This window comes from Pholis gunnellus (assembly GCF_910591455.1).
Source record: "Pholis gunnellus genome assembly, chromosome: 21".
NCBI lineage: Eukaryota > Metazoa > Chordata > Actinopteri > Perciformes > Pholidae > Pholis > Pholis gunnellus.
In genome coordinates this window covers 7,004,230-7,058,959 of record NC_136548.1, presented here as the reverse complement: position 1 = coordinate 7,058,959, position 54,730 = coordinate 7,004,230, and the positions used below count along the sequence as shown (strand labels likewise).

At 44.2% G+C, this 54,730-nt stretch overlaps 7 protein-coding genes across 10 annotated transcripts; 4 read left to right on the top strand and 3 right to left on the bottom strand.

Annotated features, from left to right (window-relative positions):
- Positions 1 to 1,641: 1,641 nt before the first annotated feature.
- On the bottom strand, positions 1,642 to 25,673 carry arhgap17a (Rho GTPase activating protein 17a). Of its 3 annotated transcripts, XM_079182697.1 has the most exons (21): positions 25,295 to 25,673; positions 19,452 to 19,491; positions 16,109 to 16,213; positions 15,866 to 15,898; positions 15,313 to 15,389; positions 14,548 to 14,659; positions 13,819 to 13,895; positions 13,567 to 13,684; positions 12,833 to 12,901; positions 12,586 to 12,667; positions 11,442 to 11,569; positions 10,404 to 10,515; positions 9,935 to 10,016; positions 9,729 to 9,809; positions 9,535 to 9,648; positions 9,263 to 9,354; positions 8,680 to 8,827; positions 8,091 to 8,354; positions 7,295 to 7,443; positions 6,436 to 6,978; positions 1,642 to 3,894 (listed from the first exon to the last, which is right to left on the bottom strand). In XM_079182697.1, exons 1-21 carry the CDS (start codon positions 25,345 to 25,347, stop codon positions 3,761 to 3,763), a joined length of 2,613 nt encoding a protein of 870 aa, XP_079038823.1. In that variant the 5' UTR covers positions 25,348 to 25,673; the 3' UTR covers positions 1,642 to 3,760. The 3 variants fall into 3 exon arrangements, with proteins under 3 accessions (XP_079038823.1, XP_079038825.1, XP_079038824.1); XM_079182699.1 differs by lacking the exon at positions 8,091 to 8,354; XM_079182698.1 differs by lacking the exon at positions 15,866 to 15,898.
- A 2,226-nt stretch (positions 25,674 to 27,899) lies between these two features.
- Positions 27,900 to 32,671, top strand: lcmt1 (leucine carboxyl methyltransferase 1). 2 transcript variants are annotated; one of them, XM_079182416.1, is made up of 11 exons: positions 27,900 to 28,260; positions 28,600 to 28,691; positions 28,966 to 29,087; positions 29,250 to 29,326; positions 29,904 to 29,965; positions 30,195 to 30,297; positions 30,952 to 31,072; positions 31,201 to 31,302; positions 31,437 to 31,528; positions 31,684 to 31,781; positions 32,023 to 32,671. In XM_079182416.1, exons 1-11 carry the CDS (start codon positions 28,175 to 28,177, stop codon positions 32,043 to 32,045), a joined length of 978 nt encoding a protein of 325 aa, XP_079038542.1. In that variant the 5' UTR covers positions 27,900 to 28,174; the 3' UTR covers positions 32,046 to 32,671. The 2 variants fall into 2 exon arrangements, with proteins under 2 accessions (XP_079038542.1, XP_079038541.1); XM_079182415.1 differs by having other exon boundaries at positions 31,684 to 32,671.
- A 2,293-nt stretch (positions 32,672 to 34,964) lies between these two features.
- Positions 34,965 to 38,081, top strand: LOC306712749 (aquaporin-8-like). Its single transcript, XM_079182159.1, has 5 exons — positions 34,965 to 35,235; positions 35,493 to 35,619; positions 36,005 to 36,213; positions 36,849 to 36,983; positions 37,919 to 38,081. Exons 1-5 carry the CDS (start codon positions 34,976 to 34,978, stop codon positions 37,959 to 37,961), a joined length of 774 nt encoding a protein of 257 aa, XP_079038285.1. The 5' UTR covers positions 34,965 to 34,975; the 3' UTR covers positions 37,962 to 38,081.
- Positions 38,082 to 39,866: 1,785 nt separating this feature from the next.
- LOC306712641 (aquaporin-8-like) lies at positions 39,867 to 42,316 on the top strand. The gene is made up of 5 exons (XM_079182024.1): positions 39,867 to 40,286; positions 40,426 to 40,552; positions 40,694 to 40,908; positions 41,816 to 41,950; positions 42,041 to 42,316. Exons 1-5 carry the CDS (start codon positions 40,027 to 40,029, stop codon positions 42,084 to 42,086), a joined length of 783 nt encoding a protein of 260 aa, XP_079038150.1. The 5' UTR covers positions 39,867 to 40,026; the 3' UTR covers positions 42,087 to 42,316.
- Positions 42,317 to 42,408: 92 nt separating this feature from the next.
- Positions 42,409 to 43,707, bottom strand: hbae5 (hemoglobin, alpha embryonic 5). The gene is made up of 3 exons (XM_079183004.1): positions 43,547 to 43,707; positions 43,010 to 43,217; positions 42,409 to 42,628 (listed from the first exon to the last, which is right to left on the bottom strand). The coding sequence occupies exons 1-3, from the start codon at positions 43,639 to 43,641 to the stop codon at positions 42,500 to 42,502; spliced, it is 432 nt and encodes a 143-aa protein (XP_079039130.1). The 5' UTR covers positions 43,642 to 43,707; the 3' UTR covers positions 42,409 to 42,499.
- A 1,943-nt stretch (positions 43,708 to 45,650) lies between these two features.
- LOC306712873 (hemoglobin subunit beta-1) lies at positions 45,651 to 46,487 on the top strand. Its single transcript, XM_079182325.1, has 3 exons — positions 45,651 to 45,815; positions 45,930 to 46,152; positions 46,248 to 46,487. The coding sequence occupies exons 1-3, from the start codon at positions 45,724 to 45,726 to the stop codon at positions 46,374 to 46,376; spliced, it is 444 nt and encodes a 147-aa protein (XP_079038451.1). The 5' UTR covers positions 45,651 to 45,723; the 3' UTR covers positions 46,377 to 46,487.
- A 1,614-nt stretch (positions 46,488 to 48,101) lies between these two features.
- hbae4 (hemoglobin alpha embryonic-4) lies at positions 48,102 to 50,170 on the bottom strand. The gene is made up of 3 exons (XM_079182728.1): positions 49,792 to 50,170; positions 48,857 to 49,061; positions 48,102 to 48,334 (listed from the first exon to the last, which is right to left on the bottom strand). The coding sequence occupies exons 1-3, from the start codon at positions 49,881 to 49,883 to the stop codon at positions 48,206 to 48,208; spliced, it is 426 nt and encodes a 141-aa protein (XP_079038854.1). The 5' UTR covers positions 49,884 to 50,170; the 3' UTR covers positions 48,102 to 48,205.
- Positions 50,171 to 54,730: the final 4,560 nt, after the last annotated feature.

Here is a 54,730-nt window from a genome sequence, read left to right as displayed (position 1 = left end):
TTTATTACATGACTATATAAAGTTTATATTTTCTATCAGATCATATTTGAAAATTGTAAAGATTAAGCGTAGATGTAGACTGACGACGGTTATCTAGAGGCACGGTGATTCACAGGTGTGGTTTAGTGTACGGAGCTCTCACTGCTTCCCATACAGCATGATTTGATTCAGAAATGATGGACATCGGAGCTTTTTCTAACACGTATCCACATTAAGCAACTGGCAACCCTGCACAACTAAATTTCCATCAGAATTTTTTGAATCTTCGAATAAATTCAAATAGATGGTATTATTTCAATCATTCCAAATTCAGTGGTATTTAAATTCAACATTAAGTATTCAGCGGTAATTTAATTACCCAATTATCTATGAAGTCGCTTCTAGAATTTGAATTCTTCTGGCCTCACTTCCATGATTTTCAGCATAAATCAACAACACGTGTTCGTAGAGAAATCGCATTAGCCGCGTTACTGCTAATGCGATTCCTTTTACAACTGTGATTACATCATTATATGTTTTGCTTCAGTGGCTTAGACATGAGGTCATCCACCTTTTTATAGACTCCAGTAATCACATCCCAACTGGACTGAACTCTGTCCAATCAGGCCCAGCGTGCAGCGCGTGAACCGGGAAGAGCCTCCTTCGTCATCGGCCAATCAGCATCAGCGGTGTGATTTTTTTTGCCCGCGTGGACTCGAGATTCATTCCGTAACTTATTCATTTGCCAAACATTATTCAGAAACACCTTCCACAGCGAGGCAACACTGAACTACATCAGCACATGGTGAACGCCGGCTCACAGAGCACCCGTTCCATAGCGCGTGTCTTGTTCTCGTCAGTACAGGAAGATGAGAGGCAGCTTTATTGTGATTAGGCTCAGCTGTGTGCTGCTGGCACTTTGTCAAGTATCTCTGAGTGAATGAATGTCAAATGCGCATGTGGGAAAGAACAAAAAAACAACCTGTACTACCGACTGTAAATGGTCATTTCCTGCTTTTCTCTTGACTCATCTAACGTACAGAATACCCGTAGCTGTGTCGTAATTATGTTGATGAGCTATTGTTGAGTGTAAATTCACAGTTTTTTGCTATGCACAGCTCATCGTTTTCCATTTTGTATTGTATGCTCGTGTGTCTTTAGTTTATTTTCGTATTCAAGAGTGTCATCTGGAAATGTACCATTTTATTTATTCTTTATGCGCAGCTTTAGTCAGGCTCACGAGGCGACTAGTGATCTCGTAGAAATGCAATCCTAGCTGCTACTAGTGTGGTAACGGTGCGTCTTGTCCGAATCAATTGCATGTTGGTGCAGTTAATGTATTAAGATGTGCAGCTGGTAGCATTTCCCCTCCCTGGATATTTAGGTTTAAAGTAAACACAGTTCTGTTGGTCTAGTTATAGGTTTATTTATTGGTTGCCCGCAGGCTCCCTTTTATAACCGTTTTATATGTTTTCATCCAAGAGTTGCTCATGTTTAACCTTTACGTTCTGTTCAATGCTTTCAAATGAAGGATATGTTTTTGATCTATAAAAATTATATCATGCCTGAAAGTAAAAACTGCCGTCGTCATTTGTACACAAACATAAACCATCAGTAGATTTAAATAGTTTCTTTATACTTTATTTTCTTTGGAAAGGTGTATAACCAAGCATACATATTACATGTTTTTTTGTTTTTTTTTCCATATTTAAGCTCACCAGACGGCATACATACAAAACTATGGAGCTTAAAATGCAGCATTACCAATTCTAGTTTAATGGCATTTGTTCGTCTTGCAGAGCTTTGAGATGCCAAGCTCCCTTTAATACACGGGGATAAGGCAGCGAGGTACAGGAGCAGAGGGGGGGGGGGGGGGGGGGGGGGGTTACAACTGCAGCATCCAAGACTTTCTCCATTGGTACCATATTGGGTCAGTTCTCTGGGAACCACACTCACTCGCATTACATCCGAGGCCAAAAAGCAAAAAAACTTGCACAGAAAATATAACAAAGCAAATTTTAATCTTTTGACCTGGCAAAGAAAATAAAAGAATCTAACACCACATCACTACCGAGGTTTAACAGCGCAGCATGTTCTCAGCTCAGTGGGAAAGACTGAAAAAAAAAAAATGTAAAATGTCCTCTAAACCAGTTCACTAGGAAACCACTCATTGGCCTGCGCTCAAGTGCAACATCAGCTCGTTTATGCATCTTTCTGTTCAGGCTGGTAAGAATTGTCCTTTCACTACATTCACTCACACGCAGCCTGATGCGTTTTAATGCCCCCCCCCCCCCACAGATCGATGCAAAAACAGAAAGGCAAAATACTGACTCTTCAGGCTGGGTGGGTGTTTAATCCTGCTACTTCTGCTCATAAAAGTCAAAGAGAAATCAACCAAAACACATGAAATACACAACTCTTTGTGGAACGATACAAGACTTCTATTGCAGAGGGTCAAATTACCTTCCTTTACGTCCCTGAAACATACTTGTTGCCAAGACGGCTTCTTGGAAATACTGTAGTACTCGGAGCCAAGTATATTCTCCATACAGTAAATAGGTAAATGCTTATTACATGTTCCCGGGAGGAACCCATAAGGCATGATTTACATTTAAAAGACTGCATTAATTACGTCAAGCCACAGGGAATGTGTGTGTTTCTTTTCTTAAATCGGTAAATAAATACAGGAGTGAGGGAACAACACAGGATGGGGTTTCCATCCAAAAATCAAGTGTTTGAGACGACCGGAAACCTGCAGTCACCAGCTACACTTAAAGCAACAGTTTTGGTTTCTACATCACCTGCTGACTTCCCCTCCCATGCTATAGAAATACCTAGTTTTTTTTCAATTGCTCACTCTAAGGCCATTTTTTTTTAAACATAAAAAAAAAATACAAAACCATACACCAAAACGAGTCTCGCCAGTCCACATTTTGGCATTCTCCCCCGGTACCCATGCCTTATATTGCTCATCATTGACACGGTTGTCTGATGTCATAATCAGCGGTCCTCTGCTGTGTGATTGTCTGGAGCTTGATCTGCAGGAAGCGCAGTATTAAGATCAACGGTGGCGTCGGTGTGTCGCGTTATACAGTGGAGGCTTTGCGTCACTAAGGCTCCTCAGGACCACATCTGGTGCCTCTGTGGAGGTCAAGAGGACTGGAAGTAAATAATGGATAGTGACAGTTCGACTGGAAACGAGAGCTACCTGACGATTGTGGTGGTTTGGTCCAATGTGGTGACTCGCCCTATGACAAGAGCAGCAATTCATCTGCTCATCATTTGGTCTCTAAAATGTCCCAAAACACTGAAAGAATGCGCATTTACAATTTCCAAAAACATATCGAAGTTGCTTGTTTTTTTGATATTTTTGCTTAAAAAAAAAAAAATGATTAATTGATTATCAAAATTCTTGCATAATTCGGTTCCGGGTTAAAAGTCCGAGAATGAAACAGACACTGACATCATCGGCTGTATAATCGGCTAAAAGAGCAGCTCCCTGTCAAAGTAAATCAACACACATTAACCTCGTCTATTCAACATAATCCACTATCATAGCCCCTGTTTACCGAGAGCTGTGGGCTTCCACCGTGGTGGACCAGAAGGGGTTTATAGTCACAGTAAAGTCCTCCATACAGGCTGGACTGGGAGAGCAAGACGGGCAGAGGAGTGCTGCAGATATGGGCCGGGACGAAACGCGAGTGGTCTACGTGAGGCGTGTGTACGATGAGAGGAGGTGCGTGGAGGGGGGGTGGGGGGGGGGGGGGGGGGGGTCTCCTCCTTATAGGACAGTGCTCTCAGTGTCCAGGTCACAGTCTTTGGGAGGAGGCGGGCCGGAGGCGCAGGAGGTCTGCTGGTCTACAGCGAACTCGGGGACCAAAGCTCGACTCAGCCCTTTGAAAGACATCGCCGGGTCTAGAGAGCAAGACAGAGGATGAGGAGGGAAAAAGTCACATTGAGTGAGGAAGACAGTGAATAGCGACCAAATGACAATTATCACAAACATGTTTTACATACGATTGAATCTACTCGAAAAGATTCCGTAACCGCTTGTGCTCATGGTTAATGTGTTTTTCATGCGTGCTGGAATTCACACAGAACATTACATAAACATGCTCAGAAGATAAAGACACTATTCAAGCCCACTCCATATGAACAGTGGCCATAATCACAAACATGTGGGGCTTTGTCCCCGGAGTATGAAAACATTTAGAGCGGTTGCAATTATGCCATTCAATGCAGCCGTGTAATATTTTCCATAGCTGAAGCAGCAGCAGCAGCAGCAGCAGCGCAAACAGCAGCACAGTCGGGGGGGATTATTGAACAGCAGGTGGCGGTGTTCCACCACACACTGAAAGCAGTGAAAGTGGATGGAAAACGTGAAGTGTGGTGAAAGCAGTTTTGACTTCCTCAGCTGTGTGATCAGAGCTGTGCAGAAGGTGTTACTGGAAATCTACAGTTTTAGATTTGAATTCACAAAAGAGCTAAATCTTTGACTGTGTGTGTGTGTGTGTGTGTGTGTGTGTGTGTGTGTGTGTGTGTGTGTGTGTGTGTGTGTGTGTGTGTTATAGAGCCGACTGTTGGTTCTGAACATGTGCATTATCTTCAGCCGGGATGTTAGTGACGAGACAAGAACATGCACATGCGTTACACATGCGTTACACATGCGTGACACATGGACACATTGTATGAATCATGTCATACAATGAATAACAATACGAAATGATTCACATTATCAAAGTAGAATTACTGATTTGCGGTTGGATGACTCCGTCAACCAGCTGCAGTTTATATTGATGTCTGTGTCCAGAGCAGTATAATAAATGAAGTGGAAAAATGCCACGATATAGTATTTCACAAAATCATAAAAAAAAACCTAATAGTATATATAGTATGTCAAAAGAAATGTCAGAGTTTACTATGCCAGTATAAATGTCATAAAAGTCAGTTTAGTGAGACATAAATTGCCATACATATGTCAAACAAAGTCATGTCAAAACTCAGTGAATAATAAGCAATCAGAAACCTCATACTGCAGTATGTCAAACGTCATTGAATGTATGCCATTAAAAAAATGTCAAAGTCTAATCTGTCAAATAAAACTCACAATTGGGTCGGCCTTCCAAAATGTCATAGTATAGTACGTCAGAGAAATGTCATAATGTAGTATGTAGAAAAAGTGATTGAATGTATATGATAAGTCATCGTATAGTACGTCATAATAATGTAAGGTATGCCATAAAAATGTTGATAGTAAAGTAAGTCATGAAAACTGTAATAAAGGCTGTTATATAGAATGCCAAAAAAAGTGATACCTTAGTATGCCATAGTACAGTATGTCATAAAGTCACAGTTAAGTGTGCTACAAAAATGTTATTATAATAATAATAATATAATCCTCAGTTCATCCTCGAGTCCAAACGGATGATTGTGTCAGATGTTGTGAAATTCCCTCCAGGCGTTCCTGAGGTATTGCTTTCAATGAGGACGGGACAGATGTGAGGACGGGACAGATGTGAGGACGGGACAGATGTGAGGACGGGACAGATGTGAGGACGGGACAGATGTGAGGACGGGACAGATGTGAGGACGGGACAGATGTGAGGACCCAGTGGCCTTTGACCAACAAATCCTAATCAGTCCAAGAGGACGTTTGAACCAAATTTGAGGAAACTCCAACATGGCGGTCCTGAGATATCGCATTCACAAGGATGTGACAGACGTGCACACGGACGAGCCAAAACATACTGCGTCCGGTCACGGCTGTTGCCGGCGTCAACCCACCGACAGTTGGGGGGGTTTGTAAACCTGTATTTGGCCTCAGCTTTAAAGCCCTTTGGTATTACTAATGATATAACATTTCAGTGGCTGTGAATGACGATGAGTGACTCATGAGAAACGATAGCCCTGATGGAAGACGTGTCATATTGCATATGGTGGTCTTTTTTTTTGTTGCTCAACAGATGCCCCCATTTCTGGTGTTAAAAATGAAGTTCTGTGTTAGATTACTGATTTATGAACCTTCTGGAGGGAACAGGATCTTGCCAGTGTTGGTTCAGGAGATGTTAACATTAATGCAAATATGTACAACAGATAGAATAATAGGGATATGACTAATTTAATTGAACCTAATCAGTCCATCTACAGATGGGTAACAAGGAAAAACTAACGTAAAAGTGCATTTGTGATACACAGTGTGACAGTCGTGCATCAGGGCTTCAGTAGGTACATGAGGACTGATGGAGGCAGCAGGCAACAACATGTCTGGGAGGTAAACAAAAAGAGACGAGGTGCTGCTAATGAAAAGGTTAATTACAACAAACCTCTCAAAAGTGCCTCGTTAACCTGTGGAGGTTATACAATGCAACAGCGTTAGAAAGAGAGCACATTCGTCTTCAGCGGTGAGTAAACGGTAAACGTTTCGATGCAGTAAACTCAACGAGAGACACCACTCACCTATCATCTTGTAAGTAGTGGCACAGATCCCATTGGTGTCACCGGCTAGTGCGCTGGGCTGCGGGGGCGGAGGGATGCTGGGTCTGTTCCGGGGTTTGGGGACGGGTCGCGGCCGGGGAAGGGAGCCCGACTGGTAGGGAGACGGGGACGGAGGGGCTACTTCCTGGGCGGCGGCGGCGGAAGGCGGAGGGGTGCCTGGAGGGGTCGGGGTGCCCGGAGGCGAGGGGTCCGAGCCCTGCTGGTCCCCGCCGGGCTGGCCGAGCGACGCGGGCTGCGTTGGAGGGCTGGCCGGTGACGGGGGCTCCGGAGGCGGGTGGCTGGGTGCTTGGATCGGGGGCTGGTTGTTGGAGTGGCGTCTGGGCGTGGCACACGGCTGTAAGGTGGGGGAGGTGGGCGAGGTGGGCGAGTGGCTGGACAAGGGTCTGGGACTGGGGCTGAGGGAATGGGACGAGCCTGAGGAGGAGGCGTGGTTCACTGAATTACAAGGCTGGCTGGGTGGAGGGTTCATTGGTTTGGGAGGGGCAGGAGCCTGCTTCTTGGTACCTGGAAATGATGGTAAATCTTGTGATTACAGGTGGAAAAGAATAACAAATATAATATCTGACAGTATACGTGCTACGTCCATCTGTAAATGTCATCAGATACAAGTTATACGCTCAGACACGTTGCTTTACATACAACGCTCCCACACGGTCATATCAATACATTTCAGCAGAAATACAAATAAAAACTGAAAAAAGGAGGAATGAGTGCAATTGTTTCTGCATAAAAATAATATGACAATGAATTGAATTGAAGCCAGCTATAAAAGCTGAGAAAAGGCAAAAAAATAAATAATAATAATCAGCCAGACTCTTACCTCTACGCAACGTATGCGGACTGGGCCCCATGGATCCAGCCCCGGGGGACCCGGTGCCCAGCTGCCCTGCAGCGTGGCCCCCTCCTCCAGAGCCGTTCCTCTGGAGCAGTGGGGTTGGGCCAGCCGTGGTGTCACGTTGCTTTGGGTTACTTTAGAGACAAAGAAGAAAAGAAAAAAAGAAAGTCTTATAAACCTGCATACTCCTGCTTCCTGGAGTTCTGGTTATTGCATGCTCATACAACAGCATCCACCTCTGTGTGTGTGTGTGTGTTTTTTCTTTTATTAAAAAAGGTTAGGTTACTCTAATCTGGGTGTCTCATCTTAATGTGCCTTTGCCAACATAGTCTGTAGGACCAAAAGAATGCTGAGCTGAATAGTCCAATCTGTCTGGATATGAAGGTTGTCCTTTCAGCAGCTAAATCAAAGACACCCTTCAGACGTTGCATAACAGGCACCAACGTCCGGGCTTTCCAAAGCAGTTCGGGCCAGTTAGTGTGAGGGTTCCTGCTGATTCCAGTGATTTGGGGAGGAAAGCGGAGGGAATGTGAAGTCGAGAGGCCCTGGGAGTGAATGCTAGCAGAATGACAGCGGCCATTGTTGTGCCGCCGTCTGGGGGCTGAAGTCAAGACACGTCTGCATAGCTGGAACCGGCGGTGGTGCCAATCAGACAGACCTCTTAGAGAAGGCACTCACGTCTTCCCATCACATGAACAGTATGAAAGCATTTGTGTCTGTCTGCGTGGCATGCTGTGTCATTCTGCACCTGCAGCTAGAGATGCAGAGAGGCCGCCCTTACCTGAGCTCCTCTGTGTGCTGGGCTAGCAGCTGCTGAGCGGCCGCCAGCGCAGCCAGACTCTGCGCCAAGCTTTGCTGGGAGGCGTCAGGCCCTGAACCCCCTGACTGAGTTTGCGGCGGGGTCTCAGCCGAGGGCTGGGGGGGGGCCTGCGCCGGGGCCTCCACGGGGGGTAAAGGAGGCTGGAAGGCGGGTGAGGTGTGCTGCTTTCTACCTAAGGTGTTACTGCCTCTACGAAGGGTGTGGTCCGAGTACTTGTTAGGGGTGCTACACGGGGAGAGCAAGGGAGACAGTGCAGGAGAAAAACAAAAAACACCAAAGCGTTGATCAAACATTATGGCCACCACGAGAGAGAGAATCACCACTACAGACAGAAAGCAATTAAAAACAGCGCAGAGGATCATATTTAAAGGATTCTATCAAAATCGACAACCATTTTGTTTTACAAGCAACAGAAAGGGATCAGAAAAAGCAGCTGGATTAAAGGCTAAACTATTTCCAAAGCAATTAATTGGAGCAAGTAAGGAACGCCGTGGGAACAAGGCGTGGTTTCTAGTAACGGTTTAAGCGGAGCAGCTCCGGGTGGTTTTACTTGTCTTTGCGCGTCGCGTCGTTCTCCGGTCCCACCATGCTGCCGGGCCTCTTCCTCTCGACGGTGCCACTGTCGTAATCAAGGTGATTGTTGTGGTTGGATGCGGGCGTGGGCATCGCAAACATGCCGGACACATTGAACTCCACGTCTGTAGGAAAACGGAGAGAGACGACAAGACAACCGGTTACAGTTACGAACTGCATCAAAAACCGGGCAGGAAGTCGCAAAGTGAAGGCGTAAGTAGAGTACACAAACACACACACTTATGTATAATTGTCTTTATCCAATGACCATACTGGTACTTGACTGACTTCTTCTAACTAACTCGATTAAGGGGAATATATCACATCTGTTTTCTAAGTTTTCATTGCAGCCTTTGGGCTGACCTCCAAAGCTCAAACCACAGTTTGAGCCAGGGCAGACACAGCAGGGATGTTAATCTTGGTCCTTGGGAGCTTGATTACTGCTGACTCGCTCTTTATTTCTAGGCAGTTACTATCAAATCGTATTCACCGTGAATCCCTGGTGCAAAATAGGTCCTGATTGGCTACAAAACTGCTGCAGAGGAAACGCATGAACCTACCCTCCGGAAAGAACCAGTCAGCATGCTGGATGATGGGCTCCACAATGGCCACCACGTGCAAAGAGGTAGCTGCAGCCATTTCAGCCAGACTCCTGGGTGGACACGGACAGAAATGAGCAGAAATGAGATGCTTTCTAATATAACGGGAGGGCTGAAATGAGCTAAAATAACCGGCTATCCTCTTCACCACCCCGGACAAGAGTCCGTGCCTCTCAGAGGTTATTACATTCCCTTTGTTTTTACACAGCGACCGACACATGATCCCCTCTCACCCCTCAGTCTTGGCCCACATCAGGTTGGGTCCGAGGACGATGGCGATGTTGCTGGGAGTCATCTTGTTCACCTCGCTGTCCTGAGCCAGTTTGGCTAGAAACTTCACCAGATACCTGCGAGGCAAACACGGGCGTTATAACGAGCACGGCTGCAACCAGTGTCTCGTACAAGAGAGGAGAAATAAAGAACTAACCTCAGGTTGGTTTTGTTGTTCTTTGGTAGCTTATCACATACGACCCATAGCGCCTGGAGCCTCTTGTCTGGGTCTGACACACTGGAGCGATAGAAAAGGAAATAGCGGAGCACATTATTAGGTCAGTCTCCGGACGGCTAAATGTCCCAAATGAATCATCCTATTATTTCTCATTGCTGTACAGTGATAATGTTGATGAGCCTTGCCTGGAGGCCTGGATCCATTCATCATAAAGCTGGTACGTCATGAGAGGTTCAGGGAGTTCCCTCAGGTAGGACTTCAGAGCTCCTGAAACAACACGACCGCACATATAGTTTGAATATTTGAGCCTCTTTTACAAGCAAACAAACATCGCCTGTTATAACTTTCAAAAGGATTAGTGAAACTGGGAAATACTGTACATTTAGTTAAATATCAACTATAGTTCGGACCTCTTTATTGGGAAGTCCTACACTATTCAAAATGTTAGGTGGCAGGTTTTGAGAAAGTGACTAGTAGTTTCTGAGATGACGTGAAAACAGAAATAAATACTGGACATTTAAATAAGTTTAAACTGCCCTTAGTATACAACAATACTCGTTTCTGGATTTTAACAAAACATAAATTGTGGAATTGGTCCAAGTAATACACCAGGAAAACAATGAACTTCAAACACGACTCTGGTTTGGGACGTACCAGCGACGGCGTGGGGGTCGGAGTAGAACTCCTCCAGCTGTGACGTGGAACAGTCCAGCGCTGCCTTTAGCTTCTTCAGCTTGGACGCCCCGGCTGCGATTCTGAGCAGCCCCTGAAAAAACACAAAACACACGAAGACGAATAAACACACAGTCACATCGCAAGCAAACAAACAAAAAGACACAAGCGGGCATTCAATGTGCGCAACACAAGAGACCCTGTGCGCTCTCTGAAACCTACACACTCACTTCCCCAACACTCAATTACAGATACTGTCCTTATAAATCCACTACGTACACTCCCCCCCCCCCCCCCGCCCCCCGCCAGCTGCACATAATGAAACCTTAAAGCAGGCAAACAAACACACCCACCACTCGCAGCGCAGCACGCTCTTTACTTTGACGCGTAAACAAAGGCCATCTTCACACCATAATGACACGGACTGGACTCACCAGGGAATGAATACAGGTCGACAAATAATGTGCTTTGCAGTTAAAACTCGCACACTGTAGCTCTTTTGCACAGACACGTACACACTCTGATTTATGAGGAGGAGACAAGTAGATTCTATTGTATTCTATATTTGTACCGGGGAGGGACCTCACAACACATATAAATCTTCACTGCGGCATAATGGCCGACAGTTTCTTTGGAACAGCGTTACAGAGATGCAGGAGTTTCCCCTCCCGTCTGTGGTTCGTCTATCAGCCTTTCCCCTCGAGTCTGAAGACGTTCATGTGAACAAAACAAGTCCGAAGCTTGGTTTCAATTATGCCGCTAATCACAGCCACAGCTCCGTGTGACTTTTAATGAGCTGTGCCAGCGCTTTCTTTTTCACTTGCATGGCAAGAGAAGGAAAACAAAAAGGAACAGTGGTGTCACACACAGCTTACAGAAGGAGAGGATGATCAGTATCGATTTTGATTTCACTCGGCAGATCAACGCTTGCGTCTTTCTACCCATACAGCAGAACGATCATGCAGGATGCTATACGAACAGGGCGGTGTATGAGGATCGTCTCTCCACATTTTTCTTTACCTCCTCCTTCATGCCGGTCTCCAGAAGCATCATGACGCAGGCCTCCATTGGCAGAGCGATCTCCCTTCCGCTCCTTTTCAGGTGTTCCTCCAGCCCGGTGCCGAATGCCGGCTTCTCCGTCCACGAGTCTGAATGCAAAGAGAGCCATTACAGTGACGCTGCACTGTCATTTCATTAGCATCATTTCTGCTGTTGCAAATTGTTTGTATCGTCTGGTATGCAACATAGAAGACACTTCTTAAAATCAGCGCTGGCCCAGGATTTAGTGTGAACAGGCTTGTTGCTGGGTCCAGATGGCAGATTTCTGGGTCAAAACCTCTCCCTGAGGCCAGTTCCTAACCAGTCACTCCCCCTTCAGGGTGCCGTCAAATAATAACCACATGCTCCTTCGTCAGCAGGAGTGACTGTTCAGTCCTCTTTCTGTGTGTGTGTGAGCTAATGTGCTAGTGAAAAGGGAGGCAAAGGAGGGAGATGGGGGGGGGGGGGGGGGGGGGGGGGGCGCTTGCAAAACCCAGGTGGGTGTGATGTGAGAAGTGGTGGGGGTGTGTGTGAGGAGTTCATGAGTCATCGCCACATGCTGGGAGACCAGGCTCGTCTGGTTTTAGACCACATGTGTTTAACACAGAAAAAATAAAACAAGATCCCCTCTATAAGACCATCGTCACGGCTGCAAAAAAAAAAGAAAGAAAAAAGAGGAGGTATTATGTTTGTAAAATGGAACATTAGAATATTTTTGGAGAGCGGGAGAAAACAAAAAGGCTATTCTTTTATAATCAGGGGCCTTTAACAGACCAGAGTGATGTTGTTGAAGGGTACGGTAGCCGGTTTTATTTCCCCTGCCGATGTGAAGGGTGGATAGGAAAGTGTTTTCTGCTCCGAGCAACTACTTGTCAGCTCACCTTTGAGCAGGCTTCTCACACTTCTCCTATGCTCAACAGGAGGCGGTTTGTTTTAAAGGGATACCAAACAACACAGGGGCCAAAGAAAACCAGGGGGAGTCACTCGGGGGGGGGGAAAGGTGCATTCTTCAGGAAATGCGTATAGTGGTTCCATATTATGTACCGCGCAGAGCCTTCTTGTATGTCTTTTATTTCTGTGTTAATAGCTGCTGTATGCATAAAGGCACGTTTCGCGCGTGTCATACCTTGCTGAGCCTGGATGGTTGGCAGGACACTCTCCAGGACAGTGAGAGAGTTTCTGTGGTAATCGGCTTGAGCTTCTAAGAGCTGCACAGACAGAAACCACAAGGGAGAGACAGATGAGGGTGAGTCGATGAAGACGAGCAGTAAAAGACATCGACAGCAAAAGGGAAAGGGATTGGCTGTCCAGCTCTGTGCTTCCCAGTTACTCATGCAAATACACCAGTTTATGGCTCGACACGCTGTACTCACTGTTACGAAGAAGCAGGCATAGTCCCCTTCTTTTGAGAAGAAGCTGTACATGTCTGCAGCGAGTTGATCCTGATTAAAAAAACAAAGAAGGAATTTAAATTTTGAGCACTGGAAGATGACAGACGTAACCTCAATACGGTCACAATGTGCTTTACAATAAGAACAGTCGATGAGACAAAGTGTAGCTTTAGTCATCTCCACCACATTGTGTCATGCGTCAATTGACAATTCACAAGGGCAGACGTCAGTGTTCGGCTAAGCCGCTGGTCCGTGCACTACGTGAGTCATAAATCCTCCTGCTGCTGGCAGCACTCAATGAGAGTGGGAGGGGGAAACTTTTGCAAGGGAAACACAAGGCTCTGCGCTTCCTGGATAGAAAACCTGACGCATCACGAAGCCACTACACACTGAAACTCACCAGTGGTTCAGTTCAATAGATGCAAACACACACACGCACGCACACGTGGTGAGCTGACGGGGCATTTTCAGTGTGTGTGTGTGTGTGTGTGTGTGTGTGTCAGTAAACTGGGTCAGAGGGCCCAAGGGTCTTGGGAAGTCCAGTGGTTTGCTGTGGTTATTCATTTCCCCCAGTTTAAACATCTGATGAGACCTAATTCCAGTTGCTTTAACTCTATAAATGCCCTCTCCTATGGCCCGCTATGATATTGATAAGCACGACTATAATAAAGTCTTCTTATACAGACCCACGACTCATCCTTACTGATGCCGGTTACCTTGCAAAGCTCCACTTTGTTCATGGCCTCGTCCATCTCCTCCTTGAGGAGGTCAGCCTTGGCCGTCAGTGCTTGAGTGTTTGTTCCTGAGATTATCGACTTGGTTGCCTGCAACCATCTGAGTGTGGAAAGACAAAAAGGCACATTGGGAATTGTAGCTGAGACTACCTGAGGTTGTTTTAAGTCTTCAAAACATCAAAGTTCAACGCGTACAACACGGTGAGAGACACAGTGAGCTGTGGACGGACGGACCTTGCTCTGGCAGAATCATAGTCCAGCACCAATTTGGCCAGCTGCTTCCTCTGCTTCAGGATGTTGGGAATGTCCAACTACAAAACATTACAGCCACAACAAATACAAGTTGAATGAGCCTGAGAAGTCAGAATGACAAAGATCTGACAATTGTTGGGATTGTTCTTCCTGGATGTCCTAGGTTTTTTCTCTCCTGATGAGCCTTCTAATGGTAAATAATGGAAATACACCAACTGTTGGGGCTTTTACTCTTATCTACACTTAAATGGCAGATATTTACTAAAGCAAGACACTTGTAAATGGAGGTCTTTGCCCCCAGCCGAACCAAACAGCAGAGCAGCTGGTTAGGCGTAACAAGTGCAGGTGTACAAACAGGCCCAGATGCTAGGTTTACGGGTACAAAGGTTCACATGTCTGATAGCCAACAGTTACTCATGTTTGGAAAACCACAGCCTGTAATGTTTTTACGTCTCCTTCTCCAACCTCACCATGTCGCAATAACACAACAGGCCAATGAGAGTCCAACGCCACGGGGCAGTGTAAAACCAAAAGATGAAAAAAAAATGCAAAAACTTTAACAAATAATCTGTTCCACTATGATTAGCCCAGAGAAAGCAAATAGTATGAGTGTGAGTGCACTTAAAAAACAAGCCGAGAGCCATGAAATCATTTCTAATATTTCACTTGTGTTGAGTTGCCGTTATGTCCAGAAGGTGTGCGGTCGCTTACCTCTGCTAGCTGGCTGAGAGGATCCAGAACGTCCTTCTCTATCTGCAGCTCATGTTGCATCAGTTCTGATGCCAGGCGATTCTCTGCCTCGCCGCACACTTCCATCATCTTCCTGTTAACACACATATCATCACAAAGAGAGAGAGAGAAAGAGAGAAGAGTGTTAAAGTCGTTTCTTTGCCCGATTATCACATCCTCACCATTAGGTGAAGGTGTGACATCCTCCCGACAAGATACAACAACACAGAAGGATGACAATCTGTTCCAGCTCTTCCTCTGTTCCACAGTCGGTCATCATCATCATCATTTCCAGCTGCCCAAAGCCTGGAGCACAGTGGCCTAGTGACAGCTCATCTTTCGATCATGAATCACAGTGTTATTCAGGAATGAAAACCCCTGAGCCTTGAAATACAAAAAGAACAGCCCAGTCTAAGGCTGACAGAGCACCTCATGTACTTTCCCTTCCTCATTACTTTCAGACAGACACATGGCTGCTGCGTAGATTTTTAGCAGACATTCACTTTCTAGATCCTCAACTACGGACTGTCTTGACGATGAATGATCTGAATCTCGTTAAAAAAAAAAAAAAAATTTTAAAAAAGGGAACTGCTGAAAGTCCCGTCAAGAGAAAACTGGAACGATTGCTCGCCCTGGATGCACGGCCTCATATTTCACGCTCTCTGGGGGCTCATCTGCTCCATTTAGCAACAGTTGCCAAGGAGGAGCCATTGTTTACATGGCCTGTCACTCAATCGCAAAACTCACCCTATCAAGGAGTCTTCTCCCAATTGGTTCCCGCCTTCCACCATCGCCTGGGAGAGTGCAGTCAGAGGAAGCTTTTTCTGCGGGCACAGGGACGGATGCAGACAATGATTAGACTTCCATTGCGACATAAACCTCTAAATATGCACAAAAAAAAGGTACACATTTCTATACAGTAGCTTCAGTATTTGATGTTCAAGCCACAATGGAAAATTCATCAAGGAATTTCCATTGAGCGGTAAATGCACAGTCAGGAAGAGGAAGAGCGCTCTCTGAGCACAGGAGGAAAATACAGATGTTAAAAAGGGATTTTAGACGGCAACTAGGGAAATGAGACATCTATCAAACACTGGAGCTTTTTTTTTTTTTTACACAGTTGCACAGTTTACATCCGTGCAAAACATTTATGAGTGGGCAACATCCTGTTTTTACCAGAGAATCCCAAAGGCAAAAGTGTCATGCACGGAGAGTAAAGACGACAGACGTCTGAATGGGAAACGGAGCGAGTGGTGGTTCTGAGAACCAGAGAGGTGGAATAAGTAATCTGTGTTTTTACCTGACCATTTCCTGTATAGAGGCGTGGTACGGACTGTGGTTTTTTGGAGTGGTGTGGGGTAGAAAACACAAAAGACAAATCATGGACTGTAGGCCTGCTATACGGACACTTTGAATGAAAACAAATTGCGTGGGCGCTGAAAATAATCATTACACGTCCTGGGACAGGCGAATGATCTGGTTAGTTATTCAAACTGCGGCTACGGTGACAAAACGTTTCATTGCAACGAGCTTGGTGACTCACGTGTCTCTTCTCCGCGTCGGCACCGATGTGTCCCTGCAGACATGACACCATCCGCTTGTGCGTGTTGTGGGACACCACGCGCACCAACTCCATGCGCCGCTCGATCTGTGCGGGAGACAAGAGATGCAAGTACGGATCTTTAGCAAAAACGTCTTCTAGATAACGCGCCATGCGTCATCCCACAGCAAGGTGCCAACAATGTATACGCTGCAGGTTATATGAAAGCGTTTGTGTTGGTAAAAGCTCAGCATTTGGTCGTGGAAATGTAGCTTTTTAAAAATGAAAGTGAAGTACTCCATCCTGCTGTGTTTGTTCCAGTACAAGTACACGGTAACACACGCATGGCTCGCAGCCGTTAGAACCCCACGGTGTCTCTATAAAAGCACCGCGACACTGTGTCTGCAGCGTTGATGGCTGATGAGGTCCAGTTCCTCGCAGACATTTGATTTGTAGCTGCCTTGAGGGAGTCGGGGGGTCAGAGTTCATGCATGATTGATAAGGCTTGTCCCCGCGGAACAATGCTGGAATGTTATCTTTGAAACACATGACTCATCGGAAGTGTGTCTATAGCAACGGCCACTGGGCCGTGACCGCGAGCGAGGGGCTCTTTGGGTTTAAACAGTCCTTTTTGGATTACACAGGCTTCCTCCTGTCTGCCAGCCTAACGACACAGATCCACTCTGTGCTTTTTAAGCCCGACGAGAGATAATACCGTCATTGATGAGAGTCACAGCTATTCACGCTTCAGGACAGAGGCCGACTGAAACTCCGCAGGACGACTATTCGCTGTCCTTGTCGTGCCAGGTGCCCGACTGGGACAGTCAGTGTCAACATTAGGCCGGCTGTCACTTCCCCATGAATAGAGCCGATGACTGCAAGTTACCGTTCGGGTCTACTTAAAAGTCTGACGATGCGAAGAACTGGTTGGAGTTGGCAGCGCTTGTGAGAAAGTCAAAAGCAGGTCGCATGCGCCGCTTCCAAAACAGAACAGGTGTGTCTTCAGTTGTTTTTTGTGTTTTTTTTTTGAAAGACTAAAAAGCTAAACTGGCGAGAGAAAGGAGTGGTCTACAAGTGTCTCAAAAAGGGACAAACATGTACTAAAGAGCTGGGACAAACAATGTTCCAAATATAAATGGGAACATTGAGGTCTCGAGGGCAAAAAGAATGAGCAGAAATGGAGGAAGACAAACGCACAGGGAGGATCAACCAAAACACCAGACAATTGTGTTCCAGAAACAGAACAGGAGTGGGATCGCAGGAATTCCTTTCGGCAGATATCGGCCTCCCGCTGACGTCATTCCCGACCCGTGGTGGCCCCCGGCATTCCCCAAACAGCTGGGTCAAATATAAACTTGCCAAACACACACTTCAATAAGCCATAGGCTTGGGAACACTTGTTAGACGCAGCCCGGTTAGTACCTGGTACTAAACAAGCAGGGGATTCCCCTCCCCGTGCTCTAAGTGGGACGAAGTTCCACCGTGTGGGCGTACTGGAAATGTTTGGGTTCCACGGCACCGGGAGTATCCTTCTTCCTTCCATTGTAACAAATTGGGGGTTCGACCCACAACACCGAACGGTCCAAGATAAAGAATAAAATATGCGGAGGAGTCAAGAGGTCCACCCAGCAGGCGGCAGGGTGCGTGTTTTCTCTTCCTCCCGCTATGTGACGAGGTCAACACTTGGTCAATCCCATGATGTGTCATAGAGCAGGGAATCCCAACACGGAGTTGGATAGACAGGGAGGAGGCAGACAGAGAGGGTGTCTGTCTTTTTGCCTGTGTTTGTTTATTGGTTCCTAAGAGAGGATGTTAACATGTCTGGACAAGTACAGAACGAACCAAAAATAGCACAACGTGACGCAGTAAGTGTTGAATCATGCAGTGCCAAAGAACTAAATACCCTTTGTTTGTATTCGGGATATATGACAGTGATAACAACAGCTGGTTGCTACCTTATACAATGCTACACCCAACTAAAGAGGGCGCATGCAAGCAGGCACCCGTATTGCTCTTTAGGTGGGAGTGATTAAAGGAAGATTACTAAAATAGCTCGCATATAAACAACTGCACGAATATTCCAGGACATGGATAAACTGTGTCCGTTTCAAGTGCGAGGAGCGACACAGTTATCGTGAGAATTAAGGGGTTGAGTGAGTTCCACTGCTCCATCCCTTACTCCCTTTTCCCTTCATCGGTTCCTGTGAAGTGGGAAACGGAGACTGCAAAACAGTCTCACGGATTTCCAGAACAGAAGCGGAAACGATTGTTCAACGTCTCACTCTGATGTCCTCGCCGTCACTTTTTTGCCCATACAAGGCCCACATTCACCTCAACGCCTGAGACAGAAGACGGTGTGTCAAAAAGTGTTTGTCAGCGCTGTATGTTTATGCACCAGCTACAAAAAAAGAGGGTGGGGAGAAGAAAAACAGTAAAGGCATTGTGGCCTCGGCCTGTTCTCACAGAGTAATGCCGGGTTTGTTTGAACACCTATGACACCTTCCCCTTCAAAACACAAAGACAATCTTCATCCCTGGAATGTGTTCGCTGAGCAGCCGATATTCTGTTCCAACCAGCTGTCTGCCCCGGGGAAATCCCTGCACCAGCATACGTAGAGCTTTATAGATTATGTAACTTAAATATATATATATATAAACACAGCGTCACTGATCTCTGTGCAGCTTGTTGAGCCCTCGTTGTTACTACAGAAGTGTTTCTTCAACCATGTGTCCCAGAAGTTTGCATGTCCTAATTTCAACCCAGTGCTGCGCCCACTGATGAGCAATCTTCAACCAGAGAGAGGAGGCTCTAATACGTGCCATCAGCTGCCATTTGGCTGGCATGGAAACCCGCATACTTTTCTCTGGCCTCGGTCAGCACATTGTCCAGCTGCTCATTGAGCTTCAATCCCAACTCTTTCCTGCCAAATAAATCCAGTCGGGAATGCTGCACGTTATCAGACGCGCTTCACCGCTTTCGGCGTTTGTTCTGCGTCCAGCACCCGCTCGTGTTGTAATGTGAAGATAAGTGAACTCAATGCACAGCTGGAGCAGAAGTTTCCTGGGAAAGAAGAAAAAGTCTAACAGGTGTTGAGAAGAGAAAATTACAGGTGTTAAAACTACAGGCGTGGGGGAGATAAAAAAAGAAAAAAAGAACAGCAGGCTCGCCGTCGCTGAGCACGACGACGTTTGACCCTTTTTTAATGATTTAATTTAACATACATAGAAATACTTTCGGGGGTATTTTGAAGCAAAAACTATCCATGGACAGTAACTGCAGCCACTGCCTAACAGCCATTGCGGTGTTAAGCGCTGCTCGGAGCTCTCCGGTCGGATCAATGATTTACCTGTAAGAGGTCATCGCTGAGGACTTCTGTTTTCTCCGCTCTGTGGGTGAGAAAAGACAACAGAGAGCACACAGGTTAGCGCCGACAGACTACCAGAGCAGATAAGTTCATGTGTACATCAACGCAGTGTGCAGTCACTGTAAAAATATCTGCGAGACAAATGACACCACTCCTTAAAAAGACTGGTTTCCACGCTCAGCTCGGACTCTAAAATAGTGACAAGTATTGAAGTGGGCATCCAGGGAAAGGGTGGGTCTCTTTAGCGTGTTGCCATGGCTCAACAAGGCCACGCAACAGGCCGGAAGCAACACCTTCCGACTGCAGAGTTAAGCTAAATCACACAGGAGGAGAGTGTTCATTTCTTTTAAAAGCCACCGAGCTTTTACAAGAGCTCAGGGTGTCGTGCACAGGGTGGCCAATGCCATGCAGCTCTTGCTCTGCTCTGAGCCTATTAATAGCAAACTAATAGTTGGGACCCGAAGAGGTCAGATAGATTATTCACTTAAAGGGAGAAGGCTGGGAAACACAGGCTAAGCTCACACTGCTTATCAACACCTCCGCACACACTGGCTGATGGCTTCTGCACGGCAGTCAAGTGGGTCAAGATCGTTCGCTTGCAACTGTGAGAAAAGAAAACGCCGCACTAGATTGCGGTGTATTTGCAGACAAACACGTTCACAAAAACATCCAACTACGTCAATCCAACTTTTACTCTGTTGATGCCAACTCTGATGCTACAACTCAAGGATAATGCCAATATGACATGAGGCCATGCATTGCTTTGGAGCTAAAAAAAACGGAGTTGATGGCGAGCCGTAACTTAAGGAATGTATCTGATGGCGGAATATTTGTACGCTATTAATGCAGAGACTGCATCGAATGCTGGTCAGCTGCTACGCGACGCTCTTAAAACAAAATGTCTGTATTGCCTCAGATATCTCGGTGCAACCCTAGGAATTTCAACATTTCTTTTACATACAGTAAAACAACGATTTAAATAAAAAATGGCGGACCAGAATAATTTCCCAAACACGAGTCACGGCGCTGTACAAGACATGCGTCAACATCAGACAGTGCCTTTCATTAAAATAGAATTATGTGATTTTTGTAATTACCCTGAGAGGAAGTCGAGTGTTGTATGATAATTACATACATTTATATATAATGTTGAATAAACTTGCTCTATTTGCTGTCATGCGAAATGAAGACTGTGAAGGTATTGTTGTGTCAAGTTCAGCCTTCTGACTGAAGTGACGTGTATACAGTGGCTTGCCTACATTTTGGGCGACTGGGGGCCCTCCTCCAAAAAAAAAAAAACTGCTCTATGAACTATAGTAACCTCGCCCCAGCTGCTTTCAATTACAACACACAGGCAGAGAGCAGAGAGAAACAGAAAGAGACTGACAGAGATGGGATGATAGTTTGGGGGGTTCGAAGGAAAGAAATACAAATACATAGATTTTGGGGGTGGGGTGGGGGGGTTAAAGACTCCTAGAAGTGCCAAAAGAGATTAATCTAGAGAGGCTGGGGATGAATGGAAAGATTTTCTCTGGAGGAGAGCCATAGCCAAGTCAGGGAGTGACTGAGGACCTAATAACCCACAGACAAGACTTCCAGCTAGCTGCAGAGAAGAAAAAAAGTCGCACACACACACACGCACGTACAGAGCGTGATTATAAAGCCACAATATGGAATCCATGTTCTGGTGATGTCTACATACTGAAGAGCTCTTTATGTGGTCCTGTCAGGGGTCTAGTCTTTAAAACCCGTGCATTCATCAAGCAGACTTATGTTGTCGTGAATACACGACTGTGGATCACACACCGCCCGTGCAAATTGATCCTTCGGCATGTATGCGTGCACACAAAAGAGCTCGACTTCCCCCCCATAACCTTGGTTATGGAGGTGCTAGCTGGACGTATGTCGGAGGGGATTTGGGCAGATTACAGGATAAATCCAACTGGGACTCTACCTGAAAAAAAAATGGAGCAACACTCACTATATTTCCACTATTAATTGAGCTCTGCTTACTTACATCAACGTGAGCCGGGGAAAAAAAAGTGTTTTTATGACATTTGCAATTATTGCCCTAACCCGATTATAACTGAATGATCACGTGACGACACTTATAGCGCAATAAAAAGCAACATTTGTGTGAACCCACCCCGAAAAAAAGCACTGTGTCACAGGGGCCCAAAAAAAAAGAGAAAAAGGCCGCGAGGACGAGCAACAACAAACAAAACAATTGTTTTGCCGACATCAGCTGACCCGGAGCGAACAGAGCTGACCCCGTCGGGGGGCCCTCGCTGAAGCAGCGGCCTTTAGAGAAAGTGTGTCACACGTGACTTCTTGTAACAACACGAGGAGGCTCGCCGCACAGCCGCCGCCACTACATCAGAGCGGTAACCATGGCGATGTACTATTAAAAGTGGAAAGGGGAGTAAGTGAACACCGCCGCCATAAAGCACAATAGAGCGGCTGTTAGCGGGCCACTCGACACAATCAGACGGGCTGAGAGGCGGGGAGGGCCGGCGTCTAACGGCAGTTGGCAGCTTCAGGCACAAGGTAATGGATACTGGACCCAGATGAAAGGAGTGTAACTGACTGACTCAGCTCATACGACCTCCGTAATGTGGCTGATTATGAGAGCTGTTCAGCCAACATTGGCCCGAGACAAGAACGAGCAGAAACGTGGGGATAAACACTGAAGGGCTTTTATCAAAATGTGTATTGCTGTGGTATAAAAGATGACGCGAATATAAGCTAAACCTGTACGGCGTGTCAAAGAAGGACGCTTCCTTCTTGGCACAATGTAACAATTAATCAATGAGAAATGTGTAAACAAAAGTCAATTATAATTTCCCAACACACCCCATGAAATGGCTGGTTTTGTCCAGAACCTAAATGATATTTAGTTTACTATCATCCCACCTGACACGCCTCTTTGTCCCCAGAGGCCCCGGCCTGGTGAGACACGGGGGGGGGGGAACGCCCGGTGTCGCCTGTCCTCGTTAATTCAACAGTGACATGCTGCTGATCCCTGTGGGGAGAGCGTCTTTTCAACACGACCCCATCTCGAGTGAATCGAGGACTTCCAGACACAATAGGTCTCACTGCTGTGTCAAATAAGGATTACATAATGCAACTGTTGACACTTGGTCCCATCTCTCAGTTGAAGTGCAGGGCGGGATAATTAAACAATTTGTGGGTTTTGTTGACCCCCACTTTGGCAACCACGGCGCTACAGAACAGAGACACGCGGTCAGTGAGTTGTTGTAAGCTCATGTCTGTATGGATGAGTTGACGACGTTACTCTCTTGTGGCAAAACCACGACCCTACCAACCCAGATGATGTCAAAGATGATGCAAGTTCAGTTTGAGTAACAGACGAATGTGTTTAAAGGCTTATGAGACAGTGTTTTATTCACGCAAGGCTACCTGAACGCGGCCTCGGAGGCGCTGGTAGGCAGTTTTTGTGACCGTTGGGGCAGGTTAGCCGTTTCCAGTACTAATGCTAAGCTAATGTGTGACGTCATCTAAAATCTTCCAGGCCTAGCACCTACACTGGCCGTAGCTTCGTATTCAACCGACACATTTGAGAGTCGGATTGATGTGCTCGTCCAATTCTCCGCCAGAAAGCGAATTTCCCAAAACATCAAACTATTGCTTTAATAAGCTCCTGCTGTATGAAAATTACAATATTTCTACTGACGTTAGCAGGCACTCCTTATTTCAGGCGAGCATACGTTAGCTTCTTTAAAAAGGTGTTACCATCTAACCACGCTAACCTGCAAGCAAGCAAGCATGCATGTATGGGGCCAGAGAGTTCAAAGAAAGCAAACTAAAATATGCTTCCGCAAAGACATCTAAATCATTGTTATGTTCCCTGGCATGAGTCACGCGCACCTCAGTTTCACTCTCCACATCAATCTCCCCAGATTTCTCTCTCCCGTTCTCTAGAAAACACCAGCACGTCTCTGGGAGGCAGCTTCCTGTTTGTAGAAGAAGAAGGAGAGACTTCCTCAGAGCGGCTGCTCGCTGGACACAGTGTTCTGCCTTTGCACAATCACAGGAACCCAGGGGGGCAGCGGAGAGGGCCTCTGTGATCCAAACTTCTTTTTTTTTTTTTGCAGACGCAGATGCACGAGGCCGGCATTGAACTTAATGGACAAAGCAGAGCGGGCTCGCTCGCCCCTAATCCAAACGCTGACAGGTCACTCTTTCAGAAGATCGTGTATACGAGGGCCGGACGCTACTTGTGTACACACAGAAGAGCTAGCAACCACTGCATGCACACACACACACACATACAAATGTCTGTTTTCTGCATTACACTCTCCAGTTCTAATTTACTGCTGGTGCACAGCAGTGAGGAAATTATGAGTATTCCAGCTGCGCCCCAAAGTAGCAGAAAGGTTTAGTCAAAATGTTTGTTGCTCTGATGACGGGCAACAGCCCAAACATTGTGTTATAATGAATAAATAAGAGCTATGTTTTACTGCAAAGCTAATGTGACTCTTTTTTTCCTCCTGGTAGTTTTTTCTTCTTTATAGCAGCACCTTGTCCTCAGCATCATGTGTTCCCTTTAGGGTGATGTGAACTGCAGGAGAAGCAACTTTAAAAGGCAACTGATGTTCCAGGGAAATATTTCATGCTTCTGAATGTGGAAACTATAATCGATGTGGCAACGCTGCCTCCGCCCATTTAAAGATGACACACTATTGTTTCCTTTACCTGGTACCGTCCACTACTCGGGCGCACCTGCTGTCCACCTGAGGTACCACTGTTGGCACCCATGTACACACACACACACACCCAAAATACACATGCACACAGACCGCCACACATCATGAGAGCCGACCTCTCGTGATGAGAACCTCCTGTCCACACAAGGCCAGACTGAAGCCATCGCTACTTTAGATATCCGCTTACAGAGGGACAGTGTGTGTGTGTGTGTGTGTGTGTGTGTGTGTGTGTGTGGGTGGGTGTCGTCACACACCAGCACAGTGGCACTAGTTCACGAGCCCCAACACTGCAGAATGCTTTCTCTTTTGTTGCTCTTTTGTTAATCAGAGGGTGGATTCATTCACTTTAATAGCCTAGACACTGCGGTGTGTTACAAGTTCAGATGGAGAGAGCGCTTGGAGTGGAGGCAGACAGACACTTATCCGTCACATTAGTCTGTTTTTAGATGTTTTAAGTTGGATGCCTGGTTGAAGCCGAGCGTCTCCTGTTTCACAAATGGAGGCGGCTCATGCTGCCACTTTATCAGCACAGAGTGAAAGAGAAGCTGATGGTGAGAGAGTGCATAAACAGCTCATCCGCCCGCTGCAGCACATTAGTCCCGTTACAAATCTCAGATATCAAATAAAATACGCATTGGTGCATCCCTGCCTTTGGCCACATGCCCTACTGTATGTTCTCCTAAATCCATCAGACATGTCTTCTACTCTTATAATAACCTTATAATGAAAGAAGGGGACCGGTCCAAAAGGAAGGAGCTCATCATTGGGCTCCTGGCAGTGCTGGGTGGCTCATTCAGTCTCGTGAGGAGGACATCTGGTTGGGAAAGCATCCCCCACATCCAGATTGTTTAATCAACAGTCAAATCCTTAAGCCTGGTTGTCACCCATTAAACACGTCTCATTCATTCACGAAAGCCTGTCGTCACCGTCTGCGTGCAGCAACTGATTAGATTAGTTAATGTGATTTTCTCTTCTTTTCTTACAAACTGCCACAAAGTTAAGTAAGTATGGTTCAACGGAAGTCTTTAAAAAAGACCAACATAAAGTGTGTTGCTAGTTCGCCGGTGAGCAGTAAACAACGCAGACTTCAATACTTGCCTGCCAACTGTTTGATTGGCGAGCTGTTTCATCCGATTGAACTGCTTCTTCATTTTCGGTCCCTTGCCAGTCTGGTCTTTCCTGAAGTTACCGCTTCAAAAGCCGGGCTTTTGGGTTGTCATGAAGTTCCCCGGGGCCTCTCCCCGTTTTAATTCTCCGAGCTGTCGCCGTGACAGGGAAAACAAGCAGGAGCCATTGAGCCCAAAAGCCAATTAAAAATAGTTCGTAGCCTCGCTAGCTCCCTAAGCTAGCCTTTCCCAAGCGGAGATTCTAGAGGAAAAGTTCCCGTCGAGGCCACGGCATGATCCGAGAACCTCCTTTTGAGTGGGTTTCCGTGCATGAACGGCCCTGACCAACTTTCACCGGCTCCAGCAGTGGCTTCTCATGGCTCGTCTCGGTTGCTGCCTTTGACCCGTTAGCCGACGAGCTAACGTTACCGAGCTGGATAATCCGTCGGCCGCTTTCTCCCAGAGCAGAGCAGAGCAAGAGCAGAGCAGGGAGCCGAGTGAGCAGCAGCAGCGGCTCACCTCTGTCACTGCCAGGGAGAGAGGGAGGGAGAGAGGGAGGGAAAGAGAGAGGGAGAAAGAGGGAGAAAGCGTCTGCCAGACAGCACCACCTCCCTCTGGACACTGACGGGAGAATCCCGCTCACATATGAAGCTACAGAAAACAAAACTGTACCACAATAACAAAAAGTGCCACTGTTAAGAAATACTGACTGTATACAAATTAATTTCTAATGTTGCTTGTTGTTCTTCCTGCAGAGGAGAACACTTCAGAGTAACATTAATTGTGCATTTACTTTCATCAAATGTATTTAAACCCTCTAATAAGGCTCCACCTGCTGCTAGAGGTAAACAGGTGAAACCCCATTTGATGCAAAAGCAGTCAGAGAGCCACATTATAAAAAAAAAATGTTTCATGACATTGCTTGGTGGCAGATACTTTGTTGCATTTGCTACAAAATTGATCAAAACAATTCTTTGTAATATATCATGCCTCCAAATCTAAAAAAAACAACAGTACTTTATTTAAACAGTGTATTCAGAAGAAGTCAGATTTATTTTTCTAATATATGTTATAGTCTCCAGTGCAAGCCACAAACTACACTCTGATCATCTCCAAACACTATGCTGTTTTAAATTGTTAATCCATCCACATAAATCCATTAAGATAAGCAGATATTGTATAGATTAACAAATAGTTTGACGCTTCAAACGCTTTTTGTACACTTAGTTTATCTGAGATTTTCATCCTTATAGGATACAAAATACTGTATCAAACAAAATACGTTTTACGTGAAACAAGTATTAGTACAAACCCACATCCTTTTTGCTGTAAGGCAATAAGGCTATACTAACCCTTAATGGCATGCAACTCAAGTAGCTGATGCAGTAAAAGGACTGAGACAGGCTTCAGAGGCCAAATGCACTATGCTTCTGCAAGATCGAAGATATTGATCCTTACAGCTTTTCAGCTGGTTGTCAATTTCCCAACTGGGATAGAAATCTCTATATCTATATCTATAAATATTTGAGACACGTGTTGTGTACAGACATGATGTGCAACAGTACATGAAGCACACATGATATTGTACATGCCTGTAGGATTCTGCATGTGGCTGTTCAGAGCTGAGGTCTTCCAAAATTCTCTGCCGCAAGCTTTGCAGCTGTATGGTTTCTTTTTCCGTGGATTCTCAAATAGATTTTTAATAAAGCTGCTGAAGTTATTCCCACAAGGAGTACAATTCCCTCTCTCTTTCATGTGACTGAGAGAGGGAGAGAGAGAGAGGGAGCATCTGGCAGATGCTTTCTCTACATGTTGCATCAGGTTCTCTGAGGGATTCGAACACCATTCCTAAGACGCCACAAAGTAATTCTTGATTTTCTGAGTGACATATGGTGCCCTTAATGAGGTTGGCTTTGTATTGGCAGGATTTCCACAGACAATTTGTGAGGAAATGAGACTGAGTTGCTTTGAATTCCATATTTCACATGGGACTTGATGGATGTCCTGTCACTCCCCTGCTCTTGTAAATGCTCCTTTTTAACTCCACTCCACTCTAATTTTCAGAATAAAACTCTCGCGCATCTTATTCAGGCGCATATTTCACTGATTTAGTTGATTTATATCTATTTAGCAGAATCATATTTTCTAAGTTCTGAATTAGGATTGGGATACTCTACCACAGAATACCAGAGCAGTAAACTATCCTGGTTTAAATGTAAAAAGGCTTTCAGAAACGAAAGTGATCGTCAACAAGTGTCTGTAAGAAAAACTCCACAAACCATCTGCCTGTTTATTGGTTGGTTTAATGACATTGTTTGTCCATTTCAGCCATTAAAGCCTGGCATGGCTAAACCGGCCTATTATCTGTCTACCAAAAGACGATGATCAGTGCAAAACACAGTAGAGCACCAAGTGGAGAAGGTGACATTGGCTCATAATTTAGACACACAACATATAAAAATACTTCTGTGATTGTGTAGCGGTGGGTTCATTCGTGTGCTCAATGAGAACCTCCGCAGGGCTACTTTTAATCTGAAAAATGCTAACCGGAAGTGTTTGTAATGGAGTCGGAACTGTTCCAACGTGTCTAACGGCGAGTTGTTATTAGCCAGCAAAATATTACTCCCTCGTAAAATACCGCTCATTTTCATCCAACTCGTTGTTTGTTCACTATACACAAGTACTTGAGCAACCCGACCAAGCTCACAGTTTCATTCTTCATTCTTCCTCGTCTTGTTAAATAACCTCACCTGTCAAAAACGAGTTAGCCCGTTAGCTTGTTTTTAGCTAGCCAGTGGAGAGCAGGTGGACGAGGTTATGCAGCGCATACAGTTTTAATGTGGACAACATCACGTTACGACGAGGATCGTTAATGGCAGCCCGGCAACCCTTCACAGACTCGGATACTGCCGATGAAGCAGTGAGGGCGACCTGTGACGATGCAACCATATGCAAAAGGTAACATCATGGAGTGCTGCAGCACATTGTTATTATTTAACCTTACTGTCGTATGGCTTTAACTGCTTCACGTTAAGGAGACTTGGATTGAAGGAGTTAATGCACATTAAAGGTAATGCGTCATGATACTATTATGTCATAGCTACAGGTAATCAAGCTATCAGTGGTAATGTACAGTAATGCCCAATAACTAGAGAGAGAGCAACATGGGTCTATGTATGGATTAGACCACACCAGCAAAACCAAAAATAGAGCAGAAAACTGCACAGATCTGTAGAGCTAGGTCGTGATCCTTTGTGCTTACTTCTTATTGGTTAATTCCAAAAAATCCTATTCTAGGTTTGCTACCAGTAAAGGCTACTGGAAGGACCCCTATATCCAGTATTTCGTAAGATCTGTGGGGGAGCGGAAGGCTCCAGAAATCAACAGAGGTAAGTGATGCAGCCTCTTCTGTCACATGCATTTCTTAAGCCTATGGAAAGGCATTCATGCGGTACAAGTTATTACATTCATAAACTGCACTACAAGTCGCTGGATCGGCAGTACATGAGATGAATCGTCTGCAGCGAGTCCCTCATTCGCACAACACTGCAGAGTTGAAAGAATGTGTGCCGTGCATAGAGTGATGATGACTATGTATGTGAAGTATCCCATGTTGTGTGTTTTATTAGCTTATTTTACTTTCCTCTTATCTCCTTTTGACAGGTTACTATGCCCGCGTTCAGGGAGTTAACCATCTCCTTGATGCGTTCATAAGGAAAGCAGAGTGTAACTGTCAAGTAATCAACCTGGGTGCTGGACTGGACACCACGTTTTGGCGACTTAAGGTTTGCAGCATTGCAGCGACTAAACGTGACTCACCGTTCTGATGTGGCTTTTGATCCTGTTTGATTGGACTCGGTGGCGTCGCGTACATTTAATTACCTTCAAAGTATTATCCAATGCACAGACCTTTACTGTGTTTGTGTGTTTGTGTGTGTGTGCTATAGGATAAAAACCTCATGCCACGGAAGTTCTTTGAAGTTGACTTTCCAACAGTTGTGGCCAGAAAAATACACAACATCAAGTAAGTCAACCGTGCAATTATTTTATTTATTATAACTATTAGTATTATGGTTTATTTTTATACAGACATGAACCAAATCAGCCACAAGCTTCCCTTATAGAACCAGAAGATCTGGTTATTATGGTTATATATTATGCAATGTGTAACTGCATAAACATGCATTGATGAGGAAAATCAAGTACAGTTGGTATAACTGGTATTGTAAGGAAGTACAAGTATAATATATATATATATATATATGATGGCTTATGTATTGCAATTTGGGGTTGAGCTCTGTAGAGGGAGACACAGCTGCATTTACAGCAAGAATTCAAGGATCAGTCGCAGTGTGTTTGTACTGTATGAAATCCTTGCATGTATGTAAGGATTTATTTTTTTGACTATTATATACATATATATATGTCTATTATATGTAAATAATAGCTACCAGTATTCAGACTAAGTGTTTTATAAGTGTGTGTTTAAGAATAATTAAGTCAGAAACATCTTGTGTACTGCAGTATAAGTGCAATATTATCACAATTACTACCATGAAAGCTAAAAAATACAGTGAATGTAAACTATTTTCTTTGACTAGGACAAAACCGCCTCTGTCCAAACCCCTCATCGAAACCCACTTAACAGATTCCCTACTACTAGGTAATGAGCAAACGTTCCATTCATTACATAACATATCTACAGCGTGTGGTTTAGCTCAGAAAATATTTGTTTCGTATCTTTTCCAACTTCTTCACTGTGTGTGTGTGTGTGTGTGTGTGTGTGTGTGTGTGTGTGTGTGTGTGTGTGTGTGTGTGTGTGTGTGTGTGTGTGTGTGTGTGTGTGTGTGTGTGTGTGTGTGTGTGTGTGTGTGTGTTGTTTCTTTGCTCAGATGCCCACAGCCTCGACTCGGACCGGTACTGTATCATCGGGGCGGACCTCAGAGACATCTCCAGTTTGGATGAAAAACTGAAGAAGTTCCAGCTTAATCCAGAGTATGTGTGGATAATGATTCACTTTCACTCCTGTATGTGATGCTGCAGATGTTGTGTTTTTACTAACAGTGAGCGACATTTCCTGGATGAAATTTTGAGACGTTTCTGTAGTGGTTTTGATAATTTAATAATGATAATAATAGTTTTATTGTGAAACTATTGGACTCCACTGTAACTGACATGAGTTAGAGAGTATCTTTTTTTATCAGTAGCAGAAGACCAATGTACATGTCTATTTCATAGTAGTTTGATTGTGTTTTTTTATGGCCCCATAAAAACATAACCTTTTATTTATCTAGGGAAGTTCGACAAAGAGCGATGCGATCTTTTTCAGGAAGCGGCCAGATGTGAATGTGATTTTACGTTTTAGTCTTTTATAGTTACATATTTGTGTTCTGCCTACAGACACTAAAAGTTGACGCAAAAATGTAATATTCCTCTGTGAAAATGATAGATTTTAGTTTAGTTTTAAGATTATTCTAAGAATAACAGATAACTCAATGGTTTGAATCAAAGTTGTATTGTTTTCTACTGTGCTTAACTGAATGAAAGAAACAGTAAATCATCTTTGCTTTGACGCATTTCTGGATCCAGAGAACAGCTGCTTTCCTGTTATGTTGTTGTGGTAAAGCATACTCCTGTCCTCGCTCCCAGATTACCTACATTGCTGCTGTCAGAGTGCGTGCTGGTCTACATGACGCCCTCCCAGTCCTCCAATGTAGTTCACTGGGCCGCGGAAACCTTCCACACCGCCATGTTCATCAACTACGAACAGGTAAACGAGACTTCATCCAGGTACAGCACAACAATGCACTCGTTTGCTTCTGTTGTCCAAGGAACACCTTATGCAAGTGTCTGGCCTAACCTGAGGCTCAAACCTCTTGACATGATCTGTGCGTCCAGGTGAACATGAGCGATCGATTTGGCCAGGTGATGATCGAGAACCTGCAGCGTCGCCAGTGCACCCTGGCAGGAGTGGAGGCCTGTCAGTCTCTGGACTCTCAGGTAGCCTCCAGCACTCAAACTCCATAGTTCACAACCAAGATGTTGTGGCTTTGTGGGGCTAGTGACCTGTCAAGTCCAAAATGTATGAATGTTTTGAGGATCAGCAATGTGTTTTGAATGTGCGGTGTCTGCAGAAGGAGCGGTTTCTGAAGACGGGCTGGGAGCATGCTGATGCTCTGGACATGATAACGGTCTACAGTATGCTGCCCCAGGATGACATGGAGAGGTAACGCATGTAGTACTTGGTAGTTCCAGGTTTTTGGAGATCAAACCATAGGAACTATAAGTCAGGATATCTCAGCCTCTGCGACATGAATGTCGGCTGATTTTAAAGATCACATTCCTGACCTGATGATGAAATAGTTCTTTTCTTTCCTCTAGAATTGAGAGTCTGGAGTTCCTGGATGAGAGGGAGCTGTTGCAACAACTGCTCCAGCACTACAGTATCTGCTGGGCCACCAAGGACAAACTCAACCTGGGTAACGCTCATGTTATGTTGCAGTTCCATGGAAATGAACGGGCATGTCAGCTGCAGTTAGGAAATATTAAACTATGACGGCTCAGTTCCAGGGTCATCTGCACCCGCTATGGCGCGCCATGCTGTCCGTATTTTCTTTGTGTTGCTAACATGTGTCAGGCGTTTTATATTTCCACCCATCCTCTCAGTTTGAGTGTCTGGTGTGGTCATGTAAAGGAACAGGTCATGCTCTGTTTCCTCAGGTCTGTCACAGTTGGCGTATTGAGTGTGAAAGATCGCCACCGTTTTTTTTTACACGAGTCTATGCCAAAGTCAACAACCGGAGAAGACGTATGAAGGGAGACGTTGGGAAAAGAGGAAGCCCATATTCTCCACCAAGCCCCCCCACCCCGTCGACGACGAGCTGTTCCGGTGCAAAAACTCCCGGCATCAGCAGAAAGTGATTTGACGAGCGTCCTGTGTTACCCAATCCACGTCAAAGATAAGAGGTGATCACGATGAGTGCTTTGTCGAGGTTACCAACTGTAAAGTGGAACAAGTTTGTCTTTATTCATTTGATGACAGATATTTTTGTTTATGCACTGAAACGGAAATATTATTTCAAAATCTGCTCACCTGTGTTGGATATTGACAAAAGTATGACGTTTTCAGATGACTTTTTCTGGTTTTTATGTGCCATTTAGATTTAATTTATGAATCAATTGACTCAGACTAATTTCCTTACGAAACATACATACATGCATGTGAAACTAGTTTGAAGCTGTAAGAGATGCATTGTATTGCATCTACTGGGTCATTTACATTTGCCCATAAAATGTTTTTTGTTCTTGAGCCTGGTTTTCAAATAGCAAAGAGGATGTGACAGATTAGTTTGTGATAGATTATATTTGATGGATGCTGTTCAAGTGCAGTTGAATAAAAATGTCCTTTTGTGTAAGACTGTGTTGCTCTGTTCATTTGTGTACTTTGTTATGGACTATGTTTATGAACTATATCAACTTCTTATCTAGTTTATTTGCAGTGGGAGGGACAAGCGGATATCATTATGATAAGCCGTGCAGATGTTTGTGTGTTCAGTCATACTGTGAGTACTATGACTTGGATTGTGTTGTAAGCATCGATATGGTTATGGTATAAACGTCACACAACTGCTTGTATGTGAAAGGGTTCCCTCGTACTGATGAAACCACTTTAAGTATCCAAATGACTTCAGTTTTACTGAGCTTTTAGTTTTCCGGCTCACAACTTTACTGCTTCGGTTGACTCTCACTGCTCTCATCAGTGTTGTTTTCAGCAGCAGAAAGCACCAGACATTACAAATGTTAAAAGCAGAGTGAACATCGGATCTCCATTCGCCAGGTGGCTAAAATGCAACTCCAATTTATTGGTATTGTTGATCGTACTTGTCGGATGGGTAAGTGTTTGCTACCAAGCAGTGGGTACATTTACTTACTCCTACTTAATACTTAATCCACTAGACTTCACTCATTTTATAACTTTAGTTAGGCCACAAGTTACTTTAGATTGAAATTATGAATACAAAATATAAATCAACTGATAAATTATGGTGGGTAAGTTTGGCAATCAATCTGTTGCCTTTGTTGCATTTTGTTGCCTGTTTCCTGGATTTGTTATGTTTTTCCTGTTTTAAGAAAAAATGCTTTTGTTTTGAAGGCGGCTCTCGGAGTAAAAACGGAAGTAGAACCGTGCGCGCGAGAGTAAAGAGTAAAGTACGAAAAATATCTAAATATATAAATATTGAAATAAAGGTTGCGAACGTATGGAAACGGTTACGGTAACCGGAAGACGCACACGGTTGGTTAATGTTTGAATAACTGTAATAGCTAATAACTGTAACAATTAACAACTAATAACTGTGTTTTTAAGTAGCATAAGTAACTGACATAAGTAACGGCTCTATGTGTGTGTAGGCAGTGGCGGCTGGCCAATAGAGGGCCATGGAGCCACCTTGAGCCACACAAAAAAAAAATTATACAAATTGTCAATATTTGTGTTTTTGAAATATGGAATGTACCCAGTAATATTTGTAAACTATGATATCTGCGCAAAATATCTGCTTTTCCTGCACGTCCTCTCCACCTGTGTGCATGTCTCAGCAGCGCTGGGGCCATCGAGAATTGGCCCAAAAGAGGCGGGTCTATGAGTTTAGCCAATTGCCGATTAAAGATATAAATGAGTGACATACAATTTAGCCAATCAGCGTCCTCAAATAGATTCAGCTTTGGGCCAAATTAAATGTTAAATGTTAAATATTTAATCGCAAAGTAGTAATGCGTGTTTGATACCTTAATTGTTTTGCATTAAATCATACTGGGATGTTTGCTGAAATTGATTGGATGGCCAGAACATTTTCCACCAGCCGCCACTGTGTGTAGGCTACAGTAATGCTAACGGGAAGTAAATGCTAACACATATTTGTTGCTTTGTGCTTTGTACACAGCTCTTACGTGGTTTGTGGGATTTAGATATAAATTGTACAATCATCAGTCAAGTGTCGGACCATCTTTCGGAGGGATATGCTCCATGATGTAATAAAGATTACGCTACCCAGTAGTATATAAACTAATACACATTGGCGCCATTTTTACCAGCTGTAACATTAAAGTCATGTACACATTAAAGCATCATATGACTCTGAAAAGGGACATTCTGCATAATGAGCAGTTTTACTTATGGTACTTTAAGTATACTTTGATGCTATTACTGTTCTTCTACTTGATTAAGAAAGCAGGACTTTTACGTGTAGAAGAATATTTTTATAGTGTGGTATTGCTACTTTTACTTAAATTAGAGAGAAAAAACAAAGTTTACACCCTCCTCAGATGCATTAAAATGATTTTATTGATAGAACACGAAAAAGATGTTTCACCTTAAACAAAACAAGTGTTCCTGTATGTGCTGACAGCCCTCATCCTTATCTCTCAACAACACCATACTAATCATTTTATGAGCTTCTCCCGATTGCCAGCAGTCTTGGGAGTATAAACAATTGCAGGAAGGTGTGGCATCCAAGAGGGAAAAAAAAATGGGGACCTGCGTACGTCCTTTATGGGTCATCCTGAGAATGGCTCATATACATAAGCGTGCATTCATCAGACCACCCAGTGCTGACTGTGGTCCACCAGTGGAAGAAGTGGCACGGGGCAGAAAGGTGTTTTATTTGTTCTCGCCAGTATGTCAGGGACAGAGACGAAGGCAGAGGTCTTCACAATAACTGAGGCGGCAGAGTCGGCACCCGAGAGAGGCAACAAGACGAGGAGCATCTTTGAGGATTTCGTGCAGCCCTGCCTGGCCGAGCTGTTTGGGACCAGCCTGTTTGTGTTTGTGGGGTGTGCCTCCGTCGTTGGGAATGTGGCAGCGGGTGGTGTCATCCAGCCTGCCGTGGCACATGGACTGGCGCTGGGAGTGCTGATCATGGTGTTAGGGCAAATTAGGTAAAGACTGCTAAACAATTTGTTTGTGTATGTTTTTGAGATGACTGGATATTTCTTGTTTTTACAATATCAGAACGGTCTTGATTCCATCCTAAAAGCATGCGTAGAGCAAACAAAAGCCTACTTATTCAAAATCACTTTGTCTTAACATGTGAGTTAGTAATAGTGGATTTGATGTAACATGTGTTTGTTCCATGTCTGAGGTGACAGTATCAGTGTGCACCGTTTGAGAGTAAAGATCATTCTGTTTATTTCAGTGGGGGCCACTTTAACCCCGCGGTGTCTCTGAGCGTCTACCTGTGTGGAGGGATGAGGCTTCCCCTGCTGCTGCCCTATGTGCTGGCTCAGATGTGTGGAGGGATGATCGGTGCCGGTTTGACCAAGGTGAGAAAAAAAACTGTGAACGTCCAATTCTGACAAGACAACACATTAAAAAATGATGAAAAAATGATAGTAATACATAGTCAAACGTTTGACTTACTACGTCAAAATGATTAGTTCAAATATCAGATAATATAGACCTAGTAATTCAAAATGTTGATATATTATCTAAACATTTTGACGAAATATTTTTTTAGTTACTCAAAATAATGCGTTTTAATTTCATAAGTACATATTATTACTTATTATTTCTTAATTCTGACCGTTTTTTTTATTATCCTGGTAACACTTGGTCTTGATTTCCTGGTAGCTGTGTTGGGTTGAAAAGGAATAAAATAAATGAAAAGAAAACCAGTCAAGATAGATGTTGAATTTGATCTCCTGTCAGGCGATGTTCCCCCCTGCTGCGTATGCTGCGTCCCTTGGAGGAGCCTTTAACGTAGTCGACAAAGATCTGGGTACAACCACTCTGGCTGAGGCGATGATGAGCCTCTTCCTCACCACGGTGGTGTGCATGGGGGCCGTCAACGGCCAAACCCGATCCCCGTGGGTTCCTTTCTGCATCGGCCTCACTGTGACAGCCAACATATTTGCAGGGTAAGAGCCTCAGGGGAAAGTCATCCCCAACATCACCATTATTCCAGCTATCAGTCCTCCAGACCACAGCAAGCATTTTTGAAATACTGAGGACATGATCAAAATATTTTTGATTTATTTAGTTAGCTGTTTCTGCAAGTTGTATTTCTATGACGCAGTCCTATTGTTGGCCTAAACGTTTCTAATTTCAAATATACCGAGTCTGAAAATACTGAATTCAGCATTCAAAAATATAAGTTTTTAAAAATAGAAAGACACGGACTACATGACCACAGTGTCTCATACTTTCTGCCACCTTGGCCAGACCTCTCCTCCACTCGTGTATACTTGATGTTGTTGTCACTTATCAGCTGGATGTCAATGTTCATCATTGGTTTTGCTTATTACCTTGATAAGGCAGTTTAATGTTTAATCAAATCTATCAACGTAAAACAAACGGGGACGATTTGGATGCAACCCTCTTATTTTCTTGAAATATTCTAATCTGCAAAATAACAAGTCGTGGGCAGAATTACTTCCTTTTTTTGTCTGTCTCCGTTGCTGAGGTAACCACTTCTTCCAAAAATGAAACGCATAGTGTCGTGCTGTGTCACCAGCTGAGTTACGGTGTTGTCATGTGCTGGCTGTTGTCTCAGGGCGACGTTGTCTGGAGCCTGCATGAACCCCGCCCGAGCCTTCGGCCCTGCAGTGGCTGCAAACCACTGGAGCCATCACTGGATCTACTGGGTCGGGCCCACTTGTGGCGCGCTGGTCACTGTCATCTTCATCAGGTATTTACAGTAGAGAGCACAGTGGCAGCTTTCCACTGTTACTATTTAACAGGCTTTCTAGATGTTTTTTTTAAAAAGTAAGTATTTGTTGGTTGCATGCAGAGGGAACCGTTAAAGGTATCCTGTTGCTTTTGTTGACCACTAGTGGCGCTATGGAGCAATGTTTTTACGGGCCGGCTGGTTCACATCCTGCCAACGGTTTAACGTTATTCCACCGATCGACAGTTGGTGGCGCCAATTCACAACAAACAGCAATGTGCCGACAGAAGCCGTGAAGAAGATGCAAACATGGCTACCATGCCGCGTTTGAAATATTTGTTTGTGGTTGAGTCAAACATCAGTGGGTGGAGCCAAAGAAGCATATAAATGAAAAATACAGAGATGGCTTCTTTTCAGTTGATATGCCACACGTGACTATCTTATAGATGGCTTTTTCCCAGTAAGTAAGTGTATGAGTAGCAGCCTCCCGCCTCCTTTTCCGCTGGACTTCAGGCTAACCTTACACAGAGCCAGAAGTTGCGCTCCTATAACTCCACCCAGTGAGCTTCAGCTTCATGACAGTCTGACCTCTGACCTGCTTGTTCTGTTTTAAGTCAGTCGAGCTATTATTTCACTTCTTCACCATGTAAAGGTACAGCAATGAGACATTGAGCCCCTGGGAGCAGACATGTAAAAGATCCCCAGAGTCAAAGAGGTTCAGATTGTAATCATTTTGTTTGTCTTTGTGGGTGTTTTGCATCTTTTTATATGCATTTCCGCGTCTCGTCGTTGTTTTGTGTCGTTGACATTTGTTGCAGGTGATTCCAGGGGCCCCTGTGCCCAGTAGAGTCGTTCAATAATCCATCCATGTTCTCAACGTGATATTACATCTACTCAGTGCTGATGTAAATGACGAGTAATTGACAAAACACCTTTTTTTTTTTTTTTTTTTGCAGGTTGCTGTTGGGTGACAAGAAGACCCGAATCGTGTTGAGGTGAACGTGTCATTTATCAAAGAGGAGCGAGAGGACGTCCCGACTGACTCGATGACAGTGTTTCCATTTGGATGTTCATAAAATACAATTAGACTGTAATATTTTGATTTGTCAGTAAAAAGTGTGCACATATATTTTCCATTGAACCAGTGATAATTGTTGACCGCTACTCAATGAAACGTTTTTATTTCAAGATTCAATAAAGTGTTTGATGATGTGATGTGATAGGGAACTGATAGCTACTCCTTACTTGGACTTTACATGCTCGAAGAATGCTGGAAGACGTCCAAGAGACATTTGATATTCATACAAATGATCACACTTTCGGTTATCTATTTACAGTCTTTTTGTACTCATTCGTTTGGGTCAAAGTCCTCAATGGAAAACCATGCTTTGATAGCTTTATTACTTAAAATACGGTCCAAGGACAGGCCGCTGCTAGATTACATTCATGGGCTTAGATCAACTGCAACAAAGCAGTAAGTTAGAATGAAAGGCTTTCTAAAAACAAAAAACCCTCATGCTCTGTATAGTACCAGTCTCTACGTACTCCTGTACTTAAGTAGAAGCACATGTACAACATGTGAAAATACTACGTTACAGGGAAAACTGGCCCCAGTTATTGTAGTACATAAGATTACTAGATTGTCAATGCTGACACAGGAGTGTAGGAGGTAGCATTTTAGTGATGTAGTCGGTCAAGCTACTTTGAATTACTTTATACACACGTAGGTATTTCAGTGTAGTGGTTCCCAACCTAGAGTTCTGGCCCCGTCCCAAAGGGGTCACAAGATAAGTCTGTGGGGTCGTGAAATGATTGATGGCGTTCGGGAGAATAAAAAAAATGAAAACTAAATTCTGCCAAACAAATCTAGATTTATTTGGGTGACTTTTATTACAATATTGTTCAATTGGACCTCTTTGGGCCACAAACCATGTGAGACATTCAGAGAGGAAGTGTCTCTTTTATCAGAACTGCTAACAACTCATTAAACAGCTGAGATGTGACATGAGGCACCAACTGCACTGCTTTTTGGGGGTCACATGCCAAAAAGGCTGTTCTAATCTTTAATAATGTGTTGTATTTATACAGTTGTTTTAAATGTGAAATCTCAGTCTACAAAGTGACATGTAACTATAGCTGACCAACAGATGAAATGAAAAGTAAAACATTCCCCTCTGAAGAGTAGTATACGTATAAAGTAGCATAAAATGGAAACATGCAAGAATCTCAAAATGATACTTGAGCACACCGCTGTTCAAATGTACTTAATGCAGATACTTGAGTATCACATGTAAAAGTACGCCACCTGATACAGTCTAATGCTCATTTGTATAGGTGAAGAGTGCACGAACCAGTGTGCAGTAGTGTGAAGTTTATGGTCCAGCGCTTTTATCTATATAGGCTAATGTCATTCTATGTTCACCTGCATCCAAGTGAAGAAATTATGCGACGCGTTCTCAATCCAACTCGTCACATGCTGACGCTTTGTCAGACCCTTTGGCCTCACTTTTTGAATGCACCGGGTAGGCCTAGCCCTGCGCACGGTCGAAGCGAAACACGCGGTGAACGCTGGGAATTCAAACAAAAACACTTGCTCAGGTTTAGGCACAAAACCACGAGCGTTAGGTGCGTCGGTATCAGACGTTATTTGACTCCCTGGGATCAAGAACGGGCTGAATTATGCTGACTACCATTTATCTGACCCCGCTGACTGCGGTCAACCTCGAACAGCTTCCAAAGGTGACTCTGTGGACTCCTGGATCACCTCACCTGACTCCCTCTGGAGAGGTGTCAAAGGACTTGCTTGGGGCGGGGATTGTATTGATTCGATGAATCTTAGAATAGCCCTGCAGCTTTGATGTTTTATGATGCATGATGCAACTCCAGTTCAGTGTGCCAGCCTGCCGGAGATGAACACATATAACCGCAGCGCGTGTTTTCAGTGCCCTTGACTCAGTCTGCAGGCTGGGGTCAGGTGTATAGGTGCTGGAGGCGCAGAGTATTTTGTGACAATCCTTCTTGGAGCAGAGGTCTCTTAAAAAGGTAGGAATAAAACAAAGCAGCAATGGGAGTTGAGAAAATGGAAATGCAGGACACAGACTCTACTCTAATGGAGAAGGGCCAGAAGCCACCGGCGCCCAAACCTCCCAACAAATACGAGACTCTCATCCAGCCCTGCCTGGCCGAGATAGTGGGGACCATGTTCTTCGTTTTCGTCGGCTGCGTGTCCGTCATCGAGAACGTGCCGGCGGCTGGACGGCTGCAGCCCGCCCTGGTGCACGGACTGGCTGTGGCGGTGATGGTGGCGGTCATGGATAACATCAGGTAAAGGTGTGAAGTAGAGTCAGGTGCAGGCATTTGGAAGAGTCCTATATTCTGAGTGGAATGGGTAGAGGGAAAAAGAGAAGAAAAAACAGTTTCCCATCTGATATCAACATTTCTCTGCTGCTTTTTCTTCCTCCAGTGGCTCCCATTTCAACCCTCCCTTCACTATTGCCATCTACCTGTGTGGAGGCATGGATCTGAAGATGGTGGGACCCTACCTGGTCAGCCAGCTGATTGGAGGAGTGCTGGGAGCTGGAATGGCCAAGGTCAGTTGAAAGTCTATAGCTAAAAGAATAAAACTATAATCAAATAGCACGATATTGTAAAAGGATGCTGGTTTGGGCTTTTTTCTTTTTTCACAGCATATAAAATCCAATCAATCCAATCCTTAACAATACATTTGATAGATAATGACCCCTACAGACCGCTACTTAAACGCCACAGGGGCCGCGTTCGATATCCTCAAGTCGGAGAGCCAGCTGACCGGAGCCATCTTCGGGGAGGTGGCCATGACCTGCTTGATCACCATGGTGGTGCTGCTGGTGGCGGTCAACAGCAAGACGAAAACCCCGCTGGCTCCGTTCCTGGTGGGCTGCACCGTCATCATCAACGTCCTGGCGGGGTGAGATAAAAGGGCGTTTTGTGTGTTTACTGTGCGCCGTGTTTAAACATTAACGTTCGATCTCAAAGTTACCTCCCTCGGTTGCTGTACTTTCACTTGCATGAGTCAACTTTTCTGATAGTGCTCAATGTTACTGGGTTTGCGTTGAGCGCAGGCTGAATTTAAGTTGCTACAGCACGCGACGGTCCTTCTCCGAAGCTGGCTCTCCTCCAGGCTATAGCCTGCCGGCAGCAGAAAGTGAGGCGGAGGAACCACAGGGTTTTATACTTTTCTCATTTGTGGTCTGATAAACAGTAAATCCATAAAAAAAAATGCCATATCGTCATTCTTCTAGCTACTCTAGCTGTCATGTTTCGGAAGTGGCCGTGGTTTCATTCTCTCAGCCCCTTGCCAAATTTGAGCTTTTTTTCCCCAAAATTATGCAGTGGGAGGACTTAGGCTCAAACCTAAGGGGTGCGCTTACACTTCCAAGGTGTCCATCATTAGAAAGGCCTTTTTTCATCTAATTACAATGTTTTCAATTATTTAAAAATATAATTAATTAATTTAAAAAAGAAAACAAATATTTAAATTAACCAATACTTTAATACATGCTTTAAAATGCAAGTGCACACACACACACACACACACACATATATATATATATATATATGTATATTTCTGATCTTACCACCAGAAAATGTCAAACGGTGTAACCATTAATTAAATTCTGACTCTGGCTGTATTTACGAATGTGAAAAATATATCTTAAATAACCACATTATTATGAATTATACGATTACAATTTAACTTTGCTACATATATATTTTCTAAAGAAAAAATCTCTCTCTCTCTCTCTCTCTCTCTCTCTCTCTCTAAATAAATAAATAAATAATATTTCAACTGTTTTTTTTCCTTGTCGGTGCAGGGGTGACGTATCAGGAACGTGTCTGAACCCTGCGAGGGCTTTCGGTCCAGCTCTGATGACCAACTACTGGGTCTACCACTGGGTTTACTGGGTGGGACCCATCGGGGGAGGTTTGGTGGCCGCCGCGTTGCTCAGGTGAGAGAAGATATGACTGAAATAATGAAATGGATAAATAAATCAAATGTCACGCGTGGTGAGACTCACAATGTCTCTCTTGTCTTTCAGGCTCGTTCTGGGTGATGATAAAATACGAGTAGTTATGAAATCATAACAGCCTCTATTGTGTGTGTGTGTGTGTGTGTGTGTGTGTGTGTGTATTCCCTGCAGGCGACAATACACCTGTAAACATTGTCTGTCCCACTATGTCAGTATGATCCTCTTGCCTCATGCCATAATGACATGCGGTCGGTTTGATGCTGTACTTTTATTTTTCTTCCATGTCAAGCTGTGTGATAACCGCGTGCATTTTTCAGTAAATAAAGAACAAAACGTGTCTGTTCATTCGTTCCCCTCTCCATCAAAGACTGTACATTCTACCTTTGTGCGTGTATGAAGGGAAAACACTTTTCACGAGACAACAAAACACAGTATAATCAGTTTTGGATATGCAGTTTATTCCATAATTTTTTTCACCATGAGTTACATGATCGCCCATGGCAGACCGCATTCCACACTGGAGGCAGCTCAGCGGTACTTCTCTGCGAGAGCCAGGGACAAGCCACAGAAGAACTTATCCAAGGCGACGTGGGCCTCGGGGGTGAAATCCTTCGGGAACATGGTGGCGATCACCACGAGAATGCAGTGGGACAGGATCTGTGGATCACAGAGGAAAACAATTCAAGTCAAGTCGATGTGTAACACTGCCAAAATACATCTCAATAGTAAGAGAAGAGTTGGATACTTTAACATTCCTCCCATCTTAAAATATGAAATGTGGAGTACAACACATGCTCCAAGTTCAACTTCTGAATTGGTGAATAGGTTTTAAAAACAAAGACGTCTCCTTTTGTCAGACTAAGTCTAGTCTAGACTGAGATCTATTTTTGCACAACACCAATGCGTAACTTGCGCGTAAATAAAGCTCTACTCGTGCGTAAAAGTGCGCACAAGTCACCCTAACCGGTATAACGTAAAAGGAACTACTAGAACCCGATCTCAGTGCATATCTTTTATCATGACGTCACCCCGTCTCACCTTGAAGTTGGCCGGGTCCACTCTCAGCTGGAAGGCGTGCTGCTCGCTGAGAGCCAGCAGGCCGTTGGTCAGGTCGTCGATCTTGCTCACGGCCAAAGCGACTCCAGACATCACATTCTTTCCGTGGTTCTTTACCGGAGCGGAGTTGGGACTCAGGTCAGACCAGTGGGAGAAGTAGGTCTTGGTTTGCGGATAGACGACGAGCATCCTGTGGAGGAGGAGAGGACGTTAGGTTGTGGCCATGCTTTAGAGATGGTGCGTCAACAGATAGAATGATAGTTTCTGAACTGAACATTCAGGCTCCAGTGGCGCAATCGGCCAGCGCGCGGTACTTATAAGACAGTATTCAGCCGAGGAATGCCGAGGTTGTGAGTTCGAGCCTCACCTGGAGCATAATGTTAATAGGAAAGTAGACAAAAACGCTATACCAGTCCCATTGGTCTGACAAGTAAATATATATATTTGTTGTCATATATATGAGTAAACTAAAAGTCTAATACCTCCAACATTAGATTAAAACATTTACTTGACACTTACCTGCCCAGAGCGTCAGCCCCAATAGCGTCCGCAGACTTGGAGATCTTGCCCCACATTGCCCTGACGGCAGCCTTGTCTTTGTCGGTCAAACTCATCTTGGTTCTCTCTCTCTTCCTTTCTACCTGACTCGCATGCTTTGGACCTCTACTTAAATGCGGTAGCCCGGAGAGACACACCCATGGCCACCGATGCCAAGCCGCGTCCCCCTGACGCACGTCGGACCCTTCCTCCTCGCCTGATAGAAACTTCCGTGGCCGGATGCCAGCCTGCGAGGCGGTATCAGCTGGTTGCATCGTGGGCGTCAGTTGGCAAAAAATATTTACTTGGATAATGCGGCAAAGTGCCCCCATGTGGTCTACGGAATAAGCATGGGCGTATCAGGTCACAGGAGTCAGCAGCAGCAGCGATGGGTTGGGTGGTTGAGTTTACTCCCTAGTGACGTAAAGTTAATGTCAATCAATTTGATCTCAAAAAGAGGTTAAATGAGTTGCTGTCATTTTAATAAGGGATATACAAGACTTATTTTCCCACTTCATGAACTAGTTCAGCCATTATGAGTTGATATGTTTTGCTGTGGACTGAAGCAATTTAAGATCAAACGGAAATGCAACATTTTCAAAAGGAAATCCCTGTTTGCATTCAGAACACTTACTTGTATTAACGTCGATTATGTATCTGTCTATACGGCCTATAGAGGCCTCTCGCGCCACAGAAGAAAAGTAAAAAAATGTTTTGCACAGTGTGAAGATTTTCCGTTGACATGGCTCTATTTAAATTATAAGTGTATCCTTCGTTATTTAAACGTAGTTCTGTATAAAATGTCAAATTTGATTGAATGGTTCTAATTGACACGATTAAGCCATAAAGTGCATTTTGAGCATTTGTATTTAAACTCTCACAAAGCAATACAGAAGTCAGTTGAATGCATGCGTGCACATTCTGCATTTGTTAAAAAAAAAGAATTGGAAATTTCGACAGCATGCCACGTGCACTCGATTGCTCATTTTCTAAAACTAATTACAGTATTACAACTGCAGCCGTATAATATGTATCATTGATTTAATTTTTTTTTTAATTCGGCGTTTTGGCTCAGGCCACAAATTTACTCCCTAAGGGGAGGATATGCCCCCCATGACGCTTTTCACCGTTATTTTCTTCATTAAAACATAGATTAATTTTGGCATCTCATGGTGCCAAGGGTGGAAACTGGAGATAATGCCGGGGTGTTTTTTTAGATAACGCCCTGGCATGCGACACTCTCCGACTACTTTGCAAATTCAGTGCCATTTGCAATGAAAACTAATAAACACAAACAAAGTTATAATGGGGCAGAAATTACACTTTTTTGAATACCTGTTTATATCCTTCTCATATTAATACGCTGCAAATATGAATACGTAAATATATACATGTATATACTCATAAATAAATCATGTTTATTAAAGTGTATTTGATGTTTTAATAAATAAGTACCTATGAATCATTAACATGGTCTCCAAAGCTTCACTGAAAGGCAATACTACTTTCGGTAAAATAGCATAAAATACCAACAAGACCCCAGTTAAGTAGTTTAGGATTCAATCAATGTCCTGAGTGCTGATAACGAGGCCATTCCTGCAGGTTACATTCAGTTAAAGGAACGAAACTAGGAGAATTTAGAAAGAGTTTAATGTGCAGCGTGTTCAAAATTAAAGTTGTGTGTGGAAGAGGGTTTTGCTTTCAAACAAGGAAACGACCTGAGTGAAGTGTGCTAACTTGCATTACGTTTCCTTCCCTAGCACACCTTTTTTGACTTGCCCCAAATCACCTGCAGTATTGGGTGCACATTGCCAGGCATGCTTTCTGAAGGTTCACACTGAAAAATGTTTGCCCCTCACGACATATTTTAACATTCGACGTCAATCTTTTTCAATCTGTAATTCTATCAAGTTAAAAATATATATATTTCACTAAGTACATTTCCGTGGGGCACCTGGCATTCCAGAAACTTCAGGAGGAGTCTGCAGTTTATCTGACACTCTTCATCTCCAGCCTATCAGCTGCCTTCTCCTCCAGGGAGGGGGGGGAGCTGTGATACCTTTAAAAAGAAGCGGCAGTGAGAAATACACAGTATTCAGAAATACTTTCCCGTATTATCTTCTCTGTCAAGTCTGAACTTGAATCAACCAAGAGTCGCCATGGTGAAGTGGTCTGACAAGGAGCGTACTGCCATTAACGGCATCTTTGCGTCCCTGGACTATGATGACATCGGTCCCAAGGCACTGGGCAGGTACGGAAGACTCTGCAACTGCTTTGATTTGTCAGGTTAATAAAAAAATATATATACAAAAAAACATCTTAATCCACCATAATCATTCGGACCTCCACTGCTCTCACCCTGCAGGTGTCTGATCGTCTACCCCTGGACTCAGAGATACTTCGGGGCCTTCGGTAACATCTCCAACGCCGCGGCCATCATGGGCAACCCGAAAATCGCGGCCCACGGCATCAAGGTGCTGCATGGTCTGGACCGGGCTCTGAAGAACATGGACAACATCAAGGCCACGTATGCCGAGCTGAGCATCCTGCACTCTGAGACGCTGCACGTCGACCCCGACAACTTCAAGGTACCGTTTCTCTCACTTTACGGTCAGTTGGTAAACACTTAATAAAAGATGTATGGACTCCTTTGACCAGCAGTGATCGTTTTGCCTCCGTGTAGTTGCTGGCTGACTGCCTGACCATCGTCGTCGCCGCGAAACTGGGAAGCGCCTTCACTCCAGACACGCAGCTCGCCTTCCAGAAGTTCCTGGCCGTGGTGGTGGCCGCTCTGGGAAAGCAGTACCACTAAAGCCAGCAGCAGCTTCCGCACCTGGACACCACCAACAAAGATCTGACGTTTTGGTTACATGCCACTTGTCTCTTCAATAATGAAATAAAGTCACGCTGAAGCAAAGTTGAATTGTCGTCGCTATATCTTTTCTTCCGTGGGTGCGTATAGTCACGCATCTTATCACGCCGAGGTGTGTGATTGAGTAAAAAACAAAGGCAACATTACAGACGCCGAGAAGAATTTGCCAGAATAAAAAATAAAAAAATCGAGTTGATAGGCTACTCTATAATAAGGTGGTAACACTTTTTAATAAAGATATACTAAAGTAATGCTACGATGCTATGATTTAATTCATGAATTACTGCGGGATGTATCAAATAATCACATAAAGTCACCATGACTTTATGTGATTATTTGACATTTAATCAATTAAGGAATATTAATAACATTAATAACAATAACATTTCCATAAAAACGTGACAATAGGGCATCTTGGATGCGCCTAGATGTCAGAGTGTCGTAGAACTACAGTAAGTAATAAGGTACTAGAGTTGGCAAAGCTATGCTATTTTCGAGGTGGCACAAATGTACTGTTTATTTCAGCACCAGGGACAGCTCCATATTTACTGACGCAGGCTATACTTTTAGCACCATATAACCATATAATTTGGACCATGACTACAGATGACTTCTGTCATTCTTACCTGCTTAATTTGTACTATATTTGATCAATGGGTGTTCATTTACCTCACGTGTTTTCACAATGACTACTTGCATTGCAGCTTTCCTCACAGTTTTAAGATTTTACATTTACATTACTGCTGTTATATCTAGATTTTCAAAAACTGTTACAACTAAAGAAAGAAATGGTAAAAAAAATCTGGCATCATTACTTCAAATTTATTTTTGCAACAATTGTCAAAAACATTGCCCGTCTTGAAAAATAAAAAGGCTTAAAGCAGGTAATACACATTTGCTATAAGTAAAATATAGACATGTCAGACATGCTATATTTACATGTATAAGTTAATTGATGTAAGGACACCAACATTACAATAAATAAACACATCAGTAGGTTAACTGATATGACTTCTTCTACGACGACTTTTTTATTGGCGGTAGCAAGACTTATTGGTGCCAACCTCCTTCTGCCGAGTGAAGCCACTGCGGAAGGTCTTAAGAGGTGCATTCTCTTTACCGACCAGCAGGGGGAGACATCCCATGATTGCTGAAAGACGTCTGATTGGATGAGAAAATCCCCCTACGTCACACTTCATTTATTACCTCAGTAAACATTGTAAACATGAGTTCATGGTCTAGTTTCAAGTCTTCTTCAATACAGCATGATGCTCATTTAGTAAATGATGGTGCAGTTGATTACTTTCATGATTACAAGTGTCAGGCCTTTTTCACAGGAGCCAATTTGACATGTCATAGCAGGATAAACACAGGTGTAATTGATCAAATTAAATATGGTACCATTCTAATTTGCGTCACTCCAGTCAGCCAACATGTGCAACAGCAGGGCCATGGCCCACATAAATGGAACAGGGCCACAATTGATGTCATCAATTACACCTGTGTTTACCCTGCAATGACATGTGAAATGGCTGCTTTGAGAAGACACTTTATTTATAGTATGCTTTGATAATGGGCAGCAGTACATCATTTCTAATAAATGGGCTAAATCATGCAATGTCCTATGAGACTTTATATAATACAACACAACAGGAAAAGGTGTTAATTGCACATTTTATTGCTACAAAATATTGCATTATGACAACTACACATAAATAAATATTTCATATCATATAGCATCATAAATGGTTCATATACGTGGCTGGGTCTCATCTGTACTTCTCGGCAAGTACGGCTGCGAAAGCTGACAGGTACTTGTCCATTGCTGCGTGTGCAACCGGTGTGAAGTCTTCCCCCATGTGACAGGCCAGGGTGACGAGCATACAGTGTGAGAAGAGCTGCAGAGAAGGTACGGGCTTGTTAGTGACCACAGACTGAATGCTGATCCCAGTGTGGATTCCAGTGAGCTACATGGGCAGACAACGTTGTTTTGTAGTTTTCAGCTGCTCCCGCTGACGTCAGTTTGATCTGATATGGACTTGAGATGACGAAACTTTACGAACATTTCAATAAGCAGAGGAATGTAACTAAGTACATTTACTCAAGTACTCAAGTTGAGTACACATTTGACATACTTACATACTTTTCTTTTCATGCCACTTTACATTTATTACAAGTCAGAGAGGAACTTTTACTTTTTACTCAACTACAATTATTAGAAAGCTTTAGTTACTACTCATACATTTAGATTACTACACACAAAACGCAAGGAAATGTACAAGTAGCCCTACGTACAGCAACTTTAAGTACATTTTCCTGATTATACTTAAATACTTTCATGCTAAATGGGGCATTTATTTTATAGTAAGTACTTTTACTTGTGTGATCCATCAGTAGAACTGATGTTCTTGCTAAGGCACCTTGAAGTTGGTCGGGTCTATCCGGAGCTGGTAGGCGTGCAGGGTTTGCAGAGGAGCCAGCGTGACGGTCAGCTGGCTGATGTCTTTGGCTCCCTCTGCTATGGCCAGAACAATCTTCTTCCCGTGAGAGAGCAGGTGAGCGGAGCGAGGGCTGATGTCGAGATGGGAAAAGTAGGTCTTGGTACCGGGATAAGAGGCAAACATCCTGCGGAGGGATTGGGAGTTTGGTGTTGCAGTGATGCACATTTTGTATCAATAATGATGAGTATGGCGATACATGGAGACTGATATGGGCCACTTCTTCATCATCATCATCGTCTTCATCATTGCTGTTAACTCACAGCCCACTCATTTGAACATTTCACTACACTGATGAAGGATCACACCACTATCTCGAGTTTGATGATTCAGCAAATTCTGACTAATGCAGTGTCAGGATTTACATGTTTATCAATTGCCAAACCAACAGTTAATAATACATAATTTACCAATGCTTTATATCAAGTATACAGTTATAAATGTCAATAACTTATTGATAAATGGTAATAAACCACCAATTCCTTGGTATCACATGTTGATTAAGTCATTCACAGAAGAGAGAAAATGTTTTCAATTTCTAATAAGGCAGGAAGTTATCAAGTAATTAGTAGGGACCTAGATTTACAGCGTTTGGTTATTTTTGGGAGTTATGATGAAGAGCCAGGATGAATATATATGTGGAACATTCATAAACACACACCAGACCTTTGCGGCAGAGAGGTGAGTTACATCCAGTGGTGTAGCCTAACTATCCATCAAGCTAATATTTCGTTAATATATACTACTATTACTACGCCTCCTACTATTACTACTACTACTACTAATAATACATGCATTACTTTTATTTCTAGCAGAGTTTATATTGAGGAAATGTGCACAACAGCGCAAGAACCCACCTAAGAAGCGCGTCTGCTCCAATATCTTCTGCCACAGGAGTCAGTCCTCCCCATATTTCTGCAATGAGCTCTTTCTGCTTCTTTGAGAGCATCGCAGCGAGTGTGAGACGACTTTTTTAACGCAGGTCACATTCCCAGCAGGGGACAAACGTGTGCGCAAAAGGCGTTAATCAACCATTTTATTCATCACCAAAAACGCAGAAATGAATGGTGAGTAAAAGTTCAGAAATCCTCTCGGGTGAATAAAACGTGGCGTGATGGTGAAGGTCTCAGCGGATGTGTTGTTTTCCATGCTCCGTGTTATCGGGCAGCAGGCAGGGCAGGGTGGGGGCTCCGCACCACTGCGCTATCTGCTGCTTCACGTGCGTCACGCCGAAGACTTCTACCATAACAGTGATGCGCATATAGCGTCAAAGTCCACCTGCTGTGAGGTTGTCCAACAATATGAGAAGGTTGAAGTGGTAGGCACCTATCCTTAGAGTGTGACCTGTTTTTTTGAGTTTTGTGATGTAATACAAATGTCTCTTTATTGTTTGTCTTGAGAACATGTATTAAACTGCAACAATTATGTATTGAATGTTTATTGTTATTCTTTTATTTGTTAGGAATTAAATGCAAACGTATTGGGTTGTATTACCCTTTGTAAATAAACGGTAACATACCTTAAAATCACAGTAAAACCCAGTTATCCTACTATCACATACTGTAATCCAGTATACAGTAAGATATCGTAAAAGTAAATTATGTTTGGTTCGCCGTAAAAAACAGTAAATTACTGGCGTCCCTGCTGCCAGTAAGTTATCGTTATTTTATGGTGAAATTGTTTAGAGTGTAGACCATGACAAGGAAAAAATATGTGAAATGTGACTCAGAGGTTTCCATGCCAAGTATATTTTACGTTGCAGGAAGCTTTTCAGATAAAGCCTTTCAGCTGCTGCTATCTGCAGCTCCATAAGCTGCTGGTCAAGGGACAGTGGGCGTGAAGCCAGCCTGCTTTAGATACCATTGAGGGAACCTTGCATGACCCAAAAGGACACAACATGTGTCTTTTATTAATGCATTTGAGCAGAGTATAGGCCGAGTCAATAATGACTATAAGAAGCAACAAGTAGTAACAGTTTTCTTTTTTTATTTAACATTTTCTTTATACCAACAGTTCAACAGTAGTGCCTATTTCCCAAAAATATTACAATTCACTATATTATCACATACCAAATGCCAAGCTGGCCTCTGGGGGCCCCTGGGGCTTCAGGACAGTTTCCCACTGATCCAGTCTTGATTTTAGGCTCAGGGTTTAGTCTGGAGCTGCAGCAAACAGCCAAGTGACAGTTTGCTGAACCACGTTTTGTCACTTGGACCGTTCAAAGACTGTGTACATGAAAACACAAAATAGAACATTAAAAAAAAGTCCTCCATCTTCATTCTGGACTGGACAGACGGGAGGGATATCTTAAAATGGCAAACAATCTTCAGAAAGTGCACAAACAGGTTGCTCCTTGAACATCCCTGAGCTGTTAAAGTAATAATTAAAAAATAAATGGACTAATATCAGGAGTGGGGTTCAGCGGGTTACCCACGCCTCTCGGTGAAGGGTAGACACACGCTGATTCACTCAGTGTGGCGCGCGTGCAGCCCCGGACATCTCAGGGCATCACAGACCTGTTATTGCTCAATCTCGTGCGGCTGAACGGCACTTGTCCCTCTAAGAAGCTGGACGCCGACCGCACAGGGCCGCGTAACTAGTTAGCATGCCGGAGTCTCGTTCGTTATCGGAATTAACCAGACAAATCACTCCACCGACTAAGAACGGCCATGCACCACCACCCACAGAGTCCAGAAAGAGCTATCAATCTGTCAATCCTTTCCGTGTCCGGGCCGGGTGAGGTTTCCTGTGTTGAGTCAAATTAAGCCGGAGTATCCACTCCTGGTGGTGCCCTTCCGTCAATTCCTTTAAATTTCAGTTTAGCAACCATACTCCCCCCGGAACCCAAAGACTTTGGTTTCCCGGACGTTGATTAACTAACATCTCCAACATCTCGCTGCACACGTTGAAGGATCGAAGTTTCCTCAAGAAAAAGAGTCGACTCATCCCCTCCTTGTACACAGCGTTGATCTCGACCTTCCATTTCAGTCTGTTGTCAATGGAGACACCCAGGAACTTGTACTCCTCCACCATTTCCACCTCTTTTCCCAGAACTCTCAGCGGTTGTGGAGCCGTCGTATTATTCCTGAAGCCGACCACCATCTCTCTGGTCTTGGACATGTTCAGAAGCAGGTGATTTCTACCGGCCCACTCCACAAAGGCTTCCACTACTGCCTTGTACTCCTTCTCCCGTCCGTCCCTTATACACCCGACCACTGCAGAGGCATCAAAGAACTTCTGCAGATGGCATGAACCCAAGTTGTACTGGTGTACAAGGTGAACAGGAAGCGAGACAGAATAGTTCCCTGTGGGGCTCCAGTATCACTGACCACAATATCAGACAGCACACGGCCCGGTTGGACAAACTGTGGTCTGCCTGTGAGGTAGTCAGTGATCCAGGAGACGGTGGACGCGTTAACCCCCATCACCCGCAGCTTCTCACTCAGCAGCCGTGGTTGGATGGTGTTTAATGCACTGGAGAAACCAAAGAAAGTGATTCTCACAGAACCACCGGTTCCATCCAGGTGCGACTGAGCTCGCTGCAGCAGGTAGATGATGGCGTCGTCCACTCCCACATCAGACCGGTATGCAAATTGCAGAGGGTCCAGTGATGATTTCACCTGCGGCCGGAGGTGGACCAAGACCAGCCTCCTCACAGTCCTGGTGGTCAGAGGCTGGCTCTGGACCAGAGGAACATACCTGGGTGTCAACAGAATCAGGTTGTGATCGGAGCTGCCAAGGGGGTTGAGGGCATAGGCACGGTATGCATCCTTTGCATTAGCATACAGAAGGTCCAGAGTTCTATTTCCCCTTGTGGGGCAGTGAACATACTGGTGGAAGGTTCGCAGGTCTAGATTCAGTTTGATGTGATTAAAGTCTCCAGTAATTGCCAAAAACGCCTTAGGATCTTGACTCAGCAGTCCAGACACAGTGAAGTGGATGGTGTTCCTTGCTATCACAGCGCTAGCTCTTGGGGGGACGTACACAGCAACAACAATGGCGGTCGAGAATTTCGGTAAATAATATGGACGCATCACCACGGCTAACAGTTCAATGTGCGGCGTACATAAGCGTTTCTTCAGAAACACATGGTTGGGATGGCACCACCTCGCGTTCACAAACATTGCAATCCCGCCACCGATCATCTTACCGCTCTGCTCAATGTCTCTGTCCGCCCGAACAGTCGTGAAGCCGGGCACCGACACTATGTGGTTCGTGCGCAGCCATGTCTCCGTGAAACACATGACGCTACATTTACGGATGTCACTCTGGGTCAGCTCGAGGAACGCGTCCATATTTTTTACCAAAGACCTCACGTTCCCCATTAGAATCACCGGTATGTATTTCCTCCACTTCGCCCTCTGTTTAGCTCCAGATCTGCAGCCCCGGCGTCTTCTCCGCAGGCCCATCTCGGGCCTTACGACAAGCAACAGGTGCGGCGCGATCGGCTGATCACGGGAGTAAACTATGGCCTCACTTATTGTGCTGTGGCTCTCCGTTACGCAGAGGGAGAAAAGTAACAGAAAGCCACGAGAAAAGTTGAGAACAAGTTACGGTCGGTTGTCTGACAGTAACTAAACCAAACGTTAAGGAAAAAGAAAAAAGGTGTTCGTGTCACCTGTCACGAACAGGTGACAGAGTGAAAAGACACACCCAGCTTCTTCCGCTTCTTGTTTGAGGTTTATTGGCGGTTGGCAAACAACGAATTGGTGCATTACCGCCACCAAACTGGTGTGGATCAGGATGTCTATTAGGCTACTTATATAAAAATTCAAAAGGAAAACAAAACAACGGGCTCAAATTTTCTTAATAATATTAATTAATCTAAGATATTGAAATAATAATTTAACACTCATTTGAGTTCTTTTGCAGAATAGCCACTATATCCAACCGTACCTTCATCCTGCCGAGGTCTCCAATCAGCTGCCCTCTTTCCTGCTCATATTTCTGACATTTCACAATTACATGCTCTACTGTTTCTTCTTGCACACAATAATCGCATTTCCCTGTTTCGTGTTTACCAATTCTTTTAAGCATATACTGTTCAGGCCTGTATGCCCAAATCTAAGCCTTGATATTAACGTTTCATCGCTCCTGTTCCTTCCTGTACATCTCATTTCTCCCACTTTCCTCTGCACTCTGTAAAACCATCGTCCTTTTCTGTCTTCTTCCCATTGCTTCTGCCACCTTTCCTTCAACCTCTGTTTACAGGAAGCTGCTGCCGCTGGCACGGCGCCATATAGGTTTCTTCTTACAGAGGGTTGTCAAAGGACGCCTGTGCAACAAGACAATAGTAAAAGCTTGGGTTGGGCGAGAGAGGGTCACTGCCAGGTTATCACGTAGGAACCTCACACCACCTCCAGACAGCTCTACATTAATTTTGGTGACCTCGCATGACCCCCCCCCCCCCCCAACTCCACACGCTGCAGTTTCTGTTGCAAAGCACCTGCAAGGTTTTTTCTTATCACTAATGATGCTTTGCCAGTTGTGTTTAATGCTATATAATCTCACAGATTAACCCAATTAATAATATTTACAATGATGGCATAACCATTATATAAGTAACAGCAATTTAACAGGTTGATCTTGTGAGTTATGGTCACTTTAAAAAAAAAAGATTTAAAATCCATGAAACATCTGGTACACATCCACAAACAAATGAACTGTTTAACCTTAAAATATTTAGCTTTTATTTATTTCAAGCTTTGCCAGAACCTTCTGTGTCAGCTGTCACTCAGATGACTCAGCATTACAAGGGGATCTCATGACCTCATATGCAGTTTAGTAAAAATGCAC

What these genes read in the sequence shown, in the direction of transcription:
- arhgap17a (XM_079182697.1), bottom strand. Translation starts at nt 25,347, where the DNA reads ATGAAGAAGCAGTTCAATCGGATGAAACAGCTCGCCAATCAAACAGTT. An exon ending in GCCAATCAAACAGTTGGCAG is followed by an intron (nt 19,492 to 25,294) that starts GCAAGTATTGAA and finishes TCTCACCCACAG; the next exon opens with AGCGGAGAAAACAGAAGTCC. An exon ending in ACAAAGTGGAGCTTTGCAAG is followed by an intron (nt 12,902 to 13,566) that starts GTAACCGGCATC and finishes TTTTTTAATCAG; the next exon opens with GATCAACTCGCTGCAGACAT.
- lcmt1 (XM_079182415.1), top strand. Translation starts at nt 28,175, where the DNA reads ATGGCAGCCCGGCAACCCTTCACAGACTCGGATACTGCCGATGAAGCA. An exon ending in CCACGTTTTGGCGACTTAAG is followed by an intron (nt 29,088 to 29,249) that starts GTTTGCAGCATT and finishes TGTGTGCTATAG; the next exon opens with GATAAAAACCTCATGCCACG. An exon ending in AACAGATTCCCTACTACTAG is followed by an intron (nt 29,966 to 30,194) that starts GTAATGAGCAAA and finishes TTCTTTGCTCAG; the next exon opens with ATGCCCACAGCCTCGACTCG.
- LOC306712749 (XM_079182159.1), top strand. Translation starts at nt 34,976, where the DNA reads ATGTCAGGGACAGAGACGAAGGCAGAGGTCTTCACAATAACTGAGGCG. An exon ending in ACAGCCAACATATTTGCAGG is followed by an intron (nt 36,214 to 36,848) that starts GTAAGAGCCTCA and finishes CTGTTGTCTCAG; the next exon opens with GGCGACGTTGTCTGGAGCCT. An exon ending in GTCACTGTCATCTTCATCAG is followed by an intron (nt 36,984 to 37,918) that starts GTATTTACAGTA and finishes TTTTTTTTGCAG; the next exon opens with GTTGCTGTTGGGTGACAAGA.
- LOC306712641 (XM_079182024.1), top strand. Translation starts at nt 40,027, where the DNA reads ATGGGAGTTGAGAAAATGGAAATGCAGGACACAGACTCTACTCTAATG. An exon ending in ATCATCAACGTCCTGGCGGG is followed by an intron (nt 40,909 to 41,815) that starts GTGAGATAAAAG and finishes TTGTCGGTGCAG; the next exon opens with GGGTGACGTATCAGGAACGT. An exon ending in GTGGCCGCCGCGTTGCTCAG is followed by an intron (nt 41,951 to 42,040) that starts GTGAGAGAAGAT and finishes CTTGTCTTTCAG; the next exon opens with GCTCGTTCTGGGTGATGATA.
- hbae5 (XM_079183004.1), bottom strand. Translation starts at nt 43,641, where the DNA reads ATGAGTTTGACCGACAAAGACAAGGCTGCCGTCAGGGCAATGTGGGGC. An exon ending in GGGGCTGACGCTCTGGGCAG is followed by an intron (nt 43,218 to 43,546) that starts GTAAGTGTCAAG and finishes CCTCCTCCACAG; the next exon opens with GATGCTCGTCGTCTATCCGC. An exon ending in TGGACCCGGCCAACTTCAAG is followed by an intron (nt 42,629 to 43,009) that starts GTGAGACGGGGT and finishes TGTGATCCACAG; the next exon opens with ATCCTGTCCCACTGCATTCT.
- LOC306712873 (XM_079182325.1), top strand. Translation starts at nt 45,724, where the DNA reads ATGGTGAAGTGGTCTGACAAGGAGCGTACTGCCATTAACGGCATCTTT. An exon ending in GGTCCCAAGGCACTGGGCAG is followed by an intron (nt 45,816 to 45,929) that starts GTACGGAAGACT and finishes CTCACCCTGCAG; the next exon opens with GTGTCTGATCGTCTACCCCT. An exon ending in TCGACCCCGACAACTTCAAG is followed by an intron (nt 46,153 to 46,247) that starts GTACCGTTTCTC and finishes GCCTCCGTGTAG; the next exon opens with TTGCTGGCTGACTGCCTGAC.
- hbae4 (XM_079182728.1), bottom strand. Translation starts at nt 49,883, where the DNA reads ATGCTCTCAAAGAAGCAGAAAGAGCTCATTGCAGAAATATGGGGAGGA. An exon ending in GGAGCAGACGCGCTTCTTAG is followed by an intron (nt 49,062 to 49,791) that starts GTGGGTTCTTGC and finishes ATCCCTCCGCAG; the next exon opens with GATGTTTGCCTCTTATCCCG. An exon ending in TAGACCCGACCAACTTCAAG is followed by an intron (nt 48,335 to 48,856) that starts GTGCCTTAGCAA and finishes CCTTCTCTGCAG; the next exon opens with CTCTTCTCACACTGTATGCT.